The sequence below is a fragment of the Solea senegalensis genome, linkage group LG6, assembly GCF_019176455.1.
Source record: "Solea senegalensis isolate Sse05_10M linkage group LG6, IFAPA_SoseM_1, whole genome shotgun sequence".
NCBI classification, from domain to species: Eukaryota; Metazoa; Chordata; class Actinopteri; order Pleuronectiformes; family Soleidae; genus Solea; species Solea senegalensis.
In genome coordinates this window covers 4,352,595-4,424,683 of record NC_058026.1, presented here as the reverse complement: position 1 = coordinate 4,424,683, position 72,089 = coordinate 4,352,595, and the positions used below count along the sequence as shown (strand labels likewise).

At 41.0% G+C, this 72,089-nt stretch overlaps 4 protein-coding genes across 6 annotated transcripts in view; 2 read left to right on the top strand and 2 right to left on the bottom strand.

Moving 5' to 3' along the window:
* LOC122771416 (protein GPR108-like) overlaps positions 1–5,769 on the bottom strand; it is a 10,344-nt gene extending 4,575 nt beyond the window's left edge. Inside the window, exons 1-13 of the mRNA XM_044028980.1 lie at positions 5,395–5,769; positions 4,350–4,469; positions 2,949–2,999; positions 2,727–2,824; positions 2,566–2,636; positions 2,311–2,471; positions 2,169–2,231; positions 1,973–2,074; positions 1,748–1,881; positions 491–566; positions 317–390; positions 112–229; positions 1–26 (exon numbers count right to left, since the gene is read on the bottom strand). The exon at positions 1–26 is cut by the window's left edge and continues 105 nt beyond it. Of these exons, the coding sequence (XP_043884915.1) occupies positions 1–26; positions 112–229; positions 317–390; positions 491–566; positions 1,748–1,881; positions 1,973–2,074; positions 2,169–2,231; positions 2,311–2,471; positions 2,566–2,636; positions 2,727–2,824; positions 2,949–2,999; positions 4,350–4,469; positions 5,395–5,490 (1,190 nt within the window). The 5' untranslated portion in view covers positions 5,491–5,769. The remainder of the gene's footprint in view (positions 27–111; positions 230–316; positions 391–490; positions 567–1,747; positions 1,882–1,972; positions 2,075–2,168; positions 2,232–2,310; positions 2,472–2,565; positions 2,637–2,726; positions 2,825–2,948; positions 3,000–4,349; positions 4,470–5,394) is intronic.
* A 6,204-nt stretch (positions 5,770–11,973) lies between these two features.
* LOC122770579 lies at positions 11,974–17,561 on the top strand. The gene is made up of 7 exons (XM_044027518.1): positions 11,974–12,204; positions 13,598–13,796; positions 14,598–14,673; positions 15,748–15,892; positions 15,975–16,304; positions 16,445–16,675; positions 16,774–17,561. Exons 1-7 carry the CDS (start codon positions 12,150–12,152, stop codon positions 16,842–16,844), a joined length of 1,107 nt encoding a protein of 368 aa, XP_043883453.1. The 5' UTR covers positions 11,974–12,149; the 3' UTR covers positions 16,845–17,561.
* Positions 17,562–17,937: 376 nt separating this feature from the next.
* LOC122771667 (ubinuclein-1-like) lies at positions 17,938–26,186 on the bottom strand. Of its 3 annotated transcripts, XM_044029365.1 has the most exons (15): positions 26,136–26,186; positions 25,720–25,878; positions 24,868–24,969; positions 24,622–24,720; positions 24,337–24,477; positions 24,131–24,222; positions 23,480–24,059; positions 23,344–23,414; positions 22,586–22,715; positions 22,365–22,489; positions 21,669–21,776; positions 21,448–21,591; positions 21,305–21,355; positions 20,640–21,226; positions 17,938–18,262 (listed from the first exon to the last, which is right to left on the bottom strand). In XM_044029365.1, exons 1-14 carry the CDS (start codon positions 26,136–26,138, stop codon positions 20,665–20,667), a joined length of 2,367 nt encoding a protein of 788 aa, XP_043885300.1. In that variant the 5' UTR covers positions 26,139–26,186; the 3' UTR covers positions 17,938–18,262; positions 20,640–20,664. The 3 variants fall into 3 exon arrangements, with proteins under 3 accessions (XP_043885300.1, XP_043885299.1, XP_043885298.1); XM_044029364.1 differs by lacking the exon at positions 26,136–26,186 and having other exon boundaries at positions 24,137–24,222; positions 25,720–26,092; XM_044029363.1 differs by lacking the exon at positions 26,136–26,186 and having other exon boundaries at positions 25,720–26,089.
* An 18,136-nt stretch (positions 26,187–44,322) lies between these two features.
* LOC122771668 (homeobox protein unc-4 homolog) lies at positions 44,323–49,167 on the top strand. The gene is made up of 3 exons (XM_044029366.1): positions 44,323–44,907; positions 45,563–45,738; positions 47,734–49,167. Exons 1-3 carry the CDS (start codon positions 44,628–44,630, stop codon positions 48,874–48,876), a joined length of 1,599 nt encoding a protein of 532 aa, XP_043885301.1. The 5' UTR covers positions 44,323–44,627; the 3' UTR covers positions 48,877–49,167.
* The last annotated feature ends 22,922 nt before the right edge of the window (positions 49,168–72,089 follow it).

The following is a 72,089-nucleotide window of genomic DNA, read 5'->3' as shown; positions in this document are numbered from 1 at the left end:
ATGATGTAGGCAACGTTAGCCAGAACCTAGAGGACGACAGGCAAGGGTCAAAACAAAACATACAAACCCACTAAGACACACACACAAGTAGCCATTATCAAGCACACAAACCTGCAAGGGGATGACAATCATGAAGATCTTCTTCTCCTTGTCAGACAAGATGTATTTAACGAAAGCCCAGCCAGTGCCGATCAGTGCCAGGGTGATGAAGAGCAGAGCTCCCTTCAGCCTGGAAACCACATGAATACAAGCTGAAGAAGAGGATCCTTTCAAATGAAAAGCGCTTCAACTTTATCCTGGAGAAATGTGTACTTACAGGTGTGTGATGTAATACATGACGGCCCAGCCTTCGATTGGATGACCCTCAGTGTTGATGAAGTAAAAGTTGATCTAAGAGACAGAACAGTCGCCACAATGTAAAAAAACAAAACAAATGCACAACACTGAGACAGAAGAGAGTAGATGTGCATATGTGGTGATAGTTACTTACACTGTGGAAAACTAGTGAGATGGACTTGGTGAAGGCCAGTGCTGCCATTAGCCAGTGGATCTTAAACACACTGTACCTGTTCAAAAGACATTTTCTGTGTCAATACATGTCTTAAACTCAGGTGATTGATACAACCATTAGCCGCGTTTCCATCGAGTGGATCGGTTCGGTACAGTTACGGTTATAGTAAATTCCATGTTTGGCACCCTTTCCTTGGGGTATCAGAGAAAAATGGTGCGGTATGGTCAGGGTGGAGTTAGTTAAATTGGACGACAGAACACCCTCACACACGCATCTCGCTAACGCAGCCATAGGGGCATAGCCCACACACCTACTGTACACTTGACTTAAACTTAAACCCACATATCAAACAGAAAAGGTGGGGTGTTGGGAAAGTGGAGCTGGCAATCTATTACATTTAGTTAAGTGTAGTTAATGGCCCTTTTCCACTATGGTCCCAGGAGTCATCACTGCACGGCTGCATGAAACTGCTGTGTGTTTTACACGTGACACACACACAAGCGAACACACACAAGCGTAAACAACTGCTTTACAAGTCACTAGGACTTGTAAAGCAGTTGTTTTCAGTGTAACTGAATCATTAGAATCAGTTCATTAAAACTATTTGTTCGGTACTTCCTCCATGACCCGACCACAGACTCCATCTGACACAAGTCACTGGACTGAAATACAGCGACAGGGTTTGCGATGTCGCTCGCGATCTGCAGTGCTGTCGCTAAATACACCAGACTCCTCTGTTAAATATTAGGATTTTAGACATTTCTCTGGTAATTGTTGGATATTAACCCACGTTTTTAGAATTGTTAAGTCGTTTTAACTGATCTACAGTTCGGCATTGTTCGGCTTGATTCTTTTGTCTGACGTCTCTTCCAGTGACGACACTCTGACCAATCAGTGGCCGGCAGTCTGGCGACGTCACGTATAGTATTGCCTCAGTGTGCTTAGAACCTCGCCAGAGCAGGTACTAAAAAGAAAGTACCTGGTAACAGATATATGCCGGTGGAAACGCAAATTAACCGTGCCGTGCCAAGGCAAGTCGAGCCAGTGGAAACACGCCATGAGTTTCATGTGGCTGCAGCTACTTCATTCATCTCAGCAGCTACCAGGTTTTAGTTGCTTAGTAACGACAAATGCGACAGAAGAGTAACCTCCATATGTGCCTTGGTTAAAACTCCTCTGCTTTATCCAGCGTTTGTTGACGTTGTGAACTGTGTAAGTTTGTGTGTGTGTGTATACCTGTGCTTCATAAGTGTGTACACCCAGACCAAGGCAGCGGTGAAGAAGATTCCAGCCATACAAATGTAAAGACGAGACAGTGGAATTTCTGCTGCAGACAGGTAACCGCCAGGATTCTTCTCCGTCACCTCCACCTGCAGATGATGTATTCTCCAGGTTTATGCACACACACACACATACTCCTGGAGTGTACACGTAGTGCTGACACAAGCTCAATCAACTTACAGTGAACGAGTAGGGCAGTCTGCGTCCGGCAACCCTGTTCTGACAGTAGTGGAATTTGAGACTGTACAGACCCTGTGCCTGTGAGCCGACCTGCATGTGGAACTGTGGAGGGATGGAGGATTTAGCACAACAGAAATGATGCGCCGACATTGAATTCTGGGTAGATATCAAATTTAAAATTGAAATGAGCACATACACTAAAGTTGTAGGCGCCGTCAACTTTGTCCAAAGCGATCGTCAGTTGCTTGGTCGTTCCCAGCTGAAAGCAAACACAGATTAGAACCTCATTTCATGAAACCGACGACGCAGACAGAACCAGACAGATAAACGTGTCTCACATTGAATTGGTTTTCCTCCATTTTTGTAGCTTCCACTGGTGCTTTTGGCACCGTGTCATCTTCTTTCTTCTCAACCACAGTTGAGTCCTTTTTGTCATCGTCGGGCTTCTGGTCCCCGTCTTCTGGCTTAGCGTCATCAGCAGCCCTGGTTTTCCTCTGACCTACGGGACACACACAATTGAAAGTCAGTCATTCTGATGCTTAAATATGGCCGCAAAGGGAAGTTAACCTCTGAATGATTTTGTAAAAACAGACCTTTAGACTCATCGGCCTTTGGCTTTGCTGTCAAGAGGTTGTCTTGGTTACCTGTGGCTTTCACAGTGACACTGCACAAAAACACAACACACAAAGTTAGAGAGTCAAACTTCACATTGGGCCGTCATTCGACACTACCACTTCCTGAAACACACACACACCTTCGGCCGATGGTATCAATAATAAAAAAAATAACAGGCTCCTCTTCATTACCGGTCACCTCTGTTGGAGTGAGGGGGCACGTATCTGTCTCCTCTGTCTGAGGAAGAAAAAAAAACATCAGTATCTTAGAACACATTAACAAAATGGACTTAAAAGCCATAAGTATTTCAAATAACTGCTAAAAAAGACTGGTTTTTAATTTTGGATTAGGAGGGACTCACTGGGTAGGCGAGGACACCATTCACTCGTGACCTGGAGAGGCTAAAACCAACCTAAACAGGAGTGCAAAAAAAATTGTCAGATTAAAATCACATGATTCTCAGTATTCACGCATTTTGTAAATGTTCCTTTTCGTGGCTCGTTCACAATGGAGTTTCACTCAACACTCCACATACTGTCGGGCTCTCATAGTTTGAAAATCAGGGCAAATGGGCAGTCAAAATACCACCAATGCTGTGAAACCATAGGCCAGATAGAAGAAAGCTTACTACTGTATTATCATTATTGTTATTATTATTACTGAGTGTTTTAGCTTTGTATGATACTGTAATAACTGCACTAATCCTCAAATACACTAAAAGATTGTTAATCATTGAAGCTCCTCATCTCAATTATAATTATACTCAGCTTCTCAAAAACTATTCAAAGCTACCTGTGAAAATATTTATCTTAAATTATCTTTGGACAAACTTTTAAAAAGCTTTGCAGTGTATAAATAGTGGCTTATTTTCTTATTGTTTGCAAATCCCAGTTATTACCTAGTATAAAGGCTGAAACAATTTGTTGTGCTCTTTTGAAGAATCAAACTAATTTTCACATTCTTAAATGTGAATATTTTCTGGTTTCTTCGCTCCATATAAATAATATAACAAATACAGTTTCAGTTGTTGACTGAGTTTCAGTTGTTGAAACATTTTTTTTTTCACATTTTTATCAGTGACGTCATAACTAGTTTAAGAGGCACATTTTTATTTTTTTTTAACATTGTAAAAATAGGTACGTTGCACAATTTCAAATGTTACAGGTCAGTGAGTGCTGTTCAACACTAATCTCATGATGGATCTCTCCATGTCTGCCCTGTTGTACAAGCCAGTCTCCACTCAATTTTGGTTCCTTGCCTGAAGTTGCATATTTGAATACAGGAATTTCCTTTAGTGGAATTTGTGCAATTTGTGGAATTTGACTGTCACTCCTATGTGAAAGTTGAAAAGAGGAATTGTGGCATCATACTTTTCTTTTTATGTGTGGAAAATATCTCTGTGTTTTTGCACCTGCAGATATGTTATTGAGAGCATAATAGTTTATGAGATGTAGAGCAACTGTATGTGGACAGTATCAAGGTCGCCATATCAATATGGGAAAAGAAAAACTGGTTGAGCTATCCCTTGCATTTTGCCCGTTCCCACCACTGGCTGTGTCACATCCACAAATCAGAATAATTCCACACACCCCATGCTTAACTAACAGCTGGCAGAGAGGAGGTTAGTTAGTGTTGATTTGAGTAGAATATCTTCTTAAATTCAAAACATTAAAAATAAACAGGGTTCAGTGCTGTAGGGTTTGTATTCAAATCTTTCTTACTTTGCATACAACAACAGCATTCACAAACAAACACTTGTTACCGGGTGGGCGCTGGAGTTCTGCTGCTCGTTGGGGAGGCGCAGGGAAACCAGGTTTACATCCAGTGTCCCATTAGCATAGAAGCCAAAATTATTGAGGTCGACAGAAACGCGGGTTTCATTCTGTGGGGACAGAGAAGGGAAGAGTTGAGCACAGAGGTTTCCCTACATTCATTCAGCAGGTGGTGCACAGCTTTCAACACCATCATTAGTATCGCTAGCCTCAGTGGTTCCCCGAGCAATAACTTGGTGCAGCACTTGTTTTATTGAAGTTTACTGTGTGTTTGTAATTGGTGCATTTCCCTGGCCCTTTAAAAAAAAAAGTATTAAAGTATTAAGTATTTTGATGCAAACTACTACAACTATCTGAGCTGTCAAAGGGGAAACACTACTGTTAAAATCATGTTGTCATCCTGTAGCACTCAGACCACACTTATACTCAAAGCAAGACAACACCACATGCACTGGATGATAAGATAGAAGAGTGGTTCTCAAACTTTTTATACCAAGTATGACCTGAGAAAATCCAAAGAATAACACCATTATCACCAACGTTAAAATACAGTTGTGTAAATAGGCCTAGCAAAGTCAGCTATAGACTTTGCACAGGATACAGATTCTGTCTGGCAGTAGCAGAGAATAACATTTCAGAATAATCATACATTATACTTTAAAATCATACTGTCGTGTTTTTTAATACCTATGTGTAGGTGGACATAATTTAATAAATGTTTTCGATGTTAAATGCATGTTATTTGAATGTAACCCGGGGCCATCTCCCACTCATACGCTGTAAACCTGTAGAAACACAGGAGAAGCTATGGCTATCTCGTGACACTAAACAGACGCACCATCAGTTTACACATATGCTCCAATAATCATCATTACACACTTTTTTTTATATATCGTCTAACTTTTTGTTGCAATCTGTCACAACGAGACACCGCGTTGGGTTCAGTGTCCGTCACAACAGACATCCAGCTCCACATTCCTACGTTACCTCCCAAGCTAACGCACGTCTTGCAACAGGACGAAAAGCTCGTCTTACCCTCAGTGTAAGCTTGTGTATCCTCGCCCTGCAGCCAACCAGCAGCAGTATGAGTAAATACCCAACGACAACACAGCCTCTCTGTGTCACAGCCATCCCCGGACACTACCTGGCTGCTAACGGTAACTAGATGCTAACGTTAGCAAACGTCAATCCAGCCAGATGGCTAAAGGGCGAGTTAGCTAGTGAGCTCAACAGCACGCGAGACGTTTTTTTTGTTTTGTTTTTTCCAACTCAGCGTATCGGTATCTTTAGTCGCGTCGCTATTTAACAAATTGGCACCGTTGATGCTACGTTTTGCGATTCTTTTGTGCTTTCATCGCGCAAGGTATCGGCTGGCTCGTAGGTGGTACGAGTTTCCGGGTAAAACAAATCTTTACGCAGGGTCCGGACAAACACGTCAGCTGGTAGCAGTAGCAGCAGGCTAACGTCCGCACACACGGATGTGACTGGGCAAAAGGCCAAACTTAACAGAAGTTACCCAAGTTACTGGGTCTTAAAACAACGATTTACAAAAGTTAGACATTGGAGATAATACGGAAATGGACCATAGTGCTGTTTTATTTTTTATTATTTAGTTAAACGTTTGCGTTTTGACTACTCCTTGTGCTAAATGTCCTAGATTTGGTCACATGACCCCATAAGCTTCCGGATAGAGCGTTTGTGTGATAAAATCCTCCACGTCATATGAAATTTGTCCCGTGACGTCTAACATGTGAGACACGTCGAACTTAAGATATGAATACATCATTCCGTATTAATTCACATAAAAATATACGGACGGACAATATTTCCAGACACAGATTAAATGAATGACTTTTTATGCATTTTTCATTCTCAAACAACAGATTTTATTTTGAAAAATTAGCATTCCCAAGAAATGAGATGATAAAATATCAACACATATACTGTATAATTAACACTAACTACAGTTGCTGTGTGTGTAAACATATATATGCATAATTATATCTAATCTCCCATGTTTTCTGTCAGTATCTGTACTTTGACCTGTGATGCAAAAAAGTAACTAAAAACAAAAATCACTAATAAATGCTGACAACTCTTTACCAAATGAGAACAGAAGGACACAAATTTAGTTTTTCATTCATTTGAACCATTTAATCACAATAGCTTGACATTTGATTCAGCATCACAACACATTATAATCCACCATAGAAGCTGGTGAATTGAAGTCAGCAAGGGTAAAATGAGTATATACAGTTGTAATTGGTACAACCATATGCCACAAATATGTTAAACTTTTATAAAATACTTTATTAATCCCCTTAGGGAAATTATTTCTCTGCATTTAACCCATCATCTACGAGGAACCTTCCTAGAATTAGGAGCAGTGGCTCCGCCGTAACATTTAGTGACATCAAGGTGCAGGCTGAAACCAAGGCCCATTCTTGGTTTCTGCTTCCATGAGTCCACTGAGGTCTTCACTGGTACGATGAGGAACTCTGACACTGATCACTCTATTATAATGTCCACACGCAACCCAAAATGGTTTCAACTGTGTGGACTGTACACACAGGCCACACATTTACAAGTTAAGACAATCAACTGTGTTGGAATGGAATAGAATGTGAGATATCTAAATCTAAATCTTATACTTAATTAATTAAATTATTTCTCTGCATTTGACTCATCCTAGAATTAGGAGCAGTGGGCTGCCACAATGAGTAGCGCCCGGGGGGCAATGGGGGTTCCCAGCCCTTTTGACCTGGTGGGGTCTTGAACCGGTGACCCTCCAGTTACAAGCCAAGTTTCCACTTGGCCACGGGCTGCCCATATAGTATGTATGTACTGTATATGGGCGCGCCAAACAGAATGACAAAGCTGTTTAAAGTAAGGAAAGGCCTTAATGCTCAGCTTTCAACCATGAGAGTGAACTTATGATTCAGCGTGACATAAAATTAAAAACAAAAAAAAATGCAATTAATCTGATTATAAATATTCACTGTCTGCTAAAAAATAATAAATAATCAGAAAATTATCATTTGTTAAAGGTTATATTCACTTGTCCACGGTTGTCACCGGTCACCATCGGGGCGACAACGATGCCGCCATGGTCAGCAGACATTGTGACAGGAGCAGCAGGAGCAGCAGGAGCAGCAGGAGTTGAAGCAGAGGAGGCGGTGGCAGCCGCTGCTGCTTCTGGTTCTCCCCCTGCGTACATCAACAATAAACAGATGGAGAGAATCTGTAAAGACAAACCAAAGCTGCAAAGACTCTGGTTTTGGTTCCTCCTACCCTAGTGACTTTTGGGAACGTACCGTCGAATGCACCTGGGTACATGTTCTTTAACTCCTGTGCATTGTTGTTGAAGTCCATCTGCTTCAGGACCAAAGCGGTGACGCGCACGGCCGACTCATCGCCATAGCTCTCCCTCAGCCTGGTGACCGTCTCTATGCGGGACGCCTTCGCAAGGCGAGACTTCGGAATTGGTTTGCAGCCGTCCAAGACTTCCATTGAGAGGTACCACTTAAATTTCTCGAAGTCTTCATTGTCCAGGTCCTCCAGGGTCTTCAGGAGCAGTTGTGGAACCTCCATTTTTGTTCACTGAACAGGCAGAAAATGTACAATATTAGTTTCCGACCTTTTTTCTTTCTTCTGAGAGCTACTTTGACAAAATGAAAATGAGATCTTAACATGTTGAACGGAATAAGCTTGTTTCAACCTGAACATTTACATAATGTCGGTGTCCACAACTCACATTTTGCAATATTCATTCCTTCATCTACCGCTTTATCCTCCACATAAAATCTCTTTTAACCTCTATTGATCCCCAGCCGTCTCTTTTCTTATTTTCTTATGATTGTGTAGGGAGTGGATTCCTTGGTTGTTGACAGTAAAACTCGTTCTGATTTAATTTTGACAATATTGAATTCCACTAAACTCAATTTTAGCGTATAACATATATACATATATATATATATATATTATACATCATAAAGACGAGAAAATTTCACCATTTGAACATTCAACCACTTAAATTAAGTTTTCTGTTCAGGAATGCAAGTAAATAACTATAATTTGACATCAATCAAGAAATAATAATGTCCTTTACCATTTTTTCAGGTTTTTTTGGAAAAAGATACATTTGAAAATTCATGGATAATAATAATTCTATTTTAAAAAATAAATAAACATTTCTGCTATATTAACCATTACAGAAATATATATATTTTTTTTAATCAATCCTGTTCATTCAGGGCAGTGGCTTTGGGTGGTGGTCTAATAAATTTGTATGTATGTATATATAATCAGCTGGGGAGAAAAGGTCAGTGTCTGTGGTCATAAACTTGTGTAAATCATTTATAAAAGGTGTTTGCCGTAATAAATGTTAATAAATATTTACAAGATTAGACCTTTGTCTTGCCAATGAACTAAATGGTTATTCCAAATTATACTGCATTCACGGTTAAGCCCGTGTTATACTTTCGCACACATGCTGCGCATCGCATATCGTAGACCCTGGGGTATACTCGCACATCAGGGTCATGTGGTATCCCACTTCACCACTGGGTGGCAGTACAAATCTGGACACAGGGCATGTTAGCCGGTTCCAAGGTCGCCAGGTCGAGGCTTAGATGACTATCCTTGGCAACTACTTTTTCTGATTGGTGGGCGGGGTTTATACTCCACCTACCACCTGGGGCGGAAGTTTGGATTGTGCATGCACCTAACACGCTCTCTGTGTGTGGAAGTATACCAGGGCCTTTAAAGTCGATTTTTTTGAATGAAGTGTGTCCACTTCCACTATGGTGGGTGGAGATATTTCAGGTCGTGGCTAGGTGTTAGCAGGTCTTCATGCCATCCACAAACTTTAAAATATTAAATTCTATAGCCTGATGCTGTGTTCACACTGAACGCGATTTGTTGCGTCGCTCCGTGCCAATCACGTGTTTTTGACATTTTATGACACGACAAAAAAAAAACTTTCATTCTGACTAGTATTTACAATATTTACCCAAAACAAAACCAACACAGTCATTTACTTCACTGTACACTTGCTTGGTTAGTAAATAATTGCATCGGGTCAACACCCAGCCCATGAACTGTGGCAAAACTGCTTTATACTGGTAGTAATTGCTGGTGGCAAGTCGTCATATTTTAAACAGAAGTAACAGGCATTTCTTTTCACATCTACCAAAGCATTGATGCGAATTTAGCGGTGAAACTCGCCAAGCTGAGTCCGGCTCCGCATTCTTAAAGAGATAAAGCGTCGTACAATTCACACATGAGTGAGTCCACACACAAAAGTAGTACATTTCCCCGAGCGGAGTCAACGTGACGTCATCCAGAGAATCTCAACCCCGATTGGCCATCACGGCGCAAAAGTTTACATTTCAACTTGAGCGACACGTGCGATTGCTGCCATTTTTTCACGTCCCTGCTCCCCAATAAGCACTGCGATGCATTTGTGTTGTGTCCGGTGTGAACACAGCATTACACAGCAAAAAAAGGTCATTCGAAAAAAAATCTTGTGGTCGGAAATTTCACTGTTTTTGTCACCGTTTTTTTTTTTCTTTTTCCGTGAATCAACTTCTATTATTTTTTTAAATTTTTAAAGGAAGTCATCAAACATCTGCTTTGGTCGTATGTGGCTGCTGTGAAAGCAAAAGTCGCATTGTGTTGCTTTAAATGATGATTGGGTTCACATCTGGATCTGGACTCACTTAATTAGCAATAACTTCCTGGACCTGTGGCCTGGACTTCCACCACAGTTTATTGAAATCTTATTTAAGATATCCTGACTGCCACACATGTCTCTCAGTGTGTGTGTGTGTGTGTGTGTGTGTGTGTGTCAGCGACCTGCACCTATCCCCTCCCCACACCCCCCCCAAACACACAAACCCCAGCCTGTTTAAGCTACTGTCCATATAGAAATCCATCTCCGCCCGGACCTTTCCGCGGACATGTGCACTTGCTGCGGCTTCTACCGCCCTCCTGCCCCCGGCGCTACTGTCGATCGGACCACTGAGCTTGTGTGATGAAAGTAGTGCGACAAGACTACAGAAGCAGACTCACCTATAAGCCCACTGGTCACACACCGCCGTCAGTTCATATAGAAATAAAATGGCGCAAAACTAAAGTAGTTTCACTTTATAACCGGAAGACACCTTCTTGACACCTATGAGCGCACACATGCGCACCGCAGCGAGTAACGAGAAATGAAACCTGCGCTCATGTGACTGATCAGACATTCACTTAAAAGTCACACACGGGCAACAATATCAACATACTGGTCTATTATAACCATACAAATATAAATATGGCTGGTGGTCTAAGCACTGTATATAAAAGCTTAATTTTGTTTTATTTTATTTATTTTATTTAGAGTCTACTTACATATATATATAATGAATGCTGTCATGTTAATGTGTGAAGGTTGTGACAAATTAAAGTTAGGGGGAACGTTCTGGGAACCAAAAGAGAAAGTTCAATAAAGGTTCTATGAAGGTTGTAGTAAAGAAACGTTAGGGGAACATTCTGGGAACCTCTAGAGAACGTTCTCTAAAGGTTGTATGAAGGTTGTGACAAAAGTTGTTAGGGCATGTTCTGGGAACATTTAGAGAACGTTCTCTGAAGGTTGTATGAAAGTTGTAGTAAAGTAACATTCGGGGAACGTTCTGGGAACCTTTAGAGAACATTCTCTGAAGGTTGCATGAAGGTTGTGACAAAGTTAAGCTGTTGGAACCAAATGTGCAACCAAAAACTAAAATTTTCCATATCAACCACAGGAGAGCCTACAGAGGAACCTTCAAGGAATGTTCCCGCAACCAAAAAGTTACGTTCCCAGAACGTTCTGGGAACCAAAAATTGTTAGCTGGGTGAGTGGATTAGAACAACTTCATTTATTGGACAACCTTAATAAATGACTACTCCTTAAATATTGATTTTCATTTTCATATTTATTAAATTACTAATTTCACCATCCCAAAAATAAACTTTTTTTTTCTTAACGTTAGTTTTTGGTTGCACATTTGGTTTCCAGAACGTTCATTTGTCACAACCTTCATACTAGACATACTTTGAGTTGGGGTTAGTCACCATATGGTTCTCAAACTGTGGTACGTGAGCTTCCTCTGCTGGAGTAAAATCATAAATACTGTTCTACTGTATATACCAGAGTATGTGACGGCCGTGGAGCCGAGGAAGTTTGACTTGCTCTCGCTCCATCTTCATCGACCAGCGTGTGAAGTACAGTATATGTGAGGAAGAGGAGGATGATGAGACACCAGTGTATTTTAACGTTAGTGATGATGGTTTTACTGTGAGAGCTCAGTATTTTCACTTGGTATAAAACTTTGGTTTGAGAACCACTGGTTTAAAGCAACACTGGAAGCAACTGTGCTCATGTAGTTTTGTGGATTTTGGTTTTATTTTTAAAGCAGCCTATTGTTGTGTAATGCGCGCACACACACACACACACACACACACACCTACTCTTGCCCTCCATGCTTCAGCACTACACTGCATTATTCTTGACCCTCCCTTCCTTCCTCTCTTGATATACCAACAGAGAACGCCCATGCTGGGTTTCAGAGGCCAGAGCAAAGGAATCGCCTGATTATTAGTTTCAGACACGCGCACACACACACACACACAAACCTACACACAGAATAAAAAGCAGAGAAACCAGCAGAGTTTCTCTCAGAAGTCTCATTGCTGGCATCGCACGTGTGTTTGACGGAGACGTCACATCATCAGCAGCCGATATTCTGAGCCGGGGAAACTGATGAAGGATGTTTGTTTGTCACCGACCAATCACACTCCTGCTGCTCCGCCTCTTTGGCTCAGGTGAGTGTTTTCAGCAGGTATAATGAAATTGAAAGAAGAAGAAGGAGCATTAAGCTTTAACATTAAAACAGTCATTTTAAAACAACAGGGTAATATTAGACATGAGAAATATTCTACAATATCTTTTATCATCTTGCAGTAGTTAACATATATGTGATTTCATACATTATTATTATTGCTATTATTGAAATATGAACACAATGTATCATCTTTAACCCCATGTGACCTCAGCCTTTAGAACGGCTACAAATGATCCTAAAGAAAAATAAATACAAGGGCATTCATATGATAGTAATGACAGTAGAGAGGCAGAAGTGACTCACTCACACTTACTAAGAAATATAATATATTTTAACAAGATTTTAAAGGAATATTTCCATTTCTTTTAATACACTTACACATCAGCATGACCTCATTTCACACATCTGACTGTAATTTTAAGAAATTAAGAATCATCCAAATTTGGCAGATAAAATGAATGATCAGTAGGAAATATGATATAAATATTGTCAACCCCAAAAAGTTCAAATGTAAAAAATAAATTTTTATTGCAATTACTCTAACACAGAGGTCTCAAACACATGGCCCGTGGTCCACATGCAGCCCATGATGAGAAATAAAAAGACATTTTTAAAATGTTATTAAGTTATTTATCAAATTTTTTGTCATAAATGTTTTTTTATGTCTATCGTGAACTATATATATATGTACATATATACATGTATATGTATGTACACGTATATATACGTAATCTGTGAAATATCTGTTATTCCGTCATGACTGTTTACATCTATGTGACCATATGAATAGTTGCCCACTATTATTCCACTCATTTTTCACCAGCTATGAGGTTTGACAGCTGTGACACACACACACACGCACACATGCGCGCACACACACACACACACACACACACACACACACACAGTGAGTGAGTGGGCGAGATCCTCCTGATAGGCAGGAGAACAACCTCAGGATTCAGTGGAACAATGGTCACAGAAAAGAGAAGGGAGTTCTTTCTGACTTGGGCAGGGTGTCCTTCCTTCCTCAGAGGAACACACTGGGTGTATTCAGTGTGCCGCGAAACAATGGTTCACAATAGATCAGCTAAAAAGAGTATTATTTTACGAGATGGCATAATTCAGCTGACCCCTGCCTGTATTATGTTAAGACAGTGGGAAATGACTCCCGGCTCCAACATTACATATTTTGCAAAGACACATCGTGATGAAAACTGTCCGGCAAGAAGCTACATTTATATATAATCAATAATTATATAATTGGAAGGGAATATTAACACAAAAACACTACTTAAACTGCATTTATTATATATTGACATGCCTTGTAAACACATTTCTTCCTCTCCCACCCTCTGACCCCCCGCTGACCTCAGTTGCCTCACTCGCCATTCATACACCTGCTCCACCTCTTCCTTCACAAATCTTCCCCGCCTCAGCCTTTCCATCAAATGTTCCATCCTTCCCCTCCTCTCCTGGCGTCCCACCCTCCATCCCTCCCTTCAGCAGCAGCACCGCAGAGTCGACAAGAGCCCGCTGCCCTATGACGACGTCACCCTCCTCTGTGGTGGTCAGGTATGATGACTGAGTGATTGAGTTATTAAAGGGGTTTGTTCCGCCCAATTTCTTAATTTTTCCATCTTCCCACTGCTGGAAGAAGAAGAAGAAGAAGAAAGAAGAGTTGGACTTTTTCACAGTGGAGGTGTTGAGAGGTGTTCATAACTGATCATAATGGCTCTGTGCAGTTTAGCAGAGGTGGAAAGAGTACCAAAATATTCTACTCAAGTAGAATCCTCATCATTCACATTCATTCACCTGTCCTCATCATTCATTCACCTGTCCTTATTTTTTTTAAGTCAGGCCAAATCAAACCTTCATACAACCTTCAGAGAACATCCTTTGTCAAATGGAAATCAGGTGTTCATCATAAACGTTACTACATTTAAAATTCACAACAATGACCATCCTTTAAACCATGGATTGAGTCCTGCATGTAGCTGCATAAATAAAGGATTTTTACATTTGTCTACATTAGAGATGCCTTTCTTATGAATTGCCACTCAAACCTCAAGGTGTTTTTGGATGAAAGGGACAACCATAATAATTTGATTTATTTCTGTCACTCTTTCTATTTCTATTAGAGTGTTGCCCATTTCTTGAATGTGCTATAGTTAAATTACCAATTACGTTGTGCTTTTAGCAATAATCATCTATTATGAAAAGTAAAAAAGTCTCTTGCAACATTTGACACAAATAATTTCACTTGCTCAAATTGAAACTGGGCCAGTGAACCAAGGATTAGATTATTATTTCTGTTCTGAACTGTTCCTGTGGAAATGTGTAAACTAACTGTGAGTTCAAACTCTCCCATCACAGGTTTGAAGATCCAGTCACAGTCAACTGCTCTGTACCAGAGACGGGTTTCTCTCTCCTGGGATGGGTAGTCTCACTGGTAGGAGAAATCTTATCAGCTCAACAGAAAAACACATCACCCATAATATTGTCTTTGCAGACATCCAGTGAACACTAAGCCTCAGGACGCAAATATTACCTATAGTATGTACAATTATCATGGAGATTTAGTGTCTTATGTAGAGGGTCAGTGAAGTCTGTGTGTTGCCTGTTGAACTGCTGGACCCTACATTTAAATATTCTGTGTTCAAATGGGGTTTGTTTACCATGCTCACAGAAAGAGTACTCGCATGAATTATTGCTGACAAAATATGTCAACACAGAATGGGTCAAAGGTCACAAATGCTTTAACTTTCTTTTAAGGTCACTCAGGGACCTTAATTAATGCCAATTCACGTGTCCTCATCATTCACTTGTCCTCATCATTCACCTGTCCTCATCATACACCTGTCCTCATCATTCCCATCCTCATCATTCACCTGTCCTCATCATACACCTGTCCTTATCCTACACCTGTCCTCATCATTCACCTGTCCTCATCATACACCTGTCCTCATCATTCGTGTCCTCATCATTCACTTGTCCTCATCATTCACCTGTCCTCATCATTCACCTGTCCTCATCGTTCACCTGTCCTCATCATTCCCATCCTCATCATTCACCTGTCCTCATCATTCACTTGTTCTCATCATACACCTGTCCTTATCCTACACCTGTCCTCATCATACACCTGTCCTCATCATTCACCTGTCCTCATCATACACCTGTCCTCATCATTCACCTGTCCTCATCATTCACTTGTTCTCATCATACACCTGTCCTTATCCTACACCTGTCCTCATCATACACCTGTCCTCATCATACACCTGTCCTCATCATTCACCTGTCCTCATCATTCACCTGTCCTCATCGTTCACCTGTCCTCATCATTCCCATCCTCATCATTCACCTGTCCTCATCATTCACTTGTTCTCATCATACACCTGTCCTTATCCTACACCTGTCCTCATCATACACCTGTCCTCATCATACACCTGTCCTCATCATTCACCTGTCCTCATCATACACCTGTCCTCATCATTCACCTGTTGTTTTAATTTGTGACCTATTGTAGCTCAAGGAAGCTCCTCCGCCCACGATGGAACGCTCCCTGGTCTGGAGTGTGAACAGTGTGACTGACTGGAAAATCAATTCCACGTGCTATGCACTGTCTGATCACGGGGGGCAGTGCTCCATCAAACTACCCATAATAGTCTACAGTGAGTTTTCAGTGTAAATCTTTCTGATGCCATCAAGCATCACCTTTTCTGAGTCGTCTGATGCGCACATCCGTCTCCACAGAGCCTCCCGACAACGTGTCCATCAGCCTTGGTAATCACTGCGGCCCGATGCTCGAGGCTCATCGGTACACTCTTCACTGCGAGGTGCAGCGCGTCGCTCCGGTCGGACGCCTCACTGTCACGTTCTACAAGGGACAGACGGCACTGCGTCAACTACGCTCCAACAACACAGAGAAGGAACCAGTGACTGAGGTCTTCACCGTGGACATTGTCCCCAGCAAGGAAGACGATGGAGTCCAATACTGGTGTGAAGCCACGCTGGAACTGGGACCTGAAGGGCCACGGCGTCCCCCTGTGATGATGTCACAAAAACTCAATGCATCAGTGCACTGTGAGTCCAACTTCTGACGACTGATTCTACAGTTTTTACAGCTGTCAAACTCTCCCTACGTCCACTGCACTTGAATGTCTTCACTGACAAGAATACAACCTGAGCAGCATATGAATAAATGCTCTCTTCTTCTCTCCCAGTTGGCCCACAGCTCATTTGCCCTGGAAAGCTGCAGGTGAGAGAGGGAGAGCGTCTCCTCTGCGACGTGACGGGAAACCCTCAGCCATCGGTCATCTGGTACAGAGATGGACAGGCGGTTGCTCTGCCCACTCGATCCAGCAGAAACCATGCTGGGAAATACATGGTGTGGACAAAAGGACATCTGGGACAGAAAAACTTTACAGTGGAGGTGGAAGTCCTTGGCAGTGTTGGTAAGTTTGTGTAAATCTGCATTGAAGAGTCATTTCACTGAGGTAAAGGTTAAAAAGGCATAGTCTCTATTAATCAGCCTGTCTCTTCCTCTCTCTAGGAACTGCCAACAGCTGTAATAGATGTTTCCTTTCAGCCGTCCTCGTTATTCAGATGATCACCTGGCTGTGAAACCTGTGTCATCTGTCCTTTCATGCTGTTTGGATGAACTGTTTCCCGAAGAGGAAACCTCGTCTCTCGACCCCCCCGCACACCAAACACACACACACACAATGGATCAGTTTTGAATGTGTTTTTTTCTTTTTTTTGTGCATTTTCATGTTCAACTTTCTAAACATGGGGATCAGTGAAGTTCTCCGCTTTGCTTGAGAGCTTCTGCTCAGGTACACTTTCTTTTTTGTTATTAAACCACAAGTCACCATTGACATTGTTGTTTTTGTTGTTCTGAGACAACGGAATGCTTTAGAAAGATCTACAATCACGTGCAGTGTGATGGCTGATTTTGGAATAAAGGACTTTTTGTAAATATTTTTATGAGCCAGTGGGACTTCATAGCATCTGCCTGATGGCAATAACTGAAAGGAGGGATGTAGGGCGTGAGGTGGGTCCATCAGAGTGGTGTTTATGGAGAACCTATGATTTTGCTGGCCTGACTGACTATGTAGAAGAGTATTGTTACTTCACCCCACAAAGTGAGAGTGAAGTATTGTTTTTAGTGGCATGTCTCTGTTTGTGTCTGTTTGTGAAGTCTGCCATCTCTGATTGCCTCGTTTTATTTGTGGAGAGGGAACCGTACCAGGATGAAATGTTAAATGACAACGGATTTAACGAGTGTAAACCAGTGTTAAAATGTGTGCCGACATTTAAAGTCCTCAGTTTTCTCAGCAGGTGGAGGCGTTGTGCTTTCTAAAAACAGTCAACATGTTGTGTAAAAGACAGGGTGGAGTCAGTCTTGCTCTCTCTCACATTCCACACACCAGCTCTTGCTTCACTGGGATAAATATGAATGTTAAAAGTCCACTCATACACAAACTTGCTCCATAATAACTACATTTTCCATATTTATATGATGTTGAAAGTATGTGAAAGAAACATCTGACAGTTTAGATTTAACATTTTAATGTAGAAAATAAAATGTAGGTGTGTCCCACAATATAATTATGGGGTGAAATCTTTTTTTGTGTGTGGCTCAACAATCTTTAAATATATCTTCAGTTGCTGTAACCTCATTAACACAACCAAGTTAGAAAGAGTTGATATAGCCTTTAAACTCTTTATTATTTATTACTTCCAAATAGAACTTTTACATTAGAAAAAAAAACGAAAACATTTCCAGTACATATTATTATCATTATTATAATAGGGTTATTTGTCAAACTGTGGGCAATCAATTCACCCGACTATTCAAGTATTACTCAAAACTCTTCCAATCTCAGATGACTAACCTATCTAAAACAATTAAAAGACAAACAGAAAATCTTATTCCGACTGTGGCCACAGACGGGCAGGTTTATTAACATTAGCTGGTTATTACGGTTTATTATAATCTCGTCGTGTGTCCAGTCCATCTTCGTGTGCAGCGCTCTCATCTAAAAAGAGAAGACAAATGCATACGCATCATTTACCATCCACCACAAGGAAAAAAACTGATTTCAGCCACTCAACAGAAGTCTCACGCAACAAAATCTTTGCCTACTTAAATTTATGATATTGAAGGAATATTAAAAATATAAAATTCTACATTTTTAGCTTACAGGGACACAGAAGATGCAGGTCTACTGCTGCCTTGTTTGGTAAGTTGGTTTCACTTATTGTAGGTAATTTGAACAAAGGATTACCAACACATTGGACGTTACCAGTGGCGATTCTGGTCTAGAAATTCTGGTGGGGCCAAGCAGGAAAATCTTACAATGCAATCCAGAAAAACCACATATTACTCTGATACCCTCAGGACAAAAACACAGTAGCAAGAGAGAGAGGGAACACAGCACATTTGACACAAAATTGCAGCTGAATAATGCCATCACACGAACCAATTTGATGACATATTATCATATCAATAGCATCACCAAATGGCTGTGTTCAAAATCTCACAATATCAAATACTCAAGATCGAAAAAACAATGTGAAAACGGCGCACACCCCATGTGCAAAGCCACCACACATCTATCGACAGTTACATATTACAGAAATTTCACTATAATTCAAACAACATGTAAACTACATTATCAATTACAAGTTAAAATAAAAATAAATTAGACTGACCGCTCACTTCTTGAAGAGGAATGACGCTCTGCGGACCTTCGTGTGCACAAACCAGTGCCCGCCCTTGCTTCAAAATCAACCAATGAGAAGCGCTCGGGGTCCCTAAACTTCTGGCCCCACTGGCGAAACTGAAGCGCGCGCTGTACACGCGCAGCAGTTCTGCAGTACACAACACTGCAGGGAGGATATCACGGCCGGGCCCCACCGACCGGAAACGGAGGACGCGCAACATCCGGCACAACCAACTATTCACATACAACTACACGATGCGTCTACAGTGGAAATTACGTTGATCAAATGAAAACTGCGGACAACATTAAATGTATTATTAACTTGTGCTCCACGAAATTTTTGACACAGGAAAACATAAAAGCTTACAATCCTCCCCTGCACAGCAGCGCCCTCTGCTGGGGCACGGCCCCACCTGCCCTTAATGCAAAGACGCCGCTGAACGTTACTGCGTAACTCAAAGCCTTTAGGGGTGTAACAAGTCTTTTGTTGACCTTGAAATATTGGTTTGCTGAGGTCTCACGGAAAGTTGGTAAGTGAATCTTTAGAGTAGACAGGATTTTTTTAAAGCAACAATTCCGTAACTGTTTAACGCAGGGGTGTCAAACATACGGCCCGGGGGCCAGAACCGGCCCGCCAGAGGGTCCAATCCGGCCCACAGGATGAATTTGTTCACACTAATCTAAACGTAATGTCAAATGCTACAGATACCTGTGACTAAATGTTTGTGCCTTTATAGATCCAGTGTGCTGTGTAAATAGTAAATTTAGGCATGATATTGTTGAAATTGCACTTATATTTCTCAAGAAATTTCATGTTTTGTAAAATTATCCTTTATTAAATGTAAAATAAAGGAGAAAAAACAAAGGCGTTCTTGTTGCTCATAGGTTATTATTCTATTATTTTGCTATTTTTACTGGTCCGGCCCCCTTGAGATCAAATTGTGCTGTATGTGGCCCCTGAACAAAAATGAGTTCGAAACCCCTGGTTTAATGTAACAGCCGTCAAGTGATCCAAGAGGGAGAATGGGACTTCTGCACCTTGTCTGAGCTCCATTTACCACCACACAACTACATCTGTAGCCTGATGGAAGGCAAGGCACAGTACAAAGAAAAAAAAAAACTCCCATTGAAAACTGCCTAGACCGGTTGGGGTGAAAGATGAGGTGAGGTAGAGATAGAGAGTTATCAGTTTAGACGAGACAGATTACGACACAGTTCAAAAGAGAGCAGTGGCTCAGGTTTGAAAACATCTGCCCATGTTCAACTAATGTGGACGATCAGGTCAGGGACCGACGGTCCAAAAACGTAACAAGTACTTTCAAAACTTGTGGATAAAACTCGCCAACTGTAGCTTTAAGGCCACTTTGTCAAAAAGAGGGCGAAGAGTTTGAAAGACAAAGACCATCTTGGATGTATTATGGTGACTCCAAGATCCTGTGATTTTGCTCAAAGTGTATTAATATATAATGTAATTTCTGCATTGGTCTCTTTATGGCCCATTTTTACTAAATGTTAATCTGTTTTACTTTCGTCCCTCCCAATCATCGTCTCAGTCACCATCTCAGGTATAGAGGTTAAACAATGCAGTGCCAATTGCCAAGTTACAGGCAGAAACAAACATGGCTACCATTGACAAGGTTATTAACTCAATAAATGAACAAGGTGATTGAAAATTTCTAAGAAAACTTACTGTAGGTAAATGTGCATCAGAACGGTCATGGTATGATGACGACAGAATCGTCAGACATTCTCTGCACTTGCTCAGCCTCCAAATTCTTGGCGAAGTCTCCCGTCTGCAAGAGCTGAGGCAAAACCGCCTGACACACCCTGACCTCTGGGAAGCCAACTGGGCTGGACTGAGGAGGGGGAGGAGGACTTTTCATGTTCACCCCAAAACCATTCCAGTGCTGACCTGAAAGTTTGTATTTGATGATGGCTGCTGCGAGGATCCCCTGGGGAACCATGAGAGGTTGCCCTCGAGCCAACGCTTGATCAGCGAGAAGCTCCAGAGGCGAGTGAGACGGAGCAGCTGAGGCACTGAGCGGAGGTTGTGTAGAAATAGGTGTGGAAGAAGCAGCAGCAACTGTTGTCCCTTCACTTTTTATCAGGGGAGCAGCAGCTTCCTTCGTCGTAGCATCAGGTGGAATAAACATGGAAATACTTGAGCCTTCAACTGAGATGTCATCAGTTTTCTGGGGGACTTGTACTTCTAGAGGTGGAACCCCTGATGTACCAATGGTGGAGGACTGCTTCTTATCTGGTCTGGCCTTTTTTCCTCTGGGCACACAGAGACAGTTTCAATTTCATACCAAAATAAAACCCATAGACATGAAATCCTCTGATTTTTGTACTTACGGCAGCGAAGCAAAGGAGCCCAATAGCTTCCTGCTCTCTCGCATCAGTGTCCTAACATAAAGTGTAAAGCAAAGGCAGGTCTTCATGTAGAACAAGATGAAAAAAAACAAATACATTTCATGCCCTACTAGTATCTTGCACACCTGGACAGCATCCAACCCTTCGGCCACAGAGGTTTCACCTCACTGTCCAGCAGGGTCTTCAGGTACTCCTCTACCTCCTGACTCTCGCTCCTTTCCTTCTCATATTTGTCCATTTTTGCCCTCAGCACATCACACAGACACTCTCTATGTGAGAGGGAGAGGAAAAATAATGTTATTAAACAGTTTAATACCTCAAGTTGATCCGTTATAATCTATCTGACCTGATCTCCTCATTCCATCGGAACACCTTCTTGGGACCTCCTCTTGTCACACCTTTCTCCTCCACATTGTCCTCACTCAGTTTGCCCTCAGTGGCCTCTTCTGTTGCCCTGACATGAACACAGGAACGGAGGTCATCTACACCACGAATGTTTCCACTGTTATCAATTTCAGGCTTCGTTTGTCAGCAGGATTGTGCAAATACTAAATGATTTCTAACAAACTTGATGAAGGGATGATGTCTGGGAAGAGTCCATTACATTTTTGTGAAGACTCAGATTACGATTATTAAGGAATAACTTTTCACTTTACTATGTTATGACAAATCAATGATTTAGATCACTTTTGGTGCTTTATCTTTTGTATTTCTTATATTACTATAAGAATCATGTAATGACCTCCGAAAAGATACAGATCTACAGTAAAAAGTAAATAAATCAGAATAAGTGTTGTTGAGAAAGTGACATCCATAATATTCAAACAAACAGGATCTTCCTCACATCTTCAAATCGACATACTAAAGTCTGTCATGTCGTTCATTCACGTGCAAAGGCCTTTAGTTTCAAATACAAAGGTCTGCCATGAGATGCTATAGCAGTCAGCAGCTGCCAAACGTTTTTGTTCAAAAAGGGTTCAAATAATTCAGAATAACATGATATTTGCTGTGATCCACCATCACATAAGATACATGAACTTACTTTGAAGCTTTCAGTTGTTCATATGCTTGACAGTTTGCTTGGTAACACGCTATCTGTTCAGGCATCGCTTTACCGATGGCCTCGCTTAGTTTCTGTACGGAATCCTCCATATCCGGGGGCTCCTCCTTGTCAATGTAAGATTTAAAATGTTAAAGTCACATACTTAAACATATATACACACACACACACACACAACTCAAACAAACAATCAGCACACTGACCATGCGAGTGAGCAGAAGCTTCTTGATGCGTTTGAGGAGCGTATCTCTGCTACAGGGCAGGAAAGACGACAAATGTGTGTAGAGCTTGGAGCGCAGCGGACCGCCGTGCTCCCGACACTGCAACTCAACACTGGAGGGAGGTGAAAGAGGGGGACATGATGCTTAAAGCAACGTAACTCAAGGTCTTATTGTCGACCAGTTTGTCAGATTTACGGATGGAGTTGAAGTGTAATATGTGTATATGTGATTTGATTTCCTGGTCGACAATTGTTTGAAGTTCCTTCGAGCAGAACACCGCTGATGGAATCACTAGCTGTGTTTACATGTGCAACATGTCTTCGTTCCAAAAAGATTGGCTCCATTGTTTACATGGACACACAACTAAAATGATGATGATGTATCAGATCAGAGTTTTCGGCATGTTTATGACATTTTTATTCCAATCAGGCTTTAATTCCACTTACTTGGGTCCATGTAAACATGGCAAGTGTCTTACAAACCAAAAAACTTACAGAAAAACGTAATATGACAAATCTAATTCACACCAATAGTCCGTCAGACTCGGTATGACTGGGGACTCGGTTCAATAGAGGTTTGCAAGGATTGGTGTGAATGCATCCCCAAAGAAAGGGTGCCAAACTAAATGGAATGGTTGGGGTTGGTTATTTTTGCATACACAAAAAAGTACCATACTCTACCAAGAGGATGATTAGTCTTGGCTGGAGACAATTACTGCTTTCGGTTGTTTGATTACTCACTCTAACAGGATTGAGTTGATCTCTGGTGTGAAGAACTTGAGTTTCGACTCGCCCTCTGACGTTTTGACAGCCTGAAAACAAAAAAACAAACATGCAATTACAATTTTAGCACATAAAAAAGCAAAACTCATCTCACCATCATGAGTTTCTTCACAGCCTCTTCTAGTCCTGGGGTGAGGCCCTCTGGTAGAGGAACACACTGATGCGATGAGCAGGAACTGGCTTCTGACTGGGGCTGGGGTTGTTCAGGTTGAATCTTTGGCGAATAATTAGTCTTTGTGTTTGAAGGTCGGGCTTGAGCATCGTTAGGATTATTTGTTTTGGGTTGAATGAGTTGCGTCTCGGTGGCAGGTTGTGGAACCAATTTTGGTGACAGAGTCTCTTCAGTGGCGTCTAATAACGAGACCAAATCGATATCAAAATCCACCGTGCTGGCGGCTTGGATGAGAGCGTGGTCGTTGATGGATCCAATTAAACTAAGGAGAGGATCAGTCATCCCAGAGCCTCCGCCGCCAGCTGCATCTGCCGGACACAGAGGGATTGTGGGTACACGAGGGATCACCGCCACCTTCTGGTTTGCCTTCTCCATTCTCTGTCGTTCCTTCTCCTTCTCTCTTTGAAACTTCTTCAACATGCTTGTGACACTGAGTGTGCCCACGACCCTTTTCTTCTTCTTTCTCTTCATCTCATCGTTCAGTCCATTGTCAGACAATGTGCTGCAACGTGGAAGAGACTTTAATCAAGCAAAGGTGAGTCAAATAAGAAGTAAAGTTACTTTGAGTATCACCTTAACCTAGCTTCCATGTTGGTGTTCATCGCTTCGTCCTCTTTGCAGCGTTTCTTCTTCGGCTTCTCCTGTCCATCATTGACTTTACGTTTCTAGGCAAGACATTTTTTACAACACGAAACAACTGTGCAAACACGTTAAATTGAAATGTGATCACTGAAAGAGACTGTGTCCATTTCAGTTTGACATATTAATAAAATATTTACCTTCGAGAGCTCAAGGATTGTCTGCTCTGTTGTGAAGTTCTCAGTCTCCGAGTCAGACACCTGGCGGAACTGCAGCACCCCAGAGTTGATGTAGAATCCACCAAATTTTGTTGTGATGGCAGCAGGAACAAACTCATCGTACTACAGGGAGCAGCCGAAAACAATGATTTGATTTTGTTTTAAAAATCAATAAAAGAAAGCTAAAAAACAATTGAAATTTGAAGACTCAGGAGAACAGAACTGTCCTGGATGAAAGTATGAAGTAATATATAAACATAGACTCACAGCCTCAGAGTTGTCAATAAAAGAATCTTCATCGTCATAACCATAACCAATATCAATCAGATCCTGAATGCGGTCCTTCTTTTTCTCTGCTTTTCCCCCCTATAATGAGAAGATGAAAAACATTGCTTCTCTTATTTAATGATATGAAAAACAATAGCTTGATGCAAGGTCAATTAAATCGATTCATGTTCTTCTTAAGCTTGACAAGGGAGAATTCCTGGTTTTGTATATATGAGTGATTCTCACATATTTTGCTTCCAGTTTCCTTGTAATGGAAGCAATTTCATCAGTCTCTCTCTTCTCTTCTTCAAACTTGCTCAATGGGACTTTATTGTTCGAGTGCTTGATCTGAAAACAAACAAAAATTAAAATCATACATTTCTGTGTTCCACAGTCACAACCAAAGACCTTCCAGGGAGAGGTTTAAGTGCTACTGTGAAAAACAACAACTTATACATTAAAAAAAAAAAAAAAATTTTAAGAAATTAACTTCAGGTACAATAGGCAGATTTTATTTGTGTGCATTGATGAATTATTCCATAACTGTCTGGAGAGTGGAGGCTGAAAGTTTTTTCAGAGAAGACAAAGACCAGTTCGGCCCAAACTCTTATATCAAAAGACAAGCTAAAAGTGGTCACTGCATTTGAAGAGGATGAGATACTTTCATGTCGATGTAATGTAATGCGGACGTGATGATAATAACAGAAGCGTTGCAACCGTGTTCTAATTTGTGTGTCTCCATTGAAAATAATATATTTGTAAAATGCAAAATACACTGCGTGTGAATGACACCTGGGGCCTCCTAATTCTCGAGAGGCAACTTTGGAACTAGTGCTGGGAATTGGAATTTTGGGAAAAATAGTTGGATATCAACTTCAATATAAAGCGTACCAATGTTCCAGGGTCAGAAATAAATGTGTGTTTTGGGGGGGCTTTTATGCCCCACCCAAACCAGTGTCCCTCGAGATCCTTGCAATGCCCCTGGTCCTAGCAAACACACTTACGCTAATCATAGCTTCGAGATATCAACATGTCCAAAATTATGACTGAAAATGAACGCAGAGGTCAGATTAAGACATGAAATTAATAATGCCCCACCTTGTTCTCGATGAGCTGACTGTAGCTGAACTCTGGAAAACTCTGCTCATCAGCCTCAGATAACGTCAGGACCAGGCGGACCGTGTCGGTGTTAGCGGTCCGGTCTGGACGGTTGTCTTCTCCCGGCAGTACACCTGTCCATGATGGACACTTTTGGGTCTGGACAGAGGACGACGGTAGATCACAGGACAAAGTGGTTAACGGAATTCTGCGGGACTCCGCCATTACAGTGGACAACAACGTCGAACCGCTCAGGTTTTGTTTCAAAACACACAAACACACACACACACACACACACACACGCGCGGACGGGTTTAATTAAGTGAAAGTAGGTGCAGGTGTGTTCACCCGAGCCACTCCACACACGGCCAATCCACTTAAAGAGCGCTGTTTACGATTCTTTTCAAACCACATACCATTTCAAACGCTTTCGCGTTGGTTTTTAAATCGTTAACGTAACGTTTTTTGAAAATAAGAGTTCCGTTAATGAAGTACTGCCCCCTGCTGGCCGCTATAACCAGCACACACTCGTGATGGGAAGTCTTTTGGCTCGGTTCCTTTTGAAGAGCCCTCTATTTTAGCCTAACTTAGCAATTATGTATGGTTTGTGTGTTGGTAATCATTTTTTAATCAGTTTTTTCATCAAAGCCTTATTTTTATAAATTTTTTTATTAACATTTTAATCAAACCTTTAAATGAAAAACTGAACACAGAACCTGCACCAAACCTAACCCTGCACTGAGGTAGGTCTCTTCTTGTGGTACCTAGGTCGAGATTAAAACACCAAATTTCACAAATTCAACCTGATTTTTAAAAATGTTTTAGCACTTTTTTCTCAGGTGTGTTTATACAGTTGGTGGAAATGGAAAACAAAAATCATGTCATCAGATTGCCTATAGGTTGTGCTGAAAAAAAAGGACACTCTATATTGCACATTCTTATAGCCTCTGTATATACGTTTTAACATAGTAATGGAAAAAAGCAGCCTGAATGCTCTGTGTTCTTGGTCAGCAAGTAACACATCATGTTTTAAAATTTAAAATGTCAGTGTTTTAACTTGAGTGTTTAAACACTAAAGTTTAAAGTTTAAACACAAAACAAAAATATTTGTTTTGTGGCATTGTCTGACTTCAATGCAGTGGAGCGGTTTGCGAGACCACTGACTGCAACAGTTTTGGGGCTATTTTGAGTTAGGTGGTCTGTGAGTGTTTTCTTATTGGTCTGAAAAAGTTTGAGAAACACTGTTCTAGGGCTTAAACCAGGGGTCTCAAACTCAAATGACCTGGGGGCCACTGAGTCTGGTCAGAAGGGGGCCGTTCATGAAGTCCAACTTTTTCGTAGGGATGGGAATCAGTATCGGACCGATACTGGTCAAAATCACTGGATCGGATATCAGACAGATAAAAATGTAGAATCAGATACAGTCCAAAAATCCTATATATCACACACTTCACTAAGCACAGACTGAAAAAAATGTAAATACAAAAATCAGCAAAAGCATTGTAGCTGAGTCATGTTTGGGCTGTTTATTTCAATATTTGTTATACAATTGGAGAATTATGTCTTTGAAATGACAGATGTGTCAGATCTGTGTGTAACACCTTGTATCAGAATAATTTTATCAGAAGTAACTTTTAAGTAAGGGTGGACGATATGAAAAACATATCAAACATATTGCAATAACAATATTTTTGATGATATTTCACAGAATTTCAAAACAAATCTTGATACGGAACAATATATAGCTGAAAAAATTATGGAAAAAATCGTCTTTTCCTTAAAAAAACAACAGAAATAACTCATGAGAACTTGATATTGAAGTGGTGGGCCACAGGGAATCAGCTGGAGGGCCGTAAGTTTTAGACGCCTGGGTTAAACACTTTGTTATATATCTAAATCACAATATCAGGGTAAAGACCTGCATGGCACCTTGTCTACCACAAGAGGGCGGTGGACATCCATGAGGAGGAGCAGAAGCCTGTACTGTAAAAGTGAAAATGCTTTGAGAAATTTGAGGGTTGACAGTTTAACTTGGACTCACTATGAACGCCTCAGCACACATGCAGTATTTGGGCCTCGCAGATTATAAATGAAATAATAATAATAATAAAAAATCACATGATCCTCAAAGGCCTGTCTTCACGTCTTGTAATTGAGGGTGTGTACATGTGTCATCGTGTCATCTGAGGTGACAGCCTGACAGCAGAGGGTTCCTGTTGAGGCTTTGGTAAGCAGGGTCACAGAGATAATCAGATCGCCGTCGTCGTCGTGTATGTGTGTATGTGTGTGTGTAAAATCCGACTCTTTCACATGTAGCGTCCACTCAGCCTGCGGTGAATTGATTTTGACAATTACAATAACAGGATAATTGCAATCTGTCACCATACATTTGTGTTAGCACGTCACCAAATAACCAATTTGAGCATGAGTCAGTCCCCCCCCATACACACACACACGTCCCCTGATCTGCATAACACACACACACACAGACACTGCAGCCCGTTTTGTAATTATAAATGAATTTCACGGTGCCAGGCTTTTAATGCAAATAATATGGATCTTTTTTTTACACCCCTCCTTTCACCAACAGGACCATGTGTGTGTGTGTGTGTGTGGGGTGTGAGAGAGAGAGAGAGAGAGTGAAAATGAGAAGGATCAGATTGCAGCCATGCTTTGTTTGAGTAGCCTCCCCTCTCAAATGAGTAAATGGGATGGAAGTTATTTGCCACCATGAGCTTATGATGCAAGGGTGAACAGAAGCGTTGAATCAAAAAAAAAAAAAGAGAGAGGAAAAAAAACGTCAATAAATGTGCTGGAGACAATGAAGTAAAATACACATGAGCAGGATGAAGACAGACAGATGGAGCCTCTCTCTCTCTGTGTGTGTGTGTGTAGTGACAGGGACCCCATCAGTGCAGGATCAGAGTGGGGAAATTGGAGGACAATGGAGAAAGAGGGGTGTGGGGGGGATAATTTAAAGCGATTGGGGAGGCGGCGTCCCAGAGGTGCATAATTCACTCATTCATTAACTCGACCAAACAGGAGCCAATATTAATTAACTCATTCCTCGTGCTGGGACGCCCTTCAGAAGCTTGTACTTTGTTGTCAATTGGCCACAACAGTTCTTGGAAGAGAAGGCTTTAAAATCAGAGGTGACAGGCCACAGGGTTCGAGGGGGGGTGGGGGTGGGGCTGTTAAATCTGCTGCTATTATAAGTCTAAATGTAGTTGTTTTTTTTTTTCATGAATAATAATCATTGGTGGAAAAGTCACTTTCTACTTTACAATGATTCTTACTTACTGCCACATTTCATTATTATTTCATCATTTATTTAAAAACGTAGTTGCTTTGGAGATAAAGATTTAACACACAGAAATACAAGTTGCAAACAGGATATCAGAAATGCAGTCCAGTATGTTAATGCCTCAACAGAAGTAATATTTTATATCAATATAATACATTAAAAAAGTGTTTTTCTCCCCTTCATATCAAAACAGTGGCTTCAGTTCTCTTATCCCACTGTGCTGCATGTACCTCATACAACTTTAACTTTAATATGCATAAGAATAATTTTACTAACAATATAATTTGTTATATTTTGAATGTATGTATTTTACAATGTTGCTCGACCACATGTTCTTTTATGCTACTTACAGTATTTACAAATACACTTATTTATTTTTTCATATTCTTACACTTGAGACTGAAGTTTAACTGTGAGCTGGAAATTTAGTTATGAAAACAAAAAAAGCAGCAACATGTAAAAGTGATGGGAAGTAACTTGTACTTACATTCAAGAGGTATAACTAACTGACAGTTTTGAATAACTTTTTTTATAAATGTACTTTACAACATGTTGCAGGAGTCACAGGCACACCTAGAATAAATTAAATATCTGCACAATATGGTCAAGAAAATCATATTGCAGTTCTGTTCACAGACACTTTGATTGCAAAGTGATACATAATCGGTATGACCAATCAGTTTAACCACCAATCTGTTTTCTTCCTTAAAAACAAATCATGTTTTTTTTAATCCAAACAGCAAGATTTTTGGCTGTTGAATCCCTGCATTTTTTAATCATACTGTTATTTGTATGTATGTATATGTATATATAGTATAATAATAAATACATGACCATACACAAGCCAATATTAATTAAGTAATTCCTCGTGCTGAGACATATATAAGTATCAACTTTAAGGTTTGTTTATTATACTGTATATTTATCTTTATGTCTGTATTATTTATCTATATCTTTCAAACGTGGTGGACTGGAATAATTTAAAATTGTTAATGCTGCACAGTTAATAACAAAATAATTTAAATTGTGACAAGGTTTTATATACAGTATATATATATATGATTATTTTATTATTGTAAAATTAAGATTATTGATTTCAAATATTCTATTAATTACATTATAATGTAATATAGTAAAAAAAAGTAGTGTGTGTTATATATATATATATATACATATATATATATACATATATATATATATATATATATACATATATATATACATATATAAAACTGTGGATAAGTGTTGGTTATTGCATTTGGTTTTATCATGATTTCAATTATTGTGTTATTAACTGTGCAGCACTAAACCATTTTATAATTATACTGGTCCACGTAAGTTTGGTCATACTCTGTAATTATGTATTCACTAATTCTCATATTCAATCATAACAATAATAATATAATTATCTATGTATATTAATGAATCGCTCTAGAACAGACCAAACAACTGCAATAATAAAAACTTACATATATATTTATAATGAAAGGAAACTCTAGCTATCTTTTGCTTTATTTTGTCTTAATGTGTCTTGTCTCACCGTTTTCTTTGCATAAACTCAAGTGTATATGAATAAATGAAACTTGACTTCACACACGCACACTCACACTGCAGGGCCCATCTCCTCCACAGTGGGGCACTCCTCCACTGACTGTCTGTCTGTCTCTCTATGCTGTCAGGCCCTGCTAACTTTGATTAAGGTTTAAATTGGCTGGATTTAATGAACGTTGCCTAATTAGGCAGGATAACAGCTTTAATTGATAAGTAATTATCTGCCACAAATTGTTATTAATTCTCCGGCTCTGTCTGATAGTGTACTGACTCTAAACCCTCCTCTACTCCCCCGTCCTCACCCCCCACACAACCACCACCCCCCCATCCCTCCTCCCATGTAGCATTTTGTATTTATGTAAACAAGCAGTTGTAAACAATTAGGCATATGTTGGGATGGGATATTCCGGAGGGTATCATTAGGCTGTGCTTGGTGAACTGGCAGTTTATGTGAAATTATTTGCTCTGACTGACTGATATCTCTGAGCATTAAACTGTCCCGTCACTTTGGCCGTGTGCCATCAGCCACATGCTGTCTGCAGCCGTAAAATAAATAAAAACACAACACACACAAGCGAGAAACACAGGGACAAGATTGTGTTTGTTTAATTAAGAGAGCTGAACTCTCATTACAGAGGAAAAGAGGCTTTGAGTGCTGGTCCGCTGTTCCACCAATAATACTAAATCTACAATATTGATTAAGGTTCATCATCCACTGTAATTTGTTTCATTATATAGTTTCAGGCCAAGCTAAATTTGACATAAAGTTTATGATAGCAATACGTTCTAATATTTTTCTGATTGTAGAGGCAATCAAATTAATTAGCTTTTAATTTGAATGACATTTGAGGTTGTTTTTTTGCAGCTCCATGGCTCCTTGTGTTTGAGATTTAATGGTTTAATTGCATTTAAAGTTTAAGGTTGTGTATTGTACGCAACTGGATATATTTAGCCTCACTTTCCCCATCCAAGTGTATTACCAGTTGTGTTGGACTTAAGCTAGCATAATCACATAAACAGAACCTCCACAGAGACAATGTTTTAATTGATTTGTCAATTTTGGGCTACTGCACAAGCCTGAAGGTATGCAATCGCTGACCCCCATGGAAGAGGACCCACTCCCTGTGTAATATACTGTAGTATGAAGAGCTCTGAAATAATGAAAGGTTTTTAATAATCAGGTGATGATCAGGTCTATCCATCCAGCGTCCAACCACGCCCACTGAACCAATTCACCAAGTCCATCCAGTAGCGGACCGTGGGGTTTCAGTCAGGGCCTTCAGTAAAAAAAGAAAAAAAACACGCCATAGCGCACACGCACACCACTGCGCATCTATAGGCTACTGCATCATTACCACCATATCTTCCGTTAAATCAGTCAGCAAACAAGCCACTATATGACACAAAAACAAGCTTCCACATAAGCATAGGCGTCAGCTACGCGGCGTAACACGTCCCCGGCACTATTTATGATCAACAGTTTTGTCCTCACCACTTCTAAAAAATGTTATAAATTTATCATTAACACTCCAACTACGGTAAATGATGTACCTCTTCCGTGTAGGTCTTCCTCTTGAAATAATTTCCTTCTTTTCTCCAAACGATCGCAAATCATAGTTTACTTCAAAACCCGCCAAAGGTTCAAACGTCGTTGACGACAACAGCAGGGGCTAGCGCCAGACACATCGCTGGGCCTGGGGCGTTCTGTCACTATGATATCACATTTTGATTGGCTGACGACACACGTCAGTCAAAGTTATAACCAAATAGGAAATGGCAGCTTCAACGAAAGGCCAGCAATACTACTAGAGCAGGTCCACGGAGCTATGATGCGTTTAATGACATCCAGGAAAATAACCATATTCTTACTGGAAATATAATCATAACATACTGAAAAAGTAATTGAATTCAGACATGTTCAGACACAAATTAATTTGATTATTAAAAATAATAATAATAATACTTTTTTGATATTGTCAGGGCCAGCAGAGAAGGCCCTGCTGGCCCTGACAGCCCACCACTGAGTCCATCACTGATGTAAGACCTAGGACGTCCTGTTGCCAAGTGCAATTATGGACAACTGTGACTAGTACAGAAGTCCAGCAACTGAACACTGCTCTGGTTCAGATCATGTAGAATGTTCCTTCCAATCACACCCCCTCACATTGTCATTGCCCACATGAGCCCCCAGCAAACAATGGAATCTAGAGTAAGTGTGTTCTTCAGCACCCGTCCCGAGGACTCCAAAAATGGCGGGTACTCTGTGCAGCTGCATGGCGCATAGGTGCAAATAACCATCAAGACCCGTTCCCCAACTTGTAGGTATATGGAAGTAACCCTTTTGTCCACAGTGGTAAGGGGAGGTCCTTTGCTACCTTCATCATGGGGGTCCTTCTTTGTCTGGCCACTCACCTAAAGAACTCATTTGCTTTGGAAGACCCTGTACCAGGGCACATATGGACAACTGTGACTAGCACAGAAGTCCAACAATTGAACACTGCTCTGGTTCAGAGCCACATGAGACTTCGTCTCCCAGCAAAACAATGGAACCCTGAGTAGGTGCTCTACATCACCCATCCTGAGGACTCCGAAAAAGGCAGGTACTCAGTGCAGCTGCTTGGTGTATAATTGCAAACAACCATCAAGACCAGTTCCCCCAGCCTGTAGGTGTAGGAATCAACCCTTTTGTCTACTGAGGTAAACTCCAATGTATAGGTAGAGGGTTGGAGAGCTACCACTTAAACCACGCTTGCTCTCACCTGGAACAACTCCAGTATACAATATCTAGTCGGTATCTCTCAGCCTCATGTAAAAGGTTCGGCTCTTTCCCCAGTTCATGTCCCAAAAGCCCATTCAGCAACCAGAGATCTGCTACCCAATCCACAATGTAATGGACCCCCTTTGGTTTTTCCTGCTGGAGGATGGACACATGTCTCTGCTGCGAGCTGGACACCACCAGGCCCCATGGACGAAGGCCCAGCCACTAGGCACAGGGCAACAGGCCATTCCCCAGGCCTGGCTCCTTGGGTATCTTCAACATGGGGATCTTTCTTTGTCTGGCCACTCACCTAAAGGACTAATTTGCTTTGGAAGACCCCTATACCAGGGGCTAATTGCCCCCAACAACAGCTACATTATCGTTAGGGCACTCAAAGTCGGGGGTGTCATACTTGTATATACTGTATGCATATATCATACTTGAATTAATGTATATTTTGCCAGGATGAAAAGATCAACCATTTCGTCTGAGGGCATCTTCAATACTTTCACAAAATCAACACAAATTGTGACAAATAAATGGGGCAAAATTAAGCTTGTACCTACCTGGACCTTCCAATAGTATAGGTTTCAGATGTTCCAGCCTAATATTCCTAGTCCTTACATACATGTAAACCATTAAATAAATATGTTTAAATGCTATGAAAAGTGTAATACTGAGTTGATGACTGTCTAATATTGATGTCAGTATCAGCCCCCAAAATCTGTATCAGTCTGTCTCAAAGGGTTAGGAGACATGGGTTATAGTGAGACGAGAAAACAAATCAGCTTTTGTTTCAAAAGGCTTCAGTTCTTTTATTTCAGCGTTCACAGGCCCTTCAGACTCAGATATTCATTAAAGTGATTTAAATGAGATGGGCACGAACTTGCCGCCTAATTAAAACATCTTCCCTCGTTTACAGAGTGGCTTTAAGCTGAGCTCTTTCGGGGGGAGAGGAGGGAGGAGAGGGGGAGGGAGATGGCTTTCTCTTCCTTCATTCTACCCCTCCACTGTTTCTCTCCTACAGCAGATGGTTTTGTTGGGCTCCAGTAGCCATGCAGCCAGTGGCCAAATAGGCAGATCCATTCTTTTTCTCTATGCCCATCAGACCTGGGCATTTGTTCCAATACCCACTTACACACACACACACACACACACACCAGAGATGTGAAGACAAGTATTGATAGAGTGCGCCCCTGAAATGTAAAAGCAAACACTTCCAATTCGCAGCATGAAAAATTGGTGTCGCCATTTCTCAAATGATATCATTACTATATCTTGAAAATGTTAATTTGCATAGTGGATATCCCAGCGGGGGGTGTGGGGTGGTGTATGTGTGGAGGGGGGGTTAATTATGTCTATTTCCGTGCGGCTTGTGCCAAGACAACCAAGAAAGAGAAGAAGGTTGAGCAGGAGGAAAAGATAAAGAAAGTAAGAGAGGGTGGGATGGGGAAGTGGGCAGATCCAACTTACTGATAACAATTAAAATAGCATTTTGGGCTCTTTCAAGCACTGAAAAGCTCATTTTTAGTGAAAAGGTGATGAGTCAATTTTAATTGAAATGGAGTTATTGCTCCAGAGGATCAGATCTGGATCTCATAGAATATTTATCCTATTTCTATATTATATTATAAATGTTTTGTAATTGTTGGTACATGTCTTATTTGTGCGTCTTTGTTGGTTTAAATTGGTTTAAATGGACTGTTTTCATTGGACTTCTCTGTTAAAAAGGACGGTTAATCTATCAAACAGGGAAGTGAACTGAAGGAAAAACAAGTCTAAAAACTCCATTATTGTTTGAATTTCCCCCAAATACTCTTTCTGAGGCACAATTACTCTGATGATTAAGTGAAGTATAGGGGAAAAAAAGTTTTTAATTAGGGAAGGAGCTAAATCGCATTTATCTGGAAATGGCTCCTTTCTTCTCTAAATTATCAAAGCTTCCATTATGTGTCAGGAAAATGATTTGTGGAAAAAAACCCAAACATCAATACATTAAAGCCTTTCACTTTTTAATTGGAATAGCATCTAGTTTTCCGGTGTTAAGGCAGCACAAAGTGCACCGCTGGATCGAAAACCAGCCTCCTAACAATTAATTTAGATTAGACACTTAATTATCAACCAAACGACTAAATAATGACTGACTTCATTTCAGATGGTTAAAAATTAACTTGTGCTCAGTAATTGAGTAATTAACTCTCCTATGCTTCACCTTAGTTTGCTAATTAAAAAATAAATATGACTTGATTCCATTTCTCAGGAGGCATTGTTGAGAGTTTTGTGGGCTCAAAGGAGATTCTTATTCTGAGCAGCAACTCACAAGGCCACAGCTTTATTTACAAGAAAGCCAATGACTGATTCTTCTTCAATGTTCTCATGTGTTGTTTCCATGTCCATATGGCGAATGCAAATTGAGTGTCTTAAGATTGATGAGGTGACAGGTGTTTCTACAGGACAGTGACCTTAGAGAAAGTGCAGTGTATTAACTGATCCCTTCATCTGTGGAAGACCAGGCTGGATGTAGGACTTTATATATTAATTTCAAACTTTGATTATCTATTTGGCCATATTTAGCTTTTTTCCTACTTTGGGACCAAATGCCTTTTTTTACACAACTGTGCTTTGTTAGTATTAAACTACAAGGGGATTTCCAACCACAGTGTCATTAACCCTTAGAACACAGAACATTTAGGCTGCTTTTTTCCGTTACTGTGTTAAAACCTATGTACAGTTGAGGCGATAAGAATGTGAAATAAAGAGTGTCTTATATCCCCTTTTTCAGCACAACCTATAGGCAATCTGATGACATGTTTTTTGTTTCCATTTTCACCAACTATATAAACACACCTGAGAAAAAAATACTCACATTTAAAAAAAAGAAAAAAAGAAATCCGATTGAAATCGTAAAATTTGGAAATAAGTCACATTTCAAAGTTTGCTTGGCTCGTTTTTATGCAGAAAAAAAGAAGAGAAAGTGTCTATTTTGTAGAGCCGCAACTAATGATCAGTGTTTGTCAATCCTGGAAATGATGATGTTCTCAAATGTCTTGTTTTGTCCACAAACAGATGCAGTTTTAATGATTTCTTGGTTTTATGGAGCAAAAGAAACCAGAAAATATTCACATTTAAGAAGCTGAAAAAATTTCAGTTCTACCATTTTGTGACTTTCGCACAATTATTACTACTCCCGTCACGTAGAGGTTATAAATGCTTCATCGATGTGTACTTAGGAATACATGTATATGCGTTATAAAATACATCATAATTTTGACTTAACAACACATAAGAAGCATTTTGTAAAGCCTGAAGATGTGACCTATAAACACACACCCCTAGGAGTTGTGCAGTATTCCCACTGTAATTTACCAAGGGTGCACCTGCGGCACAGATCTGTGCTACGTGAGCGCTAAGGGTTAAAGTCACCTGCATATAGATAATTTCTTATCACTTACTATGGCTATTTTTAGTCTTAGTATTTACAGAGCTTTGCAAGTCTGCTCACTTTTTCGCCTTTAGCTCTACAGAGCTCCCCCTAGAGTTTTGGAGTAAACATCCATCTATTGTCTACCACTTTATCGCCACTGTCATAAAACTCACCGCTAACGCTCCCCCCTCTCTTCATATGCCGGTTACATCCGTTTTACACGCTTCTGTTTTTGTTGTTTTTCAATTCTGGCCATTTGAAAAAAGCCCGGTCCGAAGTTTCCTTGTGTGTGACCCCTCGCTCGGTCAGCCTGGCTCTGCCGTGATGAACGCCTAAAATCTTGTAGCCAGTACCTCGCTAGGGGGTGTGTGTGTGTGTGTGTGTAATGCTGCAAAGCAATTTGTGTTTCTCGCGAGAACCAAGACTTTGTGCAACCTCCTGATTCTGAGGACTCTGGGATGGCGGCACTGATCTTGCAAGGCTGGTTTTCTGCTAACAGATGGTAGGGGGAGTGGAGACACGCCCCAATCAAGCCAGTTAACCATCACAATGACTCTGAAGCTATTAAATTTGGGTAAAGATCCTGCCTAATTCCGCTTTAATGCAAGTTAAACAATTTTGGTGGCATTGGTGTCAGTTGTGTAAGTAAGAGTAGAAGTTGGAGAGGTGAGGAATTGAAATGCAGTATTGCGTGTTGGAATTCAGGCGTGCTTGATGATAATGGACCAGTTTTTGTTGAACTCAGTTGTTTTGTGTTTCAGGAAATGTTCTTCCACAAGTTGTTTTTGGATTTCCAGTTTAGGAGGATTACTTTCTTTGCGAGGGTTAAGGTTACGAACAGAATACTTGCAGCAGAGGTTTGTAACGGTACAATTGCTAAGTCTCCTAGGATACATACATTGGGTACAGCTAAATCATGTTACTCCTCTCCATACAAAACATTTAAAACAAGCCAGCAGTGTTTTCAAACTTCATTTTCGGCTCTCCTGAATACAGGAATTGTGTGCATCGCAGGCGTATCCATAAATGGAGTAGTGTTATGTATGTATTGGGGGGCTCATCTTGGCCTTGGGTCCCAGGCAATTGCTGGTTGATAAATAAGATGCTGGGTTGTGGTCGAAAAGTGTTTGGACTGGCAGGAAATGCACACAGTAGAAAAACCTTGAGCAAAAAGGTCCAAAAAACTCCATTGCCCAGTACTACAACAATAACAGTGCATTCACACCAGTCCTTCTTAATCAGGGTAGATATGTAACCAACAGATGAGCGAGTTCTCTTGTTCATTGTTTGTCTCGTCTTCTCCTTCAGTAATTCTTGATGCAGTGCCGCCTCAGGCGAGGAGGGGAATACGTTTCTCAAAAGGTTTGGTTTGTTTCACTAAAGAGCGAAAGTGTAAAACTCAGACCGGCTGAACGTTGCAACCGAGTCCACAATCAGTAGCTGAAAACCCTACCCCTTCCATTATTAGCAGATGGTGGAAATGTGTGCATTTCATTTACATCAGAGGTCAGAACTGGGAGTAACGTCACCTCCAAGTTGACCATGTTCCAGTTGAGAAGTCAGGAGGAACTCCAATACAAACATGTGATCTCGTGCTAGCCATTGTTAGCTATAGCTACAGTTGAGATTAACGCTCTACACCAGGGGTCGACAAGTTTGAATACTGGGCCAAAACATCCTTTCTTCTTCAGGCAAATCCTATGTTTTGTTCTACTAACCTTTTTTCTTCTAATCTTAACTATTCAATACTGTACACAAATTAAAGATTTAAGAGGTGTTTTTTTTTTCCAGATCTGAATTTTGAATTATACAATTTTTTTTTTTTTATCTGATTAGTGAAGCAACATATGAACGGATAAAAATTGAATGACTGATTTAATGTGAAACAAATAAGACAGCAGAGGTTTTTTTTTTTTTTAAAAAATCTGACTTCATTCAGCCTCAGATTAGTGATCTGTCCTTTATTTGGGGATTCCCCCTTAATGTTTTGACCAAAGTAAAAAGTTAACTTCGCTGTTAATCCCTGTGATATTCTTCTTAGATTACAGCTCAGAAGTCGTCACTTCAGCAGGGACCAATATTCTGTTTTGATTAGCTTTTTTCTCCCTCTTTTAAGTGTGGGTTTTGTTGTGTTGTCTGCTCAGAGACAGCGAAGGGAGGGGGTAGCGGAGGGGGACTGGAGGCATAGCAAGCCGAACCCTGGCCTGCATGAGTGTCGCCCATATTATTATCAAGTTAATTAAAGCGAGCATCTGACAATGTCACTCGTGCCCAGGAAAAAAAGGGGGGGAGGAAGGAAGAAAAGCGAATTTAAATGCTGCGGTCTCTTAGGACCTCATGTCAAGGGCTGCTTTTCATTGAGCTCTGCATGTGTTTGGCTCGCACAGCCACTAGGAAAGTAAAAAAAAAAAACAAGAAGAAGAAGCTTTTATAAGCAAATGACATGAAGGATGTTCAAAAATGGGAGCAGGAAAATAAATACACATCAGGAAAAGCAGCAAATTAAAAGGATATGTAGAGAAAGCAGAAAAGAAAGATAGAGATGCATCAAAAGCGCCTCTCAAGCTGTTTAAAGTTGCACTAAGATTGAGGAAAAGGGGGTTCAGAGCAGCCCCGACCACCAGCTGACATTAAAGAGTCCATTTAAAAACTAGACATTGAAATGCAGAAAGCCTGCTTGTGTGTATAGACTCGGGGTCAAGTAACGGGAGGGATTATATGCTTCTTCATAATAATATTAATTAAACAATTTACATGCTAATAAGGTAACAATTATCGGAGCTTCTGGTGAAAGATTCAGGTTATTACAACACGCCAATCCCAGGGCTACGGGTCACGGGCAGAACAGCAGAGAGAAATCTCAACTCAAATTAACATTCTGTCAGCTCCAGAAATTGGATAAATAAAGTCGAATTAATTCACAGTAATGGAAGAGGGAGGGGAGGGGTGGGGGGCCACTTATTCAAGCAGCTCTGATTACCATTCAGTATTCACCAGCACGCGGGTGGCTTTCTGTCAAGAAATTTAACACAAAATGAAGCAGTCACCGCCTCGGGCAAGATCTGGCCCCTGCGACACCATTTACAATTTATATGTATAATCTCTCTCTCTCTCGCTCTCTCTCTCCCCCTCTCTCTCCTCTCTCCCTCTCTCTTTCTCTCTCTCTCTCTCTCCCTCTCTCTCCCTCTCTCTCCCTGGCTTTCTCAAAGATGCCCACCTGGACACTTGCACTCGGTTGCTCTTGGCCTGTGCTGCCATGATTGCGAATTTCAAAACCTTTCATTTACTAAAGCACACTTCAGTCTGAGCACAGTTTCTCGCGCACAAGCTAATCAGGTCGACTCCAAACCTCAACTGTAGTTGTCTGAGGCCGCGTCCAGACGGAAACGGCACAAAGCGATCGTTTTCTTTGCCGTTTTTCAACGGCATCGTGTCCGGAAATAATCTCCGTTCACACGTAACCGCCTGAAACGGCACAAAACGCTGTAGTACATATCCCAGAACTGTAAGTGGCGCTGTAACGTTACACCAAAAAAACAGAGAGGAAGACGTTTTACAAATTACAGACATAATAACGGTGACAGGAGACATAATTAACCAAGCCAGAAGAAAGAAAGGGAAATAATGTCTGTTTTAAGTTTTATTTTGCGACTTTACAGACCCCCGGCAACTTTATACTCTTTTTAAAAAAGGGACTAGCAACAAATCTCGCGACTTTCTGTCATAACCCATAACCTAAATACTGTGTGTGGTACAATCACTGATTGGTTTTGTTTATTCAAGTAAAATAGGTTTTCTCTCTTTATTTTACGACTCAACAGTTTTTTCACCCCCGTGTGTGAACGTGCTCTAGTGATATCTTACTTTTAATAGTAGTTGGTAACACTGTCAAACAGTCTCCAAACACCAAGACAATGAATGACAGCACAAGAGAGACCTTCCTAAAATAGTGTGGCGTTTTGAGATTTAAAACTGTTTCCATGTGGACAAGCCCTGAACCTCCACTAATGTGATGCTCAATTTTAATTTAAATGTTTTGGGTTGTGCTCGTAGAGTGACTCAAGAATAGGCAATGTCAGTAGCTGTCCAATGCTCCAATACTGAAATCTAGACAATATACAACAATGTATTATCCATCACCTACAGAAGATGACTCCTACTGACTTTTCAGATCCCTTAACTCACATTTCGTCCATTGTCCACCACTTTATCCTCCACATGAGGGTCACGGGGCTGCCGGTGTCAAACCCAGGTGACAAGTAGGGCGAAAGGTCGCCAGTCCATCGCATATAGACAAACAACCATCCACACCTACGGTTAATTTACTCTAATTAACCTCTGCATGTTTTTGGACATGTGGGAGGAAACCGGAGAACACCCACACAGACAGAACATGCAAACTCCACACAGAAAGGCCCGGAACCGGGGACACGAACCACGCGAACAGTGCTATAGCCACGTGTGCCACATTTATGGATAAATTATGAGAATGTTGCCATTTAGCAGTCACCAATTATAATCTTAGGATTGTTAGCATCATCGTTCTGAGCCTCAAAGAAAGACCAACGTCTCTGAAGAAACATCTGCCTCAACCGACACAACCGTGAGGGTTGTACCATACACAAGTACAAATACTATATGGTTCACAACATAAACAGTCACTCAAGAGAGTTTATGAGTAACAATGGGTAGTGTTTAAATCCTACCCCTTCAACAACGTGACACATCATCATAGAAGCAGGACACAACTTGTTCTAGTTGGAGATTCAACATGCCATTGTCAAAAAACCCATTAACCCTTTAGAACACGGAGCAATTAGGCTGCTTTCTTTACATTACTATGTTTAAACGTATATACAGAGGCTATAAGAATGTGCGATATAGAGTGTCTTATATCGTATAGTTTCTTGTTTCCATTTTCCTCAACTATATAAACACACCTGAACAAAGAGTACTCACATTTTTTTTAAAAAGTGAATTCTTGAAATTTGCAAATACGTCACATTTCAAAGTTTGCTCGCCTCAGGTATATCAACAAAAATGTTGTGACTTGTGCACAATTATTACTACTATTACTTATTGCTTAAAATATATACAGTATATGCGATAATTTGGACTCAACAACACATAAGAAGACCTGAGAGCCTGAAGATGTGACCTATAAACACACTCCCTCAGGATGTCCATAAAAGGCGTTGTTTATTATTCCCACTGCAATTTACCAAGGGTGCACCTGTGGCTCTGATCCAAGCCACATGAGCACTAAGGGTTAACATAACCCAGAAGGGTTGAGGTTTGAAAAGAGCCTTTACAGACTCCAGTGCGTCTAAAAATCCAATACAAAAAGCCACCTACTGTTGTCGTGCTGTTACATCTGCACACTCTTGGAGTCTCACTGTGTGTGTGTGTGTGTGAGTATTGAGTCATGTAGACGACAACCTGCTCTACAAGTAAACATCGATGTAAGCTGTTCAGGTGAAAAGTCAGAATAATGATGCAGAGTTTGAGCAGGATGACTAAAATATTAGGTGTTCTGTGTGTGTATGTGTTCTCACTTTTGTTACATCTTTAGGACCTTGCATAAACACTGACCTTTTCAGGACCGGTAGGCAGAACCCTATTTCTGAGGAACTGGTTAAGTGAAGGGATATGTTTTGAAATTTGGTGAGGTTAAGTTTAGGGTTAGGCATTAACCCTTAGTGCTCATGTGGCCGCTGGTGCACCCTTGGTAAATTGCAGTGGGAATAATACACAACTCCTCCACATTTCTAAAGCCTCTGTATATATGTTTTAACATAGTAATGGAAAAAAGCAGCCATAATGCTCTGTGTTCTAAGAGTTTAATTAAGGGATAAAGGTTAGGGTTAGGCATTAACGCAGGGGTGTCAAACTCATTGATCTCAAGTGGGCCGGACCAGTAAAATAATAGCATAACAATCTATAAACAACAAGAACTCCAAATGTTTCCCTTTGTTTTTACCTTTAATGAAGTATCTTTTTACAAAACACATGATGAACAAGCTAACATTTTAGCCATTATAATTTTACCATTTACACACGTGCATTACGATTATTACAGATCACAGTTGATCTACAAAGCCACACATATTTAGCCACAGGTATCTGGATCTGGAACATATAGTATATCACAAATGCATTCTGCGGGCCGGATGGAACCCTCTGGTGGGCCAGTTCTGGCCTGCGGGCCGTATATTTGACACCTCTGCATTAGCTGGTTATGGTTAAAATAATACTTGGTTTTGACTGTCCATATGAAAATATATAGATATAGATATCTCTCTCTCTCATATACATATATATATGACATATATATATATGTGTATATATATATATATATATACATATATATATATGGAAGTCAATGCAGAGTACTTACAAGAATAGCTGGACAAACCTGTGTGTGTGTGTGCAGGGGTCCCTGAGAGATGGAGAGAGGCTTGTAGTTTGAAATGCAATGTGACAGCTCAGGAAAAAGGGGGATGATAAAGGCTCTGTTATTGGATCAATGTGGCCTTGAATGCCTCCTGTAAAACACGACACACACTCTCACGCACGCACACACAAGGAGAAAGTATTGCCTCTTGTTAAAACCACCTTCTGTGGATCATTTATAAAGAGTTTAAGTGTAAAGGCGTTGAAGCTGTTATCAATTAAGAGTCTTTATTAACATGCGACATTGTTTACTGATTAGTTAGAAGCTCTTTTTGAACCAAAAATCCATTTCTGAAGCACTCATCAATATTGTCCACTGAAAACTCATTATGATATGTCAGTACAGGTCTTAGCCTAATGTCAAATGGTAAATTTGAAGATAGTTGGTGACAGTTTCAGGAATGATGTTCACGTGTCTGTGTTTCAGTGAAGTTAGAAACATCATCAGAGCTGCTGCGGCTCGTATTGATAATGAGCTAAATAATATATAAAGTTAATACATAGTTAAGGTAAGTGTCAGGAGAGTTTCTCTAATTAAGTAAAAAGCCTGAAGACACCATGTGTTGAGACATGTTTGAATTATAAAACAACATGTAAAACATTTTTTATCCATCTTTTTACGACACTTTCATAAAAAGATCATTTTTCATCTCTGTTTTTGCAGATAAAGATATTAGGCCTGGCAACCCAAACGTTGTTTTAAGGGACAAATGATTAATTGCATTAATTACTTTTTTTTTTCTTTTTTAAAACCCCTTTATTTTAAGTTATTTCATAAATTGGAGCAGGAAAAGGTTTTGGCTTCTTTTTCTCTTTTTTGTGTGTGACTTTATTGAGATTTTCACGGAGTCCATGTATCAATACGTCTTCCTCACCCTCACTGTTTTGACAGAGCTGAATTAAAGGTGTAATTAACGATCGATCGGACAGAAACACAACTCTCTCTCCCTCCCTCCCTCCCTCTCTCTCTCTGTCTCCCCCTCTGTTTTTACCTCGTGCTCCGTCTTCCTACCCCATTAACCGCGCCTCTGACGTCACAGGGCGATTAACGTTTCTTATTGGCCCCGCGTGCAGATGGAGGAGTCCTAATGAGGGATGGTGGCGGAGGGAGGAGGAGGGTGGGAGATCTCGCGGAGAGAAAGAGCTCGGGGTTGACACCTCGGCTGGACCGTGAACGCATCACACCTCGCACAGCCCCGGTCTCCGCCGCTTCTCGAGGCTGCTTTCAAAGCGTGTAGTGGCCGCGGGAGACGGCTGTCGTCTGCCCGGGCTCCCTCTTCTCCTCCTTCTCCTCCTCCTCCTCCCGCTCCTCCTCCTCTTCCTCCTCTCTCTGACTCCTGCGTGTCGGACTGCATGTTCAGCCACACTGACTCCCTCTGCGTCGTCACTTCGGCCCCGCCGCTGCAGCCCGGGCGAGCATGGACAGTCGGGTACTCGAGCATCCTCACGCCCAGTTCGGAGGCTCCTTGGGCGGGCTGGTGGGCTTCCCGTACCCGCTCGGGTCCCATCACCACCACCACCATCCACACCACCACCACCACCCTCACCAGCACGCCTACGAGCTCGCCGGCGGGCACCAGCTGCAGTCCGCGGCCGTCGTGCCCTTCTCGATAGACGGATTACTTAACGGCTCGTGCTCGGCCTCTGTGGTCAGCAACTCGCTGCTGTCCGCTGACAGCCCGCAGTTCAAACTCTCAGGTACGCTCTTTAAAATATAAATATATATATATATAACTCAATTATAGACCTATGTGGGAATAATGTAGGCTATGATAACATTTGTAAACTGACTGTTTTTGATCACATTCTGTGGCCTCTGACTGATTTTGAGCAGAGTTTACAGAATACAGCATTCAGTTATGTTTAAAAAGTTTTTTTTATTTTTATATACTTTTTGGTTGTTTTTTTAATTTAAAAACTTCATGTTCAGGTTCATTTATAATCGTGCAAGCCAGCAATGAAAGTACAAGCTTGTCATTCATAGGCTGTACAGAGGAAGTTGATGCTGGGCTTGAGAATGAGGATTTATGATTATTTTAATTTTTTTGGCAGATAATGAATGAGCCAAATAAAAAAAAAAGTTGTTTTAAAAGGCCGAATTTTGTGGCGTAATCTGTTAAAGTTGTATAAGCAAATATATTTTAAAGAAATGAAGAAAAGAGACAGCTGATGCTGATTTTTGCATAAATCTACTGTTTTTACAAGCACATTCATCAACGACAGCCTTGTAGAGTGAATCCCTCTCTCTCTCTCCTCTCCCATTCACACACACACACACACACATACACCTTCTTTCTCTCACCCTCTCTCTCTCACGCACACACAACACACACATACACACACGCTGGTGCAGATTCTGGGGACCCGGATAAGGACAGTCCCGGTTGTAAACGGAGACGGACGCGGACTAACTTCACCGGGTGGCAGCTGGAGGAGCTGGAGAAAGCTTTCAACGAGAGCCACTATCCAGATGTGTTCATGCGGGAGGCGCTCGCGCTCAGGCTAGACCTCGTGGAGTCCAGGGTTCAGGTAAAAAAAAAAAACACCAAAAAATAATAATAACAAACATTTGTTTTAGGTTTAGAAATACTGTAGTCATATGTCAGTTTTCGTTTAAATCTTAACAATCAAAATTCCTAAAGTGATAATAATAATAATAATAATTTATTATGTCCTAATAATAATTGTAATTATAAGATGAATTTGTGCTGTGCTGGTGCTCACAGGCCTGCCCCTGCCCCTCGCTGAGATCGCTATTTGTCAATTATCAAAGCGTCAATAAAGGCTCTGTTTTGAATTATGCATGGAGGCAACCTATTGATTTATGGGTTAATAAAAACAAGGCTACTGAGCAAAAGCAGGAGCTGCTCTTCCTTTTCCTTCACTTTTACTAATTATATATTAACAATTTTACCAGTGACAACAGGACTATGCCAATTACAGTATGTTCCAATTGGAGACCATTTTTTATTTTCATTGTTATTATTCTTATCATCAGGCTATTTGTTATTAACTAAATAAATACATTATGTGATAGTAAAATATTTTAAGAATATCTATTTTGTAATGGAACATTTAACCTATTTTAACACATAATATTTAGTTTTTTTATAATATATAAGAACAAAAATACAAATATACATTTGTTAAGGGTGACGTTTCCACCTCTTCCAATTAGACGATAATAATAACATTTGATCTAGTAATAATAAAAATATTTGGCACAAATAATCCCATGTGTTAAACATGCAATGGCAGGTTATTGTGCGTCTTTCTCGTGCACACACGCGGTGTCTAGAGCTCATCTTCTCCGTTGCAGCGGAATATGTTGTTCGGGGATTTCTCTCCTAAACCTCAGATTATTGTTCCCCCCTCAAGCCGCTTAACGCTCCGTTATCACCAGGTTTGCGCAGCAAAGATATAAACCAACATTAACATTTCACAAGAAGCGCCACTGACGGTTTTTTTTGTTTTTTGTTTTTTTGCGGATCTTCGGCTCGTGCGAACTTCGGTTATCAGCGGCGGACACGCGGCCCAGAGGCCGGGCAGAGGGAGCTCTCAGGCGGGGGGGAAGCTCCCTTCGCTCGGCTCGGCGGTAGTGTTGATATTGAGCGAAGGTGCTGGGTGTAAAATAACACACAAAGACGCGGGGATGTGGTTGATTTAGCTGCGGTGCAATTAAATCTAATTGGTGGAGCTGCTTATTAGAGTCACTGGTAATTAACACGCGCGCATCTGTGCGTCAGCTGGTCCACACGTGACCTGTGTGTGATGTTTAATGCAGCAGTGGAGGAGAGGACAGTTTTTATGAGCTCAGTCTGGTTTTCTCCTCTGTCTCTTCATCTGATAAAGGCTCTGACACTGATTTATCAGTTAGGTCCTGGCAGGTGTGAGGTCTGCTCTTGGCCCATGGGTTGTCTTTTTTGGACACACGCACACACACACACACAGACACACACTATCAGAAACATTTTGTCTGGAGGAGCCATCTTCACTGATTTAATTAGATTTGGGAAACTGTAAAAAAAAAATACAAGGGACACCTAACACTGAGTCAAAAGCAGCACAAGAGAATCGACTAATCTATGACGCATTTGATAAATTGATTCATTGTTAATTACAGGGATATTCATTTATTATTGTGTGTGTGTGTGTGTGTGTGTGAGCATTAATGTATTCCAGCCATGGAAGAACAAATGTCCTATTTTACCATGTTTTTATAATGCAAGTAAAATAACAGTAAATCCATCAATTATTTTGAGATTTCTATTTTTTTTAACTGAGTAAAAATGTCAGACAGTATTGAAAACACCATTCCCCCACAGTCCAGGTGACCCTGCTTTATATTTTTGTCAGGCTCTAACTTATATTATATATCGCCAATTTTATATTTATATAGAAAATGCGCAAAAACTTAGATAAAGATTAATTGATTAATCATTCCAGGAACAGACCTAAAAACAAAACTGCAGAGGTCATGTGCCACTTTTTAAACCTGTGTCTCATGTGTTCATGTGTGTTCAGGTGTGGTTCCAAAACCGACGTGCTAAATGGAGAAAGAAGGAGAACACAAAGAAAGGTCCAGGGCGGCCCGCACACAACTCCCACCCGACCACGTGCAGCGGCGAGCCCATGGACCCCGAGGAGATCGCACGCCGGGACCGAGAGCGGGCCGAGAAGAAGAAACGGAAGCAGGAGAGGAAGCTGCTGAAATCCCAGAACAAACTCCTCGCCGGCGAAAGCTTCCACACGCCCGGGGGTTCTGAGAGCGACAGCGGCGTCTCGCAGTTCACCGACAGCGAGCAGCAGTCGACGAACATCAACGGGACTATACACATCGACATGCCGGCGACGAAGGGAGCAGGGGGACACCAAACTGAATCCAGCTGTGACCAAACCAGACACGACTTCAGCCAACTGCAAAGCCACCAAAACCAAAGAACCGCGGGAGAACCGGAGCAGGTCTCTCCAGGCAGCACGCACAGCTCCAGCCCGGAAGGCCCCAGGTCCTCCACCCTGCAGAAGAGGAACCCTTTCAGCGTGGAGAGCCTCCTCTCTGACGCCACGCCTCGACGCAAATCTCAGCTGGACTTCCCTTCACTGCCCAGTCAGAGGACACTGGTGGGTAAAGGTCACTTCTTGCTTTACCCCATTACACATCAGCCCTTGGGCTTTCTGGTGCCCCAGGCGGCCCTGAAGGCCACGTCGTGTCAGGACAACATTAACAGGCTCAGCCTGGGACAGAGGAGCCCCGCTCCCTCTGACCTCTCCAGCTTTGTCATTAAGCCTCTAAACTCGGATCATACGGAGCATAACTCGCAGCAGCAGCAGCAGCATCACCACAATCACGTTAGCAATAGAGCAGAAGGAGCAGACGGGGAGTGCGGCGGCGACTGCAGCGACGGAAGACTCCCCGCTTCCCCTTCAGCAGGCGGCGCGCACGCTCAGTCCACTCTGTCCAGGCTGAGCTCGGCGCAGTCCAGCCACGACAGCAGCGAGGACAGGACTCTGAAAGTTCAAGCGGAGGCAGCGGCCGCCGGCTGCCAAGCCGCAGAGCTGTGTGCAAAAGAGGAGCGAGCGTCTCCAGGCCTCTCCGAGTGTCTCAAGGCAAACACAGACTGTCAAGAAACACCCGGAACAGATGGAGAAGATGTCGATATGGACTAACACTTTGCGAGGAGCAAACATAAACAAAGGACCAGGAACACTGCTCACACAATTCAAACATTCCCAAAGCTCTGCTGAGACACTCGAAGAAAACATATCAGGAATCAGGAGACTTAACTCTCATCTATTTTTTAATCAGAACGACGTGTGATCAATCCAGATGGCGGCCCCCCAAACAGGCTGTGGCTGCCCTCTCCTTCTTCTTCTTAGGGCTTTAGGCCCAACACACCTTTTTAGAAGCAGCTGCTTTTATTTTTTTTTCCCCTCCTTTTTCTCGGTGACCAACTTGTAACAAAAAAAACGGAAAAAAAAAACTTAGGCTACAAAATAAATCACAACAAAAATCCTCAGATATTGTAAAAGCGAGAAAAATGATATTTATATGTAAACATTTTGATAAATAAAGTTATTGCTTAAATTGAATCACTGTCTTTCCGGGGTCTCTGCTGCTGCCCCCCACCCCCCCCACCCCCACACACACACACCACCACCTTTGGATGGATGGATGAGATGGAGGAGGGGGTGATGAGGGGGGAAAACAATAAATAACTAACAGGGGGAGGTTGCTGTGGATCACGACGGCTGGAGTTTTTGTGGTGTTACAGCAGATAAATCCCTCTTTCTTCCTCTGCGTAGTGAGCCGGAGCTGCAGCTCAAGTCCGTCTGGCTGTTTGTATTTATTGCTTTAACAAATTTATTCATTTGAAAGGCCGAGCTGGAATGAGGTTAGTGGCCGCGGGGCTGTAGGACCCTGCCGCCTCCTGCTGAGTTTTGATATGAAAGTAATTATTTTCCCACTGGCTGCCGTGGGGGCCTCCAGGCACTGCACCCCCCCAGCCCCACCCCACCCCTCACACACACACACCCCTCCACCCTTCCAGCCCAAAGGGTTATTAGACATTACCGATTTCTAGTGATATGGAATCACATAAACTTCCTACAATAATAGAATTAGCATGAAAGGCAGGGGTGTCAAATTGAAATGGGAAAATAATAGCCGCGCCAGCTGCACCGTGCGCGTGCATGTGTGTGTGTGTGCGTGAGTGCACACAGACTATTGAGGAGGAGGAGGAGGAGGAGGAGGAGATGGTGGCGGCAGATTCGTGGGGCGGAATTTTCATGAGCTGCCTCGGTTGTCAGACGGCCCTTGTCGTCGGCTATATTAAGATAGATGTTCGATGATATCCCTCATTGTTCTGTCGCTTATATTGATGTTGCTGCGTTATCGCCCTATTGATCATGTGTCGCACATAATAGGACAGGCGCGCGCCCGCCCGCCCGCCTGCCTGCCTGCGCCTTCTTACAAAAGCCCGGGCCCCTCGTCATTTGTTCTAATAGGAGCGTGCAGGTCCCCCGAGGGAGGGGGGCAGATAAAGACACAGGGATGTGCCAGGCCTCATATTAATATTTTTTGGGGCCAAGGAAGTGAGAATGTAAACACAGATGTTAAGCAGTTCTAAAACGAGGGTCCGTGGACCCTGGGAAGTGCATGGCTCACTGCCACAGGGGCCCCCATGACGATCTATTAAAAAGGATCATTATACGCGGTTTATATACTTGGACTGAGCAATGTGGGTAATATTATTTTTTTTTATATATAAGTCAAGCTTTTGTATAGATTTAACCACTGAGCTGAGCTTTTACCGTGAGATACAATCAAAAATTCAACGTAAGGATGAGAAATTAAATTGTTTCTATAACATACATGGCATTCAGTGATTAAATAGAACAAAAAGAAAATTAACTTAAATTGCAGCCTTATTGCGATGTCCCAAATTGTAATTTCCAGTTTGAAAATGATGAATTGTTAAGCCCTATAAATGATATATGAGAGCTGACAATGTCTTTTTAAAAAATGACTAATTTATGGCAGCTAATCATGTTTTCTTGTTAAATCTGAAGATTGGACTAAATGCAAACCTGATTAACATATAATGAGACATGTTGTTGTTGTTGTTAAACAGCCTCTTTAAGTTTAAACAGATTCTTCAGAACTTACTGAAAAACAAACTCATGGCCATTTAAAGCATGTTTGTTTACTCGTATTATTCTGACGCCACTCTTGTGTTTTACTCAGTTACTCATGTAAATAGACGGCAGTTTCCAGTCAAAATGTTTTCAAAGTTTAGATTGAACAATATTTGAATGATTTCTTGGTCTGTTGTCAGATATTTAACTGTCCAGAGATCCAAAATGATTAGGCCTCTAGGGGTCAAAGGTCAGTCGACAGTCATCACAGGACGTGAAACCAAATGCAGCTTTTGTGTCTAAAACTAAATATTTAGATATTTAAATTAATCATTTTGACAGGCCTGGCTGTAACTACGACTATATTGATGGTGGCTCAGTGGTAGAGCAAGTTTCGACTCCCAAGGTTGTGGGTTCGATTCCCGGCTCCACAAGTCTACATGCCGATGTGTCTTTGGGCAAGACACTGTGTAATCCCATGTTGTGCCAGCGGCGTGTGAATGGTAGAGAATGTGTGAGTGAATGGGTGAATGGCAAAAGCTCTATATAAATACAGACCATTTAAATGAATTAAAATACCATGTACATTAATTTATAACATCATAGTAATAGTACTCACATTACAGGCTAATATACTTTGGAAAGAACATCTAATATTATCTCTTTATTACCACAACTGCATTGGATATAACATGTTATTACTATATAATATGACCTCCTTGTTACAAAATGATTATTATATTTGTACCACATTGTTACTGTACGGTTATGTGAAGCTTTGGCAACAATGTATCAAATTCAAATTATCAAAATCAAAATACACAAATTGCAAATTTAAGCATTCTAAAATATTGTATTTTATTTGTTTGAAAATACACTTTTTGTTTGCAATGATCGGAATTTTGTTTGCGTTTGCGCTCCCTCATTTTTGTTTGCGATTCTGACCATGGGCGGAGCCTTAGGGAGCTGCCTGCTGATTGGCTACTGCGTTTTGGAGCAAACAGCTCAATGGCCTGGAAGTAGTCATGGGCTTGGAGTCGCTGTGGGTGTGGAACTCGTTCTCCAAGCTTTCCCCCGTCGACATTCGACAAAATAATTCTTAGTATCTAAGGTTTTTAAGCTGACAAACATTCGAAACTTACAATTATTTTGTCGAAAAACTTGGGCCCGTGACTACTGCCGATCTATTGAGCTAGCCAATCAGCAGGCAGCCTCCTAAGGCCCGCCCATGGTCAGAATCGCTAACAAAAAAAAAAAACAGGGTGCAAAGAAGAGGAAGCGTGAACGCAAAAGAGTCAGAGCAAACACAATTCCGATTATGGCAAACAAAAAGTATATTTTCAAACAAATAAAATACGATATTTTTGAACGATTATATCAATATTTTATTTGCAATTTGTGGTTAATTGTTTGCTCAATTCATAAAGTGTTGTTTGAAAATATCAACATCCATATATTTGAGGGGTCACTGGATGAGGTAAAAAAAAAAAATGAGAACCTCTAAATTTACCCTTTAACAGGTGTGACTGTGAACCCTCGCCCGTGCACTCACCAGCCGTCTTTGCGTGCGTGCGTGCGCGCTCCTGTTAAGGAAAAAGAAAAAAAAGAAGCTTGGTTTAGCTTATGAAGTGTAAACGCCACCAATTCCCCGGACAGTGAAATCCCAATTATTAAAACCATTAATTCTGGCGAGCTGGCGCGCGAAGCAGTCGTGTTGACAGCCCGGCTAAATATGCCCGATCCCTCCCGGTCACCTCGCCCTTTATTTGCAAATAAATTGAGGAGGATCCGAGGGACAGAGCTTTAGTTTGCTGCGCCGACCTAAAATGAATTTCCGTGCCTGAGTCCCTTTAATAATATTTACATAATTTTCGCTCAGTGACTCTGCGCTGTTTGCGCTGTAGGAAGCTTAGTAGGAGGCTTATAGGAAAATAATTAGAGAGAAGGAGAGAGAGGGAGGGAGAGGGAGGGAGAGAGAGGGAGAGAGAGAGGGTTAAGACCGAAGCTCAACACTAAATTCCCAGACAGCCAAAATCAATGAAAGTAATAACCCTATTATTTAATTCATAAGGACATTATTTTCCCATAAGGCCTCGGGAAACGTCCCCTTCGACCGAAACAATCACATTAAATCGCTCATTCTGCGCGCGTGCTCTGTGAAATTCCCTAGTTTTTATTCTCTCTCTCTCTCTTTTTTTTTGTTAGTTGGAGGAGGAGGAGGAGGAGGAGTGTGTTACTGTAATCAATTACCTTCAAGAGTGCGATTAATTACCAAAAAGTAGGTTTGATTCTTTGTGGTAGCAAATCTGTAACAAAAATAAATAATTTTAAAATAAATGATTTTAGAACCATGCATGCAGGGCCGGCCCAAGCCTTTATGGGGCCCTAAACTGGGGCCCAAAGCCCCCCCATCACACACCTCAGATTAGCCAGTGCTAATCTACAAACTGCATAAATTGTAATTATTGTGTTATTTAAACCAAATCAGTGTCACTTTTTAAAGTGACCATGTATTAATTTGCAAGTGAATCACAAAGTGTGGTGATTCTGAACTTGAATTAAACAAAGTAAACCAGTTTAATGACTTAGAAACAGATGTGCAAATGTGCACTAAATGAGCAAACTTCACAACTCCAAAATAAAACCCAACATTAGATAACTGCATGTATCGAGATATTTCTTTAATATATTAAATTAGAACGTGTTTTATGCCTCTGGTGCCGTGTTAACGTGTCATCACACACAATAATCCAGTAACTCCTCACTGCGTGAGTCTGTTTCTTTTAAAAGACAGCAGGTAATGTATAATATAACAGGTTTTTTTGTTGTTGTTGTTGTTGTCTGGTATGTTTACAGTATGTGAAGCTGACACTTCATTCGGTGTAAATAAGCATTTCATTAGTGCTTTAATTAATTTGGAAATAATCCAATTGTTGCCCTTAAGAGGAAGAAGAGGAGAAAGTGTCATTGAGGCAAAACAACATCAAACAGGCTGTTTTTATATAGATATTTTAAATAGATCAGATTGTAATAAATGAGAATCACTTTGCTGTAGTCATACATGTCACAACAAGAAAAAACATCATTATTCATTAATGTATATATCTATATATATATATCTATCTATATATATATATATATATAGATATATATACATATATATCTATATGTGTGTATATATATATATATACATATATATATATTAATGTAAAAAACATGATTGTGAGAAATAAAAGAGCTTTTTTATTTTTTTTTGTTGCAACAAAGACCTGTCTGTACATCTGTAATCAGGGACAGGCCTGTAGACCTGAGTGGGTGAGAGGGTGAGGGGATGAGGGAGGGTGAGAGGGTGAGGAGAAGGAGGCCCCTGTTTCGGTGGCACCAACATAAAACGACCAATCGATCAAGTGGAGCGTGGCCTGGTGTGTGTGCGTGTGTATGTGTGTGTATGTGGCCTCCCGCCGCGCGTGTGCCGCTCATGCATCACACTTTATGAATTCAATTTCATCCGCGGGAGAAATTTTCAATTTGAACGCGCGATCATTACGGCGAGGGGGGAGAGAGAGAGGGAGGGAGGGAGGGAGGGAGAGAGAGACGGGGAGCTGCTGCGTAAATTGTTTTTGCTCTATTATGCATTCGGACGCCATCATTTTTCTTTCTAATTACCGAGGTGTCAGTGCGGCCTGTCACCGGGGCGCTGATTTTCAATTTAACTGATCATCATACATTCATTTTCCCCATTTGATAAATCTGCTCTCCGGACGCGGCCGCCATGCGCGGAATATTAAAGCGGCGCTGCCGCGCGGTAATGGACGGATGTGTATGCGGCAATGAGCGCGGATCAGCCGGCTAATTTAGCACCTTCCACATTCCCCGTCTGCACCCACCGACACCGACCCCACCCCCCCACGCGCACACACACACACACACGCACATCACCATTTCCACATCTCCAATCCTCAGGAGGAGGCGAGGAGAGGAGGAGAGGAGACTGTAACCTCCAAGAGTGAAGAAATAGAGCCTTGAGGTTAGAGGGAGAGAGAGAGAGAAGTGCTGTAATTTATAGAGGCAGGATTAATTAACGCTAATTGAGTTCTCCAAGACGTGTTATTTTCATTTAATTGCAACAAATTTGCACAATTAATTATCAAACATCGTTTCAAGCACCCTCACCTCCTCAGGTCCACAAGCCTCTGCACATGCACCAGAGCAGCTTTAACTCGTGACCTCTGACCTGCAGCACATGGACCTGCACCAAATTAACAATCTCAATCTGAAAGGAAGCTCAGAGGGGACAGAGATTTTTCTGTTTACCCATTTTTACTCATTGGCTTTTGATGCAGACTTGTTTATTTGTGTTTTTAATACCTTCTACAGTATTTTATTGTTTTATTATTGTATGTTTTAACTGTTCGTTCTTAGGTCTATTAGGACAGCTTATGTTTTTATATTTTATTTCTTTTATTTATCTCTGATGTGCAGAACATTCTCTCAGCCATCGTTGTTTTAAAAAAATAATAATATAATATAATATAATATAATATAATATAATATAATATAATATGATATGATATACTATAATATAATATAATTTAATATAATATAATATAATATGAAATGATATAATATGACCTCATGACCTCATCTTGGTCTGGGGCATTACGTGGCCAAGTGGAAAGGGAACTTGGCTTGTAACTGCAGGGTTGCTGGTTAGAGTCCCCTCCCCAGGCGCTGCTCAGTGGCTGCTGCCTGCTGCTCCTAATTCTAGGAAGGTTTCTAGTAGAGGAGGTGTTAAATGCAGACAAGGAATTTCCCCTGTGGAACTAATAACCGACTAATACGACATAATATAATATAAAATCTGCATATACTGTGGTTTAAGGTAGTTTAAATTTTAAATCATCACTAATATTTTAATGTGAAAGGTCAAATGTGCCAATAAAGGTGTACGGATGCACCTTGATTCGTTGGCTTAATAATGGCTAATTTCACCCCATATGGACAAGTATATGATGATGTTTTGTTTATCTGGGCGTTTGGAGTTAGTCTAACTGATGAAGTACGATGACAAACACAAAATTCCTAAGTTCACTCAAAGTAAATTAGCCAAGTTATATGAAGACAACTTCATTTTGAAGGAACTTCATTAATTTCAGTGTTACCAACTGATGTTTCTCTCTTTTTTAGTTTTTCCTGATCAAATGCAGCTTTAAACCTGTGATTTCATTAATGTTTGTGCTTTAAATGGCTTTACAATTGTTCAGTTACTTGTATATAATGAAAACGTCTTTGTTTCTTTTTCCAGGAACAGAAGCTTTACTTGCTGCACCTCTTATTATTATTATTATTGTTATAATAATTATTAGAGCCAAGGTTAAAACTTTCATTAACACTAATTTAAAACTAAAACTTACATTTTTTCATTCCAAACTCTTTAAAGCCTCTAAAAACCAAATGTATTTAACGAGCACACACGTGATCTCTTTAAAATCAATTATCCCTCCTGCACATTAAAGAGAATCTTAATTCTGTCCAAACTAATTAGAGGTGAAGCTAATTAAACGTGTGATACAGAGAGTGTAATAATTGTGAGTGAAATACTTCATCAGCTCCGGGACATTCAGGGGGATTCACTGGTGGAAAAGAAGAGTTTTACAGTTTTCAGTCCTGGAGGCTTCTTTTAAAATAATATTAAACAGCAGATGCTTTATCACGGCACAGTAATAAGATTTGAATTTGATGACTTTTTCAGAACTCGCGATTTCTTCTGTTGAGACCTCTGATAATATGATGTGTGATTGTTTTATAATGACACTTTACTCACGTCTATTTATGGATCGATCTGAACTAAGAGCAGTTTGTGTAGTGAGGGCTTTCATTGTCCTTAAATAACACGAGAGTAAACATGTATTTTTGTTTTGTTTTTTTTCCCAATCGTAGTTAATTTAACAAGTCAAGTTAAAAACCTGACGTGGTTCAGACTCGGTGCACGAGTCAAGTTTTTCAATTGTTTTCTATTTTTGGTTTTAATAAGGTCAGAGGGAAATGAAACAAGCGTGAGATTTGATTTGTACTGTACACACACACACACACATATGCAGAAATGGGGATATGTGACAGCAGGTAATGAATGTGTGTGTACGTACTTGTGTATTTGTGACCTCCTCCTCATGGAGACCAAAACCAGGTCCTAATGAGGCAGAACCTTATTTGTGAGGAACTGGTTCAGTTTAGGGTTAAGATTACGCTTGTGGTTATAGATTAAGGTTAGGAGATTAAGCAGCAGCAGCAGCAGTGTCCTAAGAAGAATAGCTGCCCAAACCTGTGTGTGTGTGTGTAGGCCTGTGTGTACTTGTGACCACTTGAGGACCTTTAATAAATACTGACCTTGTCAGGACCAGTACAGTCCGTGTGGAGACTGAAAGACAGAACTGGTTAAGTTTAGGGCTAGGATTTGAATTGTTAGGGTTATTTTTAAGGGTTAAGAGGGTTAGGGTTAGAATGGGGTTTAGATTATGGTTAGGTTAAGGGTTATTGTTAGGTATTTAGTTGAGATGGTTAGGGTAATGCATAATGTCTATGAGTGTGTCTCTATCGCTCTCTCTCTCTCTTTGCTTTATGTGTGTTGTGTGTGTGTGTCTCTCCCTCTTCCCCCTCTCTCTGTCTCTGCTTTTTGAGTGTAAGTGTGTGGTGTGTGTCCCCCCCTCTGTGTGTGTGTGTGTGTGTGTCTAAGGTGAGCGTTTATGGCCTCGTCTTTGTTTCATCAGCCCAGTGGTTGTAATAAATGCCAACGAGCCAACGGGATAGATTTTAATTAAGTCAGTGAGAGATGAGTGGAGTGACACAGGCGGGGCGGTGGGGGTGAGATGGAAGTGGAGGGGGACAGTTTTTCAATAAATCGGTTCGCTCAGGGGTTAGTCGGTGATTTCCTCGGCAAAGTGTTGGGGCCGAGCAGGACTCGCAGTAATTTGGTTGATAAATCAGCAGTGTTAGGGGCATGAAGCGCGCCGGTCCACCGGTTGGTTCTGCGCGTGATTTATGTGTTACCCGGGGGTCGTACACAGACTCGTGACAGTCCAGGATGAATTAACCAGGAGGCACCGCACTCCTAATGAGCGGGTATTATTTCACACACACACACACACACACACACACACACACCCCATGTGGCACTGAATCACACACACACACACACACACACACACACACAGCTATTCTTGTTAGGTCACTGCACTGGCTTCCACTCATTCGGCCTAACACCCAACCCTTTATCTCTAACTTGAACCAGGTTCTGCGTCATTGGGACCTGCAGACTTTGGTCTCCATGAGGACTACAGGTTCTGAAAAAGGCATTAAAATGTTCTCAAGAGGCAACAAATACAGGAACACACACACGTTTGTGCAGCATTCGCAGTGGGGACACCCATAGACAGGTACCAGGTACTATCGCTAATGGAAAAGCTAAAATAAAGCCGGGTCTCCACCACATGGTCCCAGCTCGACTCACCTCTAAACGGTTTGTTTGTGTTTCCATTACTATACTGTATATACTGGGGTGTCCAAATCATTATAATTCAGGGGCCACATACAGGAGGTATTTGAGGTCAAGTGGGCCAGACCAGTAAAACAATAGCATAATAACCTATTACCAACAAGAAAATCCAAATTTCTCCCACTATTTTGTTTTAAATTGAATCTTTTTACAAAATATATTATGACCAACCTTAAAATTCTTGATAAAATTCACTGATAAATCCGTGGCCCGCGGTCTGATGACGTCACGCATAGTTTCAGCTCAGCTTGGAACCTTGCCAGAGCAGGTACTAAAAAAGTACCAGGTCATATCGCTAATAAAAACGATATATATATATATATATACATATATCGTTTTTATTAGCTTTATTATTATTTATATATACATAGAGAGAGACTATTGTTCAATAGAGGTCTGGCAACAACTGATTGGGGTTAACTGAAGCATAAAAGTGACAGATAAGTGTCCTGACAAAGATCTAAACACACAAAACAATTTCATCACATATTGATTATCAATACCACCCATTTATTTCTCCTGAGTATGTATTTGACTGTGAAGCCAGAACCTGAAAGATGATTTTCACTGCAGCTACAGTGCAGATGTGCAGAGGAAGGACGTTCAGATCCTTTATTGAGAAGTAAAGTCAATTCAAATCTCCCATGTAGCCATTGTACTGTATGTGAGTTATTAGGATAAAGGCACAAAGACACTTGGAACATTGAACCCGCCTGTGTACAAAGTGCTTCAGGTAGTTGAGTCCGGTATTTAAATACACGTTCAAAGGTCTTGGTCTCACTTGTACAAGACATTTTAATCTGGTTGGCAGATAGAGACACAGGATAATGGGTCACAGTTCAAACTCCTGTTTGAATGGACACTACTAACTAACCGTTATAACTTACATTACATTACATTACATGTCATTTAGCAGACGCTTTTATCCAAAGCGACTTACAAGGGAATTGAGTACAACAAGCCAGGGGTGGAGTTGAACTTGCGACCATGAAGTCTTTGTACACAGGGTCTTAACCACAGGGCCACTACACCCCCCACTATAACTGATTTTGTATACATCTGTTTTTATTCCATTTTTATTTTTTATTTATAGTTTGTTTTCTATTTTGACTTTAGAAGGTTCTCTAAAGGTTGCATGAAGGTTGTGACAAAGAAACTTTAGGGGAACGTTCTCTAAAGATTTTATATTGTGACAAAGTCACGTGCTGGGAACCAAATGTGCAACCAAAAAGTAACGTTAGGGACCATTTCCATATCAACCACAGGAGAACCTACAGGGAAACCTTCAGGGAAACCTTCAGGGAAACCTTCAGGGAACGTTCCCGCAACCTTGTTACTGGAAAATTGGTACGTAATTGCAGCATCAGAGACTATACCATCAGACCAGGTTTCACCCGGATCTGATCCAGATTACGGATTTGGCAGCAATTTAAGATGAACACGGAAAGTCCCATTTAACAAGTTCAAATGTATAATCTCAGTTTATACAACCTAGTAAGCAATAAGCAGGTTAAGTAGAAAAGCTGAAAATATTGACACAAATCTAATTCCATACACTGCTCTGAAGGAGAAGCCCTCAGACTGGAAATCTGCTTGTTCTCTTCTATCAGTACACAAGTTTGTCGATTTAATTCACTCGTCTCTCCTGACTGAACTATTTCCATATTCCTACTGCACAACAAAGAGTTTCCAGGAGGAAAAAACGGCCACAAACAAAGACGACAAATCGACAGATGTGGCGATTACGCGCCACCAAACCTATAATATGTTCACGCCTTCTAAAAATATACGTTACAATTTACAATTATTCACAAAGAGAAAGAGCCTCTGTTGTGAAGTGTGACATGTTTCACTGGAGCTGTAAAGTAACACCTTCCAAGACTGAGGGGATGTGGATTTGTGTGTTTTCGGGGTTTACTGTGTCACATTAAAGTCACGCTGGTTTGCGCGTTACCTGTTGCACTTTACGACGCGCAGGACGGGAGACCGCGGTGCATCAGCGGCAGAGGTTGGCGACTCTTCAAACGCTTCCACAGACAACAGCACAACAGCTTTCTCCCTGTAACCAGACAAAACCCAGGCTGAAGTAGTTTGACTGTGCCAAAGACAAAAGATACATCCACGATGAGGCGTTTCAATAGTGAAATAAACCATCTATTTTTATTTTACTTGATGATATTTACTGACTTTTGTCCCTCGTGTTAATTATCAACAAGCGCGTGTGGTAAGGAAAAAGTCAAAAGGTAAAAAGAGTAGGTACATAAAACTAACTTTTTTGTTTTTGGTATAACCATGGACGAGCATTTAATGAGACAACAAAGTGTGGGCTGAGGACTTAGAAATTCAGCAGACGTGAAATGGTCAGTTTTTCTACTCTCACACGTTGACCCCCCAATAGTGTGTGGAGACGTTTGTTTTTGAATTTAAGATGTATTTAGATATCTAAATGGTTTGACTCCCTCCAGTACATGTACGACATGTCACTCGTGGATTTATTGCGGTGACACCTTCGTCACATCGTGCGTCTCAATCCACCGCCGACCTATGAAAACATTAAATGATGAGTACATGAGAGGGAATAAGTCGACAGGAAGATTCTTGGAATGGTATAAGCTGTAACGGCTTCAGACTGTGTGTCCCGCGCAGCACAGTTAGAACACACACTCACACATGTTCACGATTTCAGAAACAAATGGATTAAAATAAATAACACATGTAAAATAGCAGAACGTAACATATGGCAGCTAAAAATGGTGTTTAGCTTAAGGTATTTGGTTTGTAAAAACAAAGTCATTAAACTGGTTTAGTATTTTAGATTCAGCACACTTAGTGCGATTAAAGTGTTACATTTGTATCAATAAAAGTCGAAGCACCGCCCCCTCCCCCGCAGATGTACGATAAGTATCGTATTTGAACGATAATTTCACCCACTGTACAAAAAAGTGTGATCAATACATTCAAAATAGGCCAAATGAACGATAATTCGACCGTTTCATTGAACACATCACAAATGCTGTTGTTTGTGGTTTGAGAGCAAATAACCAGTTTAGTTATTGGATTCGGTTAGTTCGTTCACTCAGTTTAGGAGAATTGTGTTTCTGAGTTCTGCCTGATTGTCTCACGTGATGTTTCTCAAAGTTGCTCGCCAAGAAATGAAGAAACGTTTCAAACTCAAATCACTGATGCTAACCTACAAAGTCCTCCATGGGTCTGCTCCCACCCACTTCAGTGCTCTCATAAAGGGCTATGTTACCCCTCGACTGCTCCGTTCATCAGAGGATTGTCATCTGACGTGTCAACACCCCACATAAGACAATCCAGACTCTTCTCGTGCGTCGTTCCACGAAAAGGAATGACTTTCCAAGCACTACCGGAACAGGGTCTTCAAGAAGCTCTTGTAGACCCAGCAGAAGACCTTACCCCCTCCCCTGCAGGATCTCCGTCTACACTTGGATCCACTTCTGGACTCTCACTTCTCTCTGTCCGTCCACTGTTCCTATCGAGTGGATTTCTTTCCAAGACATCTTCTATGTAGCTTATTCCTCTTTGGATAAAAGCGTCTGCTAGATGCTTAAAGGAATACTTCATCAGTATGCATTTAGCTGTGTATTACTAGAATAGGGGAAGTATTTTTGATACTGCTTATTGTGCTTCCCAACCTCAGTATCCCTTGAGTCAAGAAATATCTTCATCCTGTTCACATGGTCCTGTTAGCGTAACTGTTAGCATAGATGGACACTGTCTACATTCTGGAAATGAGGTCCCGTCCTCCTATGAGTGGGTCTAAAAAAAAAAGAATAAAGATATTTCTCGACTCAGGGGAAATTGAGGTTGGGAAGCACAATTTTTCAAAAATGCCGTAATAAAACTGTAGTAATAAAAAGCTAAATGCAAATCAGTATTGTCTTTAATGTAAATGTTTCAGTGTTTTCACAGATCTGAGTTACGTTCCTTCAGTAAAAAGCAGTGGTGCTGTATGTATGTAGACCTTTGGGCTTTTATTTTGAAGGATAAGATTGGATGTGGCTGCCGTGTGATGCATAGACCATTTACTTTTATTCAAATGACGAAACCACCCTGTTATTAGTGTACCGTAATAGTTTTGCAAGTTTTTTCAGTGGGATAGTTTTTGTCTAAAATACGGTCATTTTAAAGTCACAGTACGATATTTCTGTATTTTCAATGCCCTGTATATACAGTAGAACAGTAGTTTTCCAACCGGAGGAAGCTCGCGTACCACTGGCGGTGCACGTACCACACTTTGAGAACCACCGATTTTAAACAGGCGGCTAAAGTCACCCGCGAGTGGAGTCTCCAGATGCTACTGTTTGTAAAACACAGGTCTCGTCTATAGAAATGACTCAGACGCTCATCAACAGAGACAGCAGGACAAACAGAGAGCTCCGCTAACACCGTCTGTGTGTGCTCACGCAGCTATAGCGGTATTTTCCATATTCACACACACACACACACAAAAAAAGGTGAAGAAATCTATTAAAGCTAAGAATTACACACTTCATCTGCCAGAGCCCGGCACTGCACATGCCAGGAGTTTGTATTATAAACGCATCGGTAGCCGAAACTTTTGTTTTACCCGCGTGCGCTAATCTCCACTCTCTCCTCCCTCTTATACTTTTGTTCGACTTTTTCCTATTTATTTAATAAACACCGCGGATGAAAACCGGAACTCTGTGTGTCGAGAATTAATGGGAAAAAGCCCCAACTGTTAAATCGTAAAATTTGAATTAGGAAGTTGCCATGTAATGCATATCAAACATTTATTAAAGCCACACAGAATAATTGAATTGTTCTGCCGGTCTAGGTCTGATTTGTTTAACTAAATTCTTTGGCTGTCAAGTGTGAGACAAGATTTCCTGCAAATTCCATTAAAAGACACAGGTGTCTTTTTGTGTACTTGTGCATCTCCAGCGTGTGTGATATTTTAAATCTGTCTGTTTTCCGCGGCTCCACCACTGCTTATTCACATCTACACCGCTCATCTGCATCGAGGCCCTCGGCGAGATTCTGACCGCAGTGACACGCGGCCAACGCAGAGGCTGCGCGTCACTCACTCACTCACTCACTCACTCAGCTGTGCCACGGATTAAAATCAGGAGGGGGAGGGGGAAAAAATGAAAGCACAAACTAAAAGAGAGAAGAGAAAGAAAGTATATGAAAGATAATAAATAATTTCATTATTTTGTTGTTCTCATAAAAAGTAAAAGCATTAAATCTTGTTCTTTGTCTCATGTAAATGTCAACGTGTGTGTGTGTGTGTGTGTGTGTGTAAGAGGAAAATACAAACACATCAGGGAGAAGGTCTGCTCCCACACTCTCATTGGGCTGATGAATAAACAAAACTTAAAATGTCAGCCTCACACACACACACACACAAACTTTGTTTTTATATCTTAATGAGGACACATCGTAGTCATGATGCGTCTCCAACCCGTTACACTTACCTTAACCATCACAACTAAGTGCCTAACCCTTACCCTAACCTAAACCCATTTCTAATCCAACCCTAAAGTCAGGTTTTAACCTTGAAAAAGCTCTTTCATGCTCTCGCACACCTATGCCTCAAAATGTCCATCTGGGCTGTTTTATTGCTTATTTTAGCCATAAAAGTGCCAGAAAATGTCCTGTAAGTTAATGTTTTTGAGTTTTTTTAATCCATTTTTCAAGAACTTATAACATATGGCAGTTATTTACAATTTACCGCATGTTAAAAAAGTGTATGAACAATTTAAACTGAAGGAAAAAAACACTGTAGTTGTACTTAAACACCAGATGTTGCATGTTAAACTTGAAATTCAAACAGTGTAACACATAACAAGGTAATCAGAGATGGCAGACTTCGCCTCAATCACGCAACAAAACTCTGGCGGCCTCTGGTGGTCATATTGGCAAGTGCGGAAGCACAGACAGACACACAGAGCCACCAAAAACAATACTTGTGCTAACATTTGTCCAAAAACAGGCTAAAAAATGGAAACTATGTACAGGTGTTTTTCCAACTCTCTCCTCTCTGGTGACAAAGATGCTAATTCGCCGGCTTCCTGCAACGCAATAGCACAACCCGTCGCGTAATCACGGTGATACAAAATCTGCGATTTTGTCCCCACAGGGTCAAAATGTCCTCGTAAAGATAGGTTTTTACGTTTTTGGACCTCACAAAGATATACACACACGTACTTGACCCACACCTTTAAGGACACTGCATTGACTTGTAATCCATTTGGATGGTGTAAACAAGATTAGATAAGATAATCCTTTTATTAGTCCCACAGTGGGGAAATTTACAACATTAACAACATTAAGGATGGGATTTAGGACTACTGGTCCAGACAAGGTCAGCGTTTATGCCAGAAAAGGTCCTTAAGAGGCAACAAATACAGGAACACACACACACACACACACACACAGAGGAAATATAACCAGGGAGGAACTTTGTGTTTTTAGTAAGCTAAGTTTCACACGTCGACTGGAGGTGTCCTTATTTTCTACTGGTGTAATTATCACTCGACAAAAAGTGTTTCATTAGGAAAGCTCCTCTTTCAGACACATTACTCACAGAGGGCTGGGCACAGACACCCTGGACACACACACACACACACACTGTCACACACTCACACACACCTCAGTCCAATCTGTTTTTATTTTGGACATCTTCGCACCTCTCTCTCTTTCTCTCTCTCTCTCTGCTCGTCCTTTTAATGATAAGTTCTTTTGCTCAAAGATGGGTTTTTTTTCAAAGCATCAGCAGTGTTTTAAACTGCCGGCGTGAAGTTTCACTGTTTCAATCCCTCGGATTATTGATAAAAACACGTTCATGTGTATTCTCAGGCGGTGACTCTGTATCAGAGAAAAAAAAACATGTATTTCATCGTTTCCTGATCGTGTCGCCGCTGGGCCGAGAAAACTACCATCGTATACATCCGCCACAAAAACATAGTAAAACAAAAGTGTTGATCAAATTTAAGAGCCTAATCCTCTCAAAACAAGTCCAAACGTGTATTTAAGTGTAGAAATGGCTTTGAATCTTTCTTGGGCTCATTTCAAATGTTGGAGTATAGACGAAAACATTCGTATATCATCGTAAATCCATCCACGCCGTTTGAAATTGATGATATTTCACAGAATTTCAAAATAAAAGTGGCTAAAAGTTTTGATGTAGAAGTATGAACACTTCACAATAAAAACCATACGTATGACGCAAAATAAAATGTCAAACACAGAAATGAATGGAAAATGAAGTAAATCATAACATGGAAGACTGTAATTAAAATGCCAAAACAAACAATTTAATGTAGAATGTAATACATTTAATTGTGCGATAATTAAAACCAAATGTCTTATTATTGTTATTATCATTATTGTTATTATTATTATTAATATTATTATTATTATTATTATTATTATTAATAATAATAATAATAATAATAATAATAATAATAATAATAAAAACTACATTTAGTATATTCCGTCTTTATTCTATGAGCTCACCGGCAGCTGTGAGGAAGAGGAGGTCATAGGCCATGATATTAAATCCTGGGCTGCATTATGGCGATTTTAGGGCCACATGTGGCCCACGGGCCTCCAGTTTGACACCAAGGTTATAAAAAATGTTGTAATTAGTTTTTAAAATTAATTTTTACAATTCTTTTTTAGAGCAGGTTTGCAATTTTTTATTATTTTTCTTTTATAAATGCTTAGTTTTAATGCATTAAATAATAATAATTATAGTAAGAGTCATCTCATCTCTCGTTCCATCTTAATCTAATGTCACTCTACCAGTGTGTGAAGTACAGTATATGTGAGGAAGAGGAGGATGATGAGAGAATAAATGTTGCTCGGTCTATTTACACCACAGTATTTTAACGTTGGTGATAATGGTGTTACTTCAAAAGTTCAATATTTTCTCAGGTGGTTCTTGGTATAAAAAGTTTGAGAACCACCGATCTATGCCACCCATCATCCCTCTATCTGTCCTTCCTCCCCCCTCCCTCCCTTGCTTGAGAGGCCTACAGGTCTGCGGGTTAATGAGTCGTGAAGTGTGAAAACTTCCTGAGATTCAACCCGAGCCAAACGCCGTTTCCAGATGTGTATCGACAAACGCCTGGATGCATGAAATGAGTCAAGAGCCACACAGGCGGGACAGATCAGAGGGGAGGAGAGAGTGAAAAGAAGAAGACCTGTGTGTGTGTGTGTGTGTGTGTGTGTGTGTGTGTTTGGGCGGGGAGGGGGGGATTACAAAGATGCGAGATGTAAAAACAAGACTGTTTTCCTTTCACTGTTTCTTTTAGAGACAAAACGATTATGAAGCTATTTCACACACTGGTGTTCAACATCATCGTCGTGACGTCTGCAGCTGACTATGAAGAAGGCGTGTGTCTGTAACACTCTGTAAAAGTCCGATTTCAGTCGTATAATGTCATGTAAACATGTAACAAGCAATCGGACTAAGCATGTATACGTTATATATATATAGTTTAGTTTGGAATCAGATTTGCCGTTCTGTGCATGCACCATCATTTCCTCCCCGGTCTTTGACCCGGAAGAAGGAGGAGACATATAAACTGTAGTACTGTTACCACAAGAGGCATGCTCAATCTAATGTGTAACACGACACAGAACAAACAGAACCACAGCACGATCCGGTCCGTGTACTTGATGCCCCACGGATTTACGGGGAAATGAAAAACAAAAATCGACAATCATTAAAAAACATGACCAGTTGTCTGGATGTGCAAATTAACGGACATTGTTTTTCGACTTTGCACAGCTTATTTTGTTGTGACCCGGAAACTATTGTTATCTTTAGTTTCTGTTATAGAACACCCGACATCATAGAATTTGATATTTTATCTGTGCAAATCTTCCTTATATTTCAGAAATCCAATAGCGGCTCACTTAACCACCGTCAAGCCCCGGCTCAGCACACCACGGAGGGTTCACCACAGGACTTTCCATTCAATCTGTTTCCTGCTATAAAACTAGTAAATATGTGTAAAGACAAGTTTGGACTGCAGGCAAATGTCCATTCAGCGCAGCAGTCCTGACTCCCGGGTACAACGCATCATCCTCATAGCGATAGTTTCAGCCATACTGAAAATAAGTGTGTTTTTGATTTTTGAAGTGGAAGTTTACCGAGCAAACAAAGGAGATCGACGTCTTACGCACAGGCCACCGTAGTTTCCTGATGCCATTGGAAGATGGAGAGGAAAGCAGTTTGTCTCACCTCTCGATGTCACTAATTCTCACACGTTGGATCTTAAAGGGTCCTGGTTTGAGGAGGATTTAAGGACGTTGCCTCTGAACTCATCTAACCACTTGTCAATAAGTGTTTTAGTAAAGTGTAACCGCAACCACCAAACACTGTTGATGCTAAATGTTAAAAACCATTCAAACGTCGCTGCGACTGTGGGTTTGTTGAATCATCTCGCCTCAGCACTGACAACACTCTACTGATTCAAAGATGACCAGAGTGGACGGACTCCCCGAACCCCGGACCAATTAAATCGGGTCGACACCGACGCGATCGACTGGATACAATAGACGACGCGCGGACGGAGCGAGAGTGGCTTAGTCAAGTCTTCACTGGAACATTTCTATCATCTCTGCATCATACGGGTCAACAGACGGCGCCGGCGACAGCACTTTTGCTGGCGCGTTTGCACTTATGAATAAATGTTTTGTTGTTTGCATGTGGGTGTGATTTAAGAGACTCTCCACGCTCGTCAGTGAGTGTGATTGAGCTCTGAGGGGTTATAAGAGAAAATAAGCTGAAAACAGGACGGGATCAATACCATTTACCCAATAGCCTCACAGGAAGAGTGTGTGTGTGTGTGTGTGTGTTTGTGCAAATACGCCTGTGTGTGTTTACCTGAAGTGTGACTGCATTTAACGTGTCAAGTTGAGGAAAAACAACCAATTGCCTCTGAGCACACGCTTTATTGACCAATGGAACGCACACACACACACACGGACACGCTGCGGGCATATCGACTGGTTGAAGGGAGAAACATGTTTAAGGCAATTAGAGTAGTGTACTTTCCTGCTAGAAACCCACCGTGATCCGTTTCACTGCAGTTAGCCAACTACCTCTAAAGTGTGACTAATATTACATCAATGGGAGGAACTAAAACAAGCCACTTTGTTGAACACAGCAGCCGATACAATTACCAGACCTGCAACAAACGGCAAATTTAAAGGTTTACAACCTCTCACTGCCTCCGAGGGCCGAGAACATGTAGAAGCACAACTTTAATCTTGTTTGAAATTAAAGGTGTGTGAGTGTGGTAACAGTGGGTGCACACCTCCACAGCTAAAGGAGCTAAACCTTAGGGAGAAGCTGCATAAATTATCCACGAGTTTATTTGTATAAGTGTACAAATGCATTAAAACAAAACAGGTTGTCTTAGAATAAGACTTCATATGTACGATATAGGCAAGCCTTTCTTTATGACCCAACTAATAACAGATCACCAATGACCAAATCAGCAACTGGACTTAATCATTATAAAAACATTTCTTTAAATATGTTTTATAGTTTGATGGTCCTTAAAGGGCCAGTACAACCCATAAAATGCTCTTATGCACTTGCCAAAAGGTGACCTTGGGACCTAAATATTTTTTCCTACATCAAAATCACTTGGTTTCCTTCTTGAGGCTAATATTTGGCAGATTATACACTCAGTCCCTTTTACCTGTTGCAATACTCTTAAAGGGCCAGTACAATCGATAAAACGCTCTTTTCCACTTACCAAAAAGTGATTGCAGCTCCTTCCTTGTGACCTTTCTGGCTTAAAATCACTTGGTCTCTTTCTTAAGGATTATATATGGCAGATCATACCTCCTCCGGTACTTTTTAACCTATTGAAATATGCTTAAAGGGCCACTATAAACCATAAAATGCTCTTTCTCAATTGCAAAAAAAGTAATTTCAGCTCCTAACGATACATAATTATTTTTTTCTGGTCTCGAAATCACTTATCATTTATGAAGGTTATGTTTTTGGCAGATTTGACCTCTCCTGGTCCTTCTTTACTTGTTGGAATACCCTTAAAGGGCCAGCACCCATGAAATGAACATTTCTACTTGCCAAGAAGGTGATTGCAGCTGCGACCTTGTGACCTAAATGTTTTTTCCTGCATCAAAATCACTTGGTTTTCTTCTCGACGGTGATTTGGCAGATTATACCTCACCCAGTCCTTTTTTCCCATTTTGTAGCTTATTGTGGTACATTTCTAGTTGGCTATTTGGTATTTTGAAATACATTTTTGACGTATATTTGTCCATGCGTAACACACCCAGATGTCCTTGACTATGATATAAACCTTTTTTCAGCTGTATTTTCACAAATGTATGGATATTTTTTGCTTTTGAGCTATTATCTGATTATTTTGGATATAATTTAGATAAAACAAATGGTTGTTTCATAACCTTTCGATGATAATTTATATTTACATATGTGTGTGTATGTATGTGGTTCCTGACATAATATGTGGTTCCATATCTTAGGATATCTATAAGGATTCACAGTAGATCTATGTCCTTGTTCTTGTGACATTGAGTGAGTTTTGCAAAATGTCAAAGATAAAACAAACAAACAGTGTATTTTTTATCTCGCCCTCAGAGGCAGTTAATCACAGTTAATCAGAGAACACCGCTGCACTCTATCCCCGTGTGAAGCTGCACCGCGGCTGTTGAAACACTGAACTGCACTCGAACGCTAAAACCAGACCTCCCCTCACCAGCTGCAGCTCATCAGACCAGAGCCAAAAAAAAAAAAGGGGACCAGTTTGCTGACATTGTGAAAGTGGGTGAGGACACAAACGTGTCCAAAAATGAGGTCTGCGATCGAGAATAGAGCCGTTTCATGGGGGTTTGGGTAGGGTGCTTGACATGAAACAGTCGGGGCGGGGGGCTCTTCATGTGGAGAGTGGTACACAATCATTTCTCCTCCAGGTTCATGTTCCTCTCTCAAACTGTTTGAGTAGATTTGAATTACTCCACCACATTCAGTCCAGTTACAGCCTCAACAAAGTCTTATCTTAGCCCTTATCTTAGCCCTCTTAAACCAGGTTTTGGTCTCCATGAGGACTACTGGTCCTGGGAACACCAGCTACATAGGCGACACAGGGTTTGTCGGCTTCATGTGGCCTAGCTGTGAGAGGTCAACATACAGAGTGGAGGGGGAAATGCTTCCAGCAGCTGTCGTGATGGTCAATAAACACTGTAAAGAGTGTTAGTTTGGAAAGGAAAACCGATCCTTGTCTCCCAGAAATGACATTTCTGAAAATACACTAATGACTGCACGTATAGATGACAAATATAAGTCTTCTGGTTTCAGAGTTTTACTCTCCTACTGTACATTTTTGTTGATTTATAGTTTTATCTTTGTCCCGTATGAAGTTCCCCTGTCACAGGTCACGTCCAGGTTACGCAGCCTTCAGGTTTAGGAAAGGGGATAAAAATGGCTAAAGGTTGCAGACCCCTGGTGTAGGTGCTATAAGGGTATCCCAGTGGTATGGTGGTTTGTAATGTTGCCTCACAGCAGACTTGGATCTTCCTGCATAGGTTTCTTTCCTCTGGGTTCACTGACTTCCTCCTACAGTCTGAAGACAATGCAGTCACAAATTTAAATTGCCTGTAGGTGTGAACGTGTAAGTGTGAATCGTCCTGACATGTGAGCGCTGTGATAGACTGTCTGGGCTTTTTTTCTTTTGTCTGCAGTGGATGGACATATTTATTTGTACTGTATATCACACATTTGCCTTTATTCTGCTTGTCAGGGACATATACTGTGTACTTTATGCCGCACTAGTGAGGATTGACCATGTATGCATGCCATATTTAGACGCACATGGCTTCAGTTTCTATGCAAAGCGTTGAAATAACAACGTGTGTGGCTGTGAATGAACGTAATATACAAAGTAAACGGTCAGTCTCATTCTCTGTGTGAACAACACATGCTCCAGTGGGAGCAGTCGAGTTTGTGCTTATAAACATCCGAGGATGCCCACACACTCCCACCGGTGGGCGGATCCCTGCGCCCTCACTGTGACTGTGGAGACATCGCTATATCAACACAGTGCAACAACAGACACACACACACACACACACACACACAGTGAGAGGATGCATGTCGGTCATCCTCTTTGGAAACTGTGCATGCGTGCTGGCATAAACACGTTAATGTCACACATGTGCAGTGTGCATGTGTACACGCACACACGCACACACACACACACAGACACACACTAACCTGCGAGTTGTCAGGAGGAAAGAAAATCCAACTGGGACATGAAGGTGCAGGAAAACATTTCATCCTTATTAGCCTGTTATTCTCTCTCCCCCTTTCACACTCCCTCTCTCTCACACACACACACACAGACCATTTTTGTATTTAGGCATTATCCTTCTCACATTTTCTCATATTTCTTTCTCACAAGGGGCTTCTCCCTCCCTCCATCCCTCCCTCCTCAACTTAATCTCTCTCTCGGTCTCGCACTGTTTTCTCTTCCTCAGTCTTTTCCCCCCTCAAGGTGTCTAAGCTGTGAGACATTTAATCGCCACGGTAACGGTTTCATATCTGGAACAGAAATCAAATAATGGCAGATGATTTACTCCCCCTAGCAACCAGGGAGCACAGCCCTAGCAACCCGACCCAGCCAGCAGGCCAGACCTA

Coding starts and splice junctions, on each gene's coding strand:
- LOC122770579 (XM_044027518.1), top strand. CDS start 12,150: ATGTTTGTTTGTCACCGACCAATCACACTCCTGCTGCTCCGCCTCTTT. Junction 12,205..13,597: donor GCTCCGCCTCTTTGGCTCAG/GTGAGTGTTTTC, acceptor CGCTGACCTCAG/TTGCCTCACTCGCCATTCAT. Junction 14,674..15,747: donor TGGGATGGGTAGTCTCACTG/GTAGGAGAAATC, acceptor GACCTATTGTAG/CTCAAGGAAGCTCCTCCGCC.
- LOC122771668 (XM_044029366.1), top strand. CDS start 44,628: ATGGACAGTCGGGTACTCGAGCATCCTCACGCCCAGTTCGGAGGCTCC. Junction 44,908..45,562: donor CCCGCAGTTCAAACTCTCAG/GTACGCTCTTTA, acceptor ACGCTGGTGCAG/ATTCTGGGGACCCGGATAAG. Junction 45,739..47,733: donor TCGTGGAGTCCAGGGTTCAG/GTAAAAAAAAAA, acceptor ATGTGTGTTCAG/GTGTGGTTCCAAAACCGACG.
- LOC122771667 (XM_044029363.1), bottom strand. CDS start 25,944: ATGGCGGAGTCCCGCAGAATTCCGTTAACCACTTTGTCCTGTGATCTA. Junction 22,716..23,343: donor ATCAACTCAATCCTGTTAGA/GTGAGTAATCAA, acceptor ACCTCCCTCCAG/TGTTGAGTTGCAGTGTCGGG. Junction 21,356..21,447: donor AAGGGTTGGATGCTGTCCAG/GTGTGCAAGATA, acceptor ACTTTATGTTAG/GACACTGATGCGAGAGAGCA.